The 71,342-nt window shown below is 37.2% G+C and overlaps 3 protein-coding genes and 1 long non-coding RNA gene across 6 annotated transcripts in view; 3 read left to right on the top strand and 1 right to left on the bottom strand.

Moving 5' to 3' along the window:
• LOC121989869 overlaps nucleotides 1-186 on the bottom strand; it is a 14,599-nt gene extending 14,413 nt beyond the window's left edge. Inside the window, exon 1 of one of the 2 annotated variants that reach the window (XR_006114349.1) lies at nucleotides 1-186. This exon is cut by the window's left edge and continues 13 nt beyond it. This is a non-coding gene — a long non-coding RNA (uncharacterized LOC121989869). The other variant, XR_006114350.1, reaches the window with a different exon arrangement.
• Nucleotides 187-4,038: 3,852 nt separating this feature from the next.
• On the top strand, nucleotides 4,039-7,646 carry LOC121991716 (plastidic ATP/ADP-transporter-like). Its single transcript, XM_042545733.1, has 5 exons — nucleotides 4,039-4,966; nucleotides 5,108-5,374; nucleotides 5,458-5,601; nucleotides 5,715-6,062; nucleotides 7,055-7,646. Exons 1-5 carry the CDS (start codon nucleotides 4,199-4,201, stop codon nucleotides 7,331-7,333), a joined length of 1,806 nt encoding a protein of 601 aa, XP_042401667.1. The 5' UTR covers nucleotides 4,039-4,198; the 3' UTR covers nucleotides 7,334-7,646.
• Nucleotides 7,647-28,698: 21,052 nt separating this feature from the next.
• On the top strand, nucleotides 28,699-36,621 carry LOC121991717 (ras-related protein RABA5a-like). 2 transcript variants are annotated; one of them, XM_042545734.1, is made up of 3 exons: nucleotides 28,699-28,886; nucleotides 32,855-33,251; nucleotides 35,957-36,621. In XM_042545734.1, exons 2-3 carry the CDS (start codon nucleotides 32,912-32,914, stop codon nucleotides 36,283-36,285), a joined length of 669 nt encoding a protein of 222 aa, XP_042401668.1. In that variant the 5' UTR covers nucleotides 28,699-28,886; nucleotides 32,855-32,911; the 3' UTR covers nucleotides 36,286-36,621. The 2 variants fall into 2 exon arrangements, with proteins under 2 accessions (XP_042401668.1, XP_042401669.1); XM_042545735.1 differs by lacking the exon at nucleotides 28,699-28,886 and adding an exon at nucleotides 28,911-29,011.
• A 2,158-nt stretch (nucleotides 36,622-38,779) lies between these two features.
• Nucleotides 38,780-47,481, top strand: LOC121991718 (tudor domain-containing protein 3-like). Its single transcript, XM_042545736.1, has 7 exons — nucleotides 38,780-39,102; nucleotides 41,196-41,366; nucleotides 43,514-43,757; nucleotides 46,065-46,214; nucleotides 46,296-46,567; nucleotides 46,636-46,992; nucleotides 47,062-47,481. The coding sequence occupies exons 1-6, from the start codon at nucleotides 38,860-38,862 to the stop codon at nucleotides 46,789-46,791; spliced, it is 1,236 nt and encodes a 411-aa protein (XP_042401670.1). The 5' UTR covers nucleotides 38,780-38,859; the 3' UTR covers nucleotides 46,792-46,992; nucleotides 47,062-47,481.
• The last annotated feature ends 23,861 nt before the right edge of the window (nucleotides 47,482-71,342 follow it).

A 71,342-nucleotide genomic window follows, 5' to 3' on the forward strand; every position in this document is an offset into this window, starting at 1 on the left:
ATCTTGCTTCTTGCTCCTTGCCTCGTTGCCTCACTGCCTCGCTTGCAGCACCTTGCGAGCCAATAGGTCATAATAGGTCTTTATTCTAGTAGTGGGTTGATAGCGAAGTGATGAAGGAATGTCGCTCGGAAGTCCTTGAAGTTGTGGATGGAGCCGATCGACAGTCTCTTGAACCAACGTTGCGTTGATCCGAAGAGGGTGGTGAGGAAGACCTGACACTTTACCCCGTCGGTGTACTGGTGGAATGTGACCGCATTATCAAATTTGGCAAGATGGTCGTCTAAGTCGATAGTTCCGTTGTATTCTCCGATCGCCAGCGAAGTGTAATGCTGGGGCAGAGGGTCGTTCAGAATCCCTTGCGAAAATTATTGATTGATCAGCTCGAGCGAATCGTCGTCCCTTGGCGCCTTCCCTTTCCTTGCGTCCCGAACAGGTGCATCATCACAGGAAAATCCCCGGTCCTTGTCCGCTCGGCCCGATTCTTCTAATGGACTCCGGAACAACGCGCGGTGAAAGGGGATTGGCGCATTAGGTGCTTCCCCATACGTGTCGATCAACTTCTTGTTCTTTCATCAAGCGGATATTTGGTCCGCTCGGTCTCCGGGTTCAGCCTGATGACCCATGCCTGATGCTACTGGCTCTTGAGCATGACGCTCAACCAGCGCTTGTTGTTGTTGCTCCACTATTTTGGCCGCTCGGACTTGTATTAGCATGTCGAGCTCCTCTTGCATCAACATCACCTTGGCAAATCGTCCAGCGTCCTCCATCTTCTCGTTCAGATGCAAGCTACGTTCCCACAGACAGCGCAAAAATGATCCTGTTCGAAAGCGGAAAGGTGGAAAGCTGGGGATGTGGCAGCTTCGCTGACCGGCTGTAGACCTCGCTCTTCTCTGCAAAACAAGTAACGTCAGTGCCGAGCCAGGGAAGGGGCCCCCAATGTTGGCCCTTTGACACTCAAGTCAGTTACCGAATAATGGAAGAAAGTGGAACAACAGTAACTCTAGCGCAAATAATGAATCTTGCATACCTCCACCGATGATGGATCCCCCTTTATATAGCGCCCTGGTGGACGATGTGCACGCTCCTTGAGACATGAACATATTCTCCAATATGTCCTATGAAGTGACCTGTCAAGAAGGCACCTCTAACACTATACCTTAATAGGACATGCATATTCATGACAAGACAATAGAAGCTTTCACCGTACGATCTGCCTACCGACCATAGCTCGTGTTAGCTACACTATCTCTCAGAAGGATATCAGGGGATACGACAATGGTCCAGCTGCTTGGTCGAGCAGGGTAGCTACTCGGCCAGGACACCTCTGCTCTGTCGATGGTCATGTCCCGTTGCTTGGCCGAGTAGGGTAGCCGCTCAGTTAGGACTCCGTTCCATTGATGGTCAGGTCCCGTTGCTTGGTCAAGTGGGGTAGCCGTTCGGTCAGGACTCCTCCATTCTGTTGATCTCAGTTGCTCTTCGCTAAAATGACTGTATGTAGTCACGACACTCCTCGTTCTAACAAGCTCTCTATTCAAGACCATAGTTGATGGCGTGATCAGGATCCCATCAAGGCTCCTTTGTCCTCTTCGCTGGCCCTAGCATCCACATCAGGAGAGAATCGAGGAGTCCGCTGTGAAGCGGTGCAAGAAGCTCCAACTGACATACGCATTATTGGTGCAAAACGACCACCACATCCGTGCTTACCCCGCGTGGTGTTCTATCCGATACACATCTGCTGAAGGGGGAGGCACATAAAATTGGATTGGACTGGAGCCCAGGGCAACCTTCGTCTTTGACAGACAGCGTGAGACTGCTTTCCTATTAATTAATTAATTTATTTATTTATATTTTTGTTAAATATTTATTTATTTTTATCTAATTATTATGTTTATATAAATAAATATATAAAATTAAAAATACTCCGATAATTATAAATATTAAAATAAAATATTAATTAATATTATATATAATAAATAAAATTATAAATAAAAATAAGTAAAAGTATAAATAAAAATAAATAAATGGACCGTGGTTATAAAAAGTTATTAGTAAGATCTAAGAAATTTTTAAAAGGAGGGAGTTAAAGAGATGTAAGAGCCTCTATAGTTGGAGCTCTATTGTGAAATAAGGTTGAAAAACTTTTCTCCCAAAGTGGAGGGAGGTTTTTCTATTTAATTGAAGAAACGACTCTTTGGTTATAGAGTCGCCTGTTCAACTTATTTTTAAAATTTTTTATATTAAAATATTTTTTAATATTTGTTAAAAAAAGATAAGAAGTCGACCCCATCTAGTGAAAAAAGGTTGGGTTGTTGTTGTTGTTAAAAAAAGATAAGAGCTAATAAAATTAGCTAATATATAATCGATTTTATTTTTTTCATTCTTCTCATCGCTATTCACTTTCCACTTCTTATTTCTCAACTCTCTATTTCTTTCAACTATAAAAATATCTTGATTTATTTCAAATGACTTAAAATCCAGATCGATCTATGCTCCATGAATTCTGGAGAAATAAATTGGCAGAAGATGCAGAGGATATAGATGAACAAAGAATACTCCGGTTATATGAACAACGACAAATGGTACATCAAAGAACTCAAAGTTCTTCTGGTAGAATACAAAGGAGAAGGTATTTGATCGGAATCGTGAAGTTGGACATGCTCGTCTTTTCAATGATTACTTATCTGATGATTCGATATATCCTGATGGCATATTTCGACATCGATTCTGAATGCAAAAAAGGTTATTCCTTTGTATAGTCGATGCCATGAAAAATTATTTAGAATATTTTCAATGGAAGGTAGATGCAACGGGGGAAAAAAAGTTTGTCGCCACTTTAGAAATATACAGCGACTATCCGTTAATTGGCGTATGAAGTCCTTGCTGATCATTATGATCAGTACCTATGGATTGCTGAAACAACTACCATTCAATGTTTATTCAACTTCTGTCGATGTTAATTGAAATGTTTGGAGCCTAATATTTGAGCAGACCTAATGCTGCTAATATCCAACACTTACTTGAATTGCATGAGCAAAGACATGACTTTCCTGGCATGTTGGTGGTCTTGATTATATGTATTGGTAATGGAAAAATTGTCTCGTCGCTTGGAAAGGTCAGTTTACACGGGGGGATCATGACATCTCAACAATTGTGCTTGAAGCCATCGCATTTTCGGACTTGTGGATATGACATGCCTTTTTTAGGATTACAGGGTCAGCAATGATATTAACGTGTTTAACAAATCATCTTTATTCAACAACATCTTACAAGGAAATGCATCCGAGGTTAATTTTACGATTAACAATACATAGTATACAAAAGGATACTATATGACCAATGAGATCTATTCAGAATGAACTACTTTCGTCAAGAGCTTTCCGTGTCCCTATGATCCCTACAAAAAATATTTAAGAAACGACAGGAGGCCTCGAAAAAGGATGTCGAGAGGGTATTTGGGGTGCTTCAATCACGATGGGCAATGATAAGAGGTTCATGACGATTTTGATACAATGATCATTTGAATGATATCATATACATCTGTATTATTTGCACAACATGATTATTGAGATTGAGAAAGATATAGTAATCAATTGGTTAGACGATAAAAGAGATTTTCCATCACAAATATTTCAAAACTCCACTCATGAATGTAATAACCAAGGAATCCTCGGAGACAGTGGCAGATCCAGGAATTTAAGCATGGAGGGATGATTTTTAAGTGGAACAAGGGGCAGTATCTTCTATCTCCACCGATGGAACTCCATACTATTAGGGATTCCATTACCAATAAAGGAGTGATCATCGATGTCGCTCCTCCTCTGAATCCGCCCCTGCTCTGAGAGCTGCAACTATAGTAAATACTCTAATAAAAATATTAAGATACTGAATGTATTTTTTTTTTTTCTCTAATAAAACACCAGCTCACTTGGACTCTCATTTCACGAAACGAAGTCAAACCCCGTTGGGTATACCTATAAATGGAAAGAAATCAATATATTCGTATTTCGAGGAATCCAGGTCAAAATTCAAAAAAAACCAAAGTTTTCACCCAATAAAAAATTGCAGCTTTTCTATCAGCGTCGCCGTAGCTGCTCCGCCATTGCGCCCTTTCGTCGCTGCCCATTGAGGTCGAGTCTCTCCTTCTCCGTAGCTTCTTCCTCACCTGAGCTAGCAGAGAACTCCATCGCCGCTTGGAGACATGGAGAGAGTCATCTCCTTGAAACCCCCTTTTTCCCTCCCTTCCCAATCTCAACCTCGCGCTTTCCATCCTCTCCCTTCCCTCCGCGGCCGCTTCCCCTCCCCCGCCCTCCGCGCCTACCATGGCTTCGCGTCCCAGGATAGACCCACCTCGATCGCTGCAGAGAATACCGAAAGGCTGCTCCTTTACCCAGTGGTCGCCGCGAAACGGAGGAAAGTTCCGGTTTTTAGGGCAAGCGCCGCGATTCCGGCCGACGGAGCTGGAGTCGTCGAGGGAAAGGACAACCCCAAGTTCCTGGGCATCGAGTTATCCACGCTCAAGAAAATAGTCCCGCTTGGGATGATGTTCTTCTGTATTCTATTCAATTATACCATTCTGAGGGACACCAAAGATGTACTGGTGGTGACGGCCAAAGGGAGCAGCGCCGAGATCATACCCTTCTTGAAGACCTGGGTGAACTTGCCCATGGCCGTGGGGTTCATGCTGCTGTACACCAAGCTGTCGAACGTGCTCTCAAAGGAGGCTCTTTTCTACACCGTGATTATGCCCTTCATCGCCTTCTTCGGAGCCTTTGCGTTCCTATTGTATCCCATGCGTGACGCCATCCATCCCACTGCACTTGCCGACAGGCTCTTGGCGGCTCTCGGTCCGAGCTTCCTTGGCCCCGTCGCAATTCTGAGAATCTGGAGCTTCTGCTTGTTCTATGTCATGGCAGAACTATGGGGAAGTGTGGTCATCTCGGTCCTCTTCTGGGGTTTCGCCAACCAGGTGACAAATTTTCCATGATGAACTTCATTAATCTACCTTATAACCAAGTTTAGCCCTTTTGGGTGTCAACCTGTGTCTCTCCATCAAAACGTTTATCATAATTCAAATATTTTTCCTAATTTAAGGCCTTGAAATTTCCAGATTACTACTGTTGAGGAAGCCAAAGAGTTCTACCCATTGTTTGGACTTGGAGCTAATATTGCCCTCATCTTCTCCGGACGCACAGTCAAGTTCTTCTCTAACATGCGCAAGAATTTGGGACCGGGCGTCGATGGCTGGGCGATTTCACTCAAAGGAATGATGAGCATTGTTGTTCTCCTTGGCCTTGTAATTTGTGGAATCTATTGGGGTGTGAATAAGTTTGTCGTCAATGATCCATCTATTCCAAGAACAGAACGCAAGAAGAAGGTTCATGTCACCAGAAACACTACTGTGCTTCATTAAAATCTTCCCTTTTGTGTCACTAGTTACTGAGGATAAATTCATTGCAGGAGAAGCCAAAGCTAGGTATGAATGAGAGCCTGAAAGTTCTTCTGTCCTCTCGATATGTAAGAGACCTCGCAACCTTGGTGGTTGCTTATGGTATAAGCATCAACCTTGTAGAAGTCACATGGAAATCAAAGCTCAAGGCACAGGTAACACTTTTGTATCATCATGACCATCTTCATAATCATCTTTTATATCACTAGTCATTCACTCTATAGTTGAGTATTGACCTTAAAACTGTTTCTACGTATCCATTTGACAGTTTCCTAGTCCAAATGAATACTCATCTTTCATGGGTGATTTTTCAACTGCTACTGGTATTGCAACATTCACAATGATGTTGGTCGGAAGATGGATTCTCCGGAAATTTGGATGGGGAGTGGCGGCTATGATCACTCCCACAGTCTTACTGCTCACAGGAGTCGGGTTCTTCTCGCTAATTCTGTTTGGCGACCCATTGGCTCCTGTATTAGGAAGTCTCGGTATGACTCCTTTGCTTGCAGCTGTTTATGTTGGTGCATTACAGAACATATTCAGCAAGAGTGCGAAATACAGCTTGTTTGATCCTTGCAAAGAAATGGCTTACATTCCTATGGATGAAGAGATGAAGGTTAGCATAATTTCTCCATTTATCTGCATCTGCCATAATAATTATTCATGAACATCAAAATGAAACAAAGTATTCGGATACAATGATTGTAGATTTACGGAACTTATCTTTACTGTTGATTCCTTCGTGCCTAACCTGTGACAATAAGAATAAGTTGATAGTTATTGTATTTAGTAAAGTTATTATGGATTTTAAGCACAAATGGACCTTGAATATTAATCCTAACAGCATTTCCATTTGCTATTAATCATGCTTTGCTATTCCTTTTATCGATTGCAGAAATTCATGCTTTCGGCTTTCGCGTATTAGAATTATATTCAATGAGCCAAAATAAGCAACACAAATCCTTATTCTATTTACACTCTCATTTCCAAGAACACAGTACATTCCATGTTATTGAAAACCTAGACAAGGACTTTCCTCCAATGTGGCAGACTTCAAATCCGTATGACGACACTGTTATAAGGGTTTAATCTTGTCGCTCCAACCCTGACCAGGAAATAGTTTCACATTGAATGTGGTGTGAGGACACCTTGTGGTCAAGCTACTTTTCACTAATATAACTCGTAAAGAAACTTCTTTCCCTAGAAGTATCTACTTTTCACCACTTCTAATGTTGCTTGCTATTTGTTAAAGATACAAGAGAATCACATAACCATCTCATATTCTTATTCCTTCGTTGAGCTCTATGCAGTTTGTCTAATCATAAAAATGCTAACTTTTGAACATGTTGTAACCATCTGGATTTAAATTCTCAGTTCATTTTCTATTGAAGTTGTGCATATTTACTGTATAATGCACCCATCTTAGGATAAAGGAAAAAGTTCTTAAAATAGGTTTACTTGGATGGAAGGAAAAGAATACTTGAGTAGTAGAGCAAACGTAGCCTCAGTGCTACATCAAAACTTTCTCAGTTCGGCACTGTGTTTATCATATGACCACATTGATCGATACCCTAGTGATCATTTCTATTACTATTCTTTTTATTACAGGTCAAAGGAAAGGCTGCCATTGATGTTGTCTGCAACCCCTTGGGAAAATCCGGAGGTGCCTTGATCCAGCAGTTCATGATCTTGACATTTGGGTCTCTGGCAAACTCAACTCCTTACTTGGGAGGCATACTTCTAGTGATTGTTCTGGCATGGCTAGGTGCTGCCAGATCCTTGGACTCTCAATTCTCGCCTTTGGTCAAGAAAGAGCTCGAGAAGGAGAAGTCACGGAAGGCTGAAGAGTCTTCAGTAGTCATCGATGCAACGATCAAGAACGAGTAGGAGATTGGTTCTCTTCATGAGTCTGTAGAGGGTGAGAACTTGTCGAATGGGTCGCCTGCAAAGGTAGAATTTGCTACTGAATCTGAGACTTGAACAAGAACCACCATGGGCATCAACAAAGTTACACTTGAAAGAAGTACCAGAGGCAAAGGAACAAGTAATGTTTGAACAATTTGTGTTGAAGTTTAATATTTAAATTACAAAATTATAATATTTGGATGTGAATTTACATTAGAATTGAATGGAACTGATAATTGTAGTTCAATTTTGTTTCGATTTTTTATGTTATAATATAAAATTTTAATTTGATCTATTTGGTTCTATGTAATTTCTACCAAATGAATGGTGCCACTCAGTTTGTATCTTAGATTTATTCTCTTTAATCGAATAAGTTTTGGGTTGGCTAAAGCAGACCAAGATTTACTAATAATTATTTAGTAATTTTAATTAATGGTTAGAAATTTAAATTTGTATGAAATAAAAATTCAATTTTCTTGTTTCTTAATGAATTTGTCATTCTAATTTAATCTTTTATTTAAAAATATAACATTTTAATATTTTTTTAACCGCTTATCTAAACTAAAACAATTGATGGTTGCTTGAATAGGCGAGTTGCTTATAAAATCACAGTTGAACTAGGTGAGATTGTAATTGATACCCCGTAATAATCTACGATATGGGCCGGGCTAACTTAGGTTTAGTCAGTCGGATTAAGCCTGGAAGGAGGAATATAGAAGGAGCTTGGGCTTGAGGTGTACCAGTGCTTGAGAATGTATGTGGTTTGACACTCGGGCTGAGGAGAATGTAGTGCTTGGCGCTTGGGGCATGGACTTGGTACCATGCGGTGCTTGATACTGGAGAGTTAGGCTTGAGGAAATTGGGAATGAGAGGTGAAGATTTAATTTGACAGAGACTTAGTTTTTGAGTGGCTAGTAATGAAGGCGATCAATGATGACAAACGGCTAGTCATTACATAAGGAGGTGATCATGGTGTTATTGATAAATTGGTGGATAGTAATGATGGCCAACAGCTAATTATTATGGAAGGAGGTGATTGTAGCTGATGCCCCCATACTAATATGTTAGTGTGTGTATTTATATGTCAAAACATTTTTTTATTTATCATTAATTATTTATTTTTCTGTATGTATATGATTAATGATAAAGTCTCACAGATTAATGGTTATATTAATTTGAAAATAGTTCTTGATCGAGTAGATACTTAGAGGGGACATGGATATCTAGATCAATGCTGAGTATGACTAGATCGAGATAGACTGAGGGATGAATATCCAAGTTGTATTTGGGGATGCCTTGAGCTTAGAGGTACACTGGACACGACCCGATTAAGAGGAGACCACATATTAAGCATCATTGGTCTTGCCTTTTATGAACGAGTGTAATTGATCTTTTGACTTGAGACTTTCATTTATTTTATGCGTGGAGTTATATGCTTTAACGCCGTTAAAAGCAGTCTGTAATTGGATTGTGATTAATATGATAGTTGAGTGTATGACAAAGAGTAGAGAGAATAGTGTTGAGTCAATAAAGAATTCATCGCTCTCTTAGATTATGAGTTAACATCCGGCCGCTTGATAGAGATATTAGTGACTCAAAATCCATGACCATGGGAGGAATGATTTATCATTCAAGAAGAGTTTATTATAATACGTGGGAGGAATGATTTATCAAAGCAAATTCGTGGTTGGATCACATAATACGAAGCCTATTCTTCAAAATTTATTTGAGGAATCAGTGTTTCGAGATATTTCAAAGAAATTTTAATTTCTTTATTTAAAGTTATATGTCGTAACATTTCATGATAGAAATGAATTTTGTCTAAAAACCTGTAAAGTAATACTTATGACATAAGTATATTAACATGTTAAAATCTCTGAGGTCCTATTTGTCTTAAAAGACTATAAGGATTAATGGAGATAAATCTCGTAATGAGATTGTGCAAATGCACAAGAAGTTAATCATGGTGAGACATTTTAATAATTATAAAATCCCTTAAATATATTAAAGTCAAGATTTGTTAAATGCCCTTCACTAATAACTATAATGATTGTTAGAGGTTTTACATAAGTCGGTACAGCTCAGCTGTGGGCTTATGTCAAAACATCTATAATTTATCATAATTATTAGTGGATCGACTTAACTCAAATTCGGTGATTTGTTTAGCTCAGATAAAGTTAATTGATTTGAGGGGCAAGTGTTGAGAATATAAGGCTCAACAAGAATATACCGAAAATCATATAGGTTTGTGATTGGCAAGTTAAGACCTACTTGATGAATGTAGCATGTAGGTATAGCTCAGCCGTATGCATTCTAAATGATTCAGGATTTTGGTCTTATTAGGAATTGTTACCAACCAATTTTTGATTCTAACAATGGGGGTTGTTGGATTTAAATAAAATAATAGGAGTTATAAAAGACCTTTATTAAATATATTCAACAATTACTAAAACTTTGCTTTAAATTTTAGATTGTAAACACAAGTACCTTATCACTGCGAAGCATTCTCGAGAAAGAGAATATCTTCCTCGGTTCCAACTACCTGGATTGGTATAGGAAACTAAAAATTATCTTAAGACACGAGAGAAAAATGTACGTGCTTGAAGATAAACCACTAAAAGAGCCTACATCCAATGCTTTAGATGAAGATCGGTCATATTATTCTCAGTATATAGAAGATGTACTGGATGTGCAATGCATCATGTTGTCTTCTAAAAATGGGGCTCCAAAAAAAATCTAAGCGTTAAAACTTAGAAAATTTTGAAAATTATTTCGATATTACTAAAAATTTATAATAATTTTCAAAGAAATTTTTAAGTAAAAATGTTTAACAAATATTTTTTTAAAAAAATTTTCCTAAAAATTATTTTTAAGAATAAGTAAAAATTTTAAGCAAGAAAATTTTCTAAGTAAAAGAAAATTCTAACTTAAGTAATTTTTAGACAATTTTGAGAATTTTTTCTAAAAAATGTTTAAAAAAATATTTTAAAGCATTATTTACTTTCAATACTTTATCAGTAAGTTAATTAAATATTTTATTTCAATATTTTGGCTTCCAGGCAGTGGCAAGGCGCTAGGCCTTCTTGGTTATTCGAGCAACAACCACTTTCTTAGACAAAGCCTCATAAGGAAATTAGCTGTTTAATTTTCTTGCTGAAAGCGCTAAGTCTAATTCACAGTTTAGGTTAGTGATGTTTAAATTTCTATTTTAGTTTGTCATAATTTCTCAAATTTAAAGTAGGAAATTTTGAACATGCAGAAAATTGTATTTGTTCCTTTAACATGTCATTTTCTCTTGTTAGTTTGTCGAGATTCTTTAATCGACAATCTGTTGCTAGAGTTTCTTTAAACTCACTATTCTTTGTTTTATTTTTAATTTCTAATTCACAAAAATGTTTCGATAATATAACTTTTAACTCGAAAAAATCTTTCGATAGTATTTTAACCGAATTAAGCAATTGGTCAGGAGATGGAGACCGTACCTAACTTACCTTGTCGACTTTTAATGCTCCCCTGTTGATCTGCTTTCTTCCGAAGACTCTCTCTCTTTACTCATCTGGGATGAGTTTTCTGTGTCCTCGGGGTGGAATTCAGCTGTTAGGGCTGTCCCGACAATTTCCTCTGTCTCAGATTCTTCTGACGACGGCTCGGTGTCCATCGAGGAGTCGGCTTCAAATGGTTCTTCGTAGAGCTTCAAGAACTTTTCCCAAAGTTCTTTTGCGCTTCTGTATTTTCCGACTCTTTCGAGATCTTGGGTAGGTAGTACACTTAGAAGGTGGGATTCAACCTTACTGTTTGTCATGAATTCATCGCGCTGCTCGTCAGTCCATTGATGCTCCTCAAGTTCTTCTCCTTTTGTATCCTTTGGAGCTTCATAACCATACGTCGTTATTAATAACATATTAAAATCAATTTTAAAATAAACCTGTATTCGTCGCTTCCAAAAATCGAACTCCCCCTCGAACGTTGGTGGGTAGATGTTCGCTCCGGCCATCTTGTTGCTTCAGTCAGCGGTTAGTCCTCCTGAGGCGACCTCGCTCTGATACCACTTGTTGGACCGCGTTGACCGGCTAGAAGGGGGGTTGAATAGCTCTGCAAAAGTAAAAGAAAACTACCCTTCTCGAACTCTCAAAATAAAACTTGCATAAATTAAATAAAAGCAATAAACTAAAACTGAAAGAAGAGGCAAAGAAATTTTTACTTGGTTACAACCAGGGAGATTGTTAATCCAAGGAATGTGTCGCACTAGTATCTCCTTCAGGCGGAGAAGCCTCTTACAGCAATGATGCACAGAAAATAGAAGCTAAACTCTAAAGAAAGCGTAGAAGTGTTGGAAATACTAATTGCTTGAGTCGATTGAAGCTTCTAGACCAAGGGTATATTTATAGCTGTTGGTGCAATATTCCTCAGGTCAAAGCTGACCTGGTTGACCAAGCTTGAGTCTTGGTTTGGGTTTCAATGTTTGAAAATACAAGATTTCGATGATATGGACAAGTGCAGGTGCAGTTGTTCATTTGGGGAGATTGGTTGGTGCAATTCCCCTCTGATCAGGTTGTTTGAAGAAGAGTCAAGTAGGTCAAGGTTGACCAGATACTTGACTGGGAAGTCCTAACTGGGATGTTAGGCAGTATGGAAAGTCCTGGTGAGTGAAGCCAGGTAGAAGGAAGTCCTAGTGAGGGATGTTAGGCAGTATGGAAAGTCCTGGTGAGTGAAGCCATGCAGAAGGAAGTCCTAGTGAGTGAAGCTAGGCAGTATGGAAAGTCCTGGTGAGTGAAGCCAGGCAGATGGAAAGACCTAGTGAGTGAAGCTAGGCAAAAAGGAAATCCTGGTGAGTGAAGCCAGGTGAAAGTCCTGGTGAGTGAAGTCAGGCAGAAAGAAAATCCTAGTGAGTGAAGCTAGGTGAAAGTCCTAGTGAGTGAAGCTAGGCAGATTGGAAGTCCTGGTGAGTGAAGCCAGGCACGGGGAAATCCAGATGGGTCAAGGTTGACCAGACATCTGGTGAAAGTCCAAGTAGGTCAAAGGATTGACCGGATACTTGGCAAGATGAAGAAAAGTCCAAGTGTGTCAAAGGGAGTGACCAGACACTTGGTGAGGGAGTCCTAGCAGGTCAAGGGTGACCGGATGTTAGGCATGATGAACCAACAGGTCAAGGTTGACCGGATGTTGGTTTGGGAGGTTTGGGACTTGGTTTTGGGCAAAAACCAGAAGTCGAATCGATCAGCAAATCGATTGGCTGGAGCCCAATCGATCGGTCGATCGATTGGGGTGTCCCTGCGAGAAGCCTTCGTCCCAATCGATCAGTGGATCGATTGGGAGGAAGTCGCGAGCGCACAGAATGCCTCTGGATCGATCAACCGATCGATCCAGAGGTCCCAATCGATCAGTGAATCGATTGGGAATGTGCTGTATGTCGCGATAAGCCCTGGATCGATCAGCTGATCGATCCAGGCGAATTTCTAGAGCACAGAGGCGCTCTGGATCGATCTGTGGATCGATCCAAAGCATCCCCGATCGATTGGGAGCAATCCAATCGATCGGGATCCGACCGTTGGCGCAGATAAAGGTCGTTGGCGTGCGTCTTCTTCGGCAGAACTTCTACTGTTCAACCACGATCTTCACCAGCAACTCCACAGCTCTCACTAAGCTCCAGATCGCCAGTTCTTGAAGGTTCTTCCAAGTCAAGAGGCGGATCAAAAGCAAGAAGAAGAAGCTAGGGTTAGGGCTTTTGTACTCATTGTAAGCTTGAGCTTGTATTTCATTACCTTTCCCTTTCTTCTTGTATTGAGAGTCTTGTAAGGCTTCTCCGCCTTTGGTAGTTACCATAAAGGAGTGTTTCATAGTGGAGGGTGTGTGAGTAGGTGTGGATCCTTGGATTAGTCACCTCTTGTGAGGTGGATAACAAGTAAACCATCCTTGTTAGCGTTGTGTGTTTTTGTTTCTTGTATTTCCGCTGTATATCTCTGAAGAAACAAGCAACGCCAACCACGAAGCACGCGACGAGCTATTCACCCCCCCTCTAGCTACTTTTCGGTCCCAACAAGTGGTATCAGAGCGAGGTCACTCTTTACCGGAATCATCACCAGAAGGGGCAAACAAAACAAGCAAAGCTAAAGGGTGAAGAAGTTGGAGCAAATTTTATCAAAAACAAAGAATTCAAGAAGCTCAACTTCAAGATGCAATTCCAAGATGGACTTGAATTTGACACTAGGGTGGCTCCACCGTACACATCTACAAGCTTCGATTCCTGGAGATCAAGAATCGAAAACTTCTTGATGATGGAGATAGAGCAATGGTTTGCTCATGGAAGGATTTGAAGCTCCAACAAACTCCAAGGGCAAGCTTCTCAAGAAAAGCAAATGGAGTCAAGAGCAACTATAAAGGAGCAAGGCAAATGACAAAGTGACCAAGCTCTTGGTCAATTTATTGCCGAGCAACATTTTGGCTCAACTTGGAGAGTTCAAGGATGCCAAGGAGCTTTGGAGCAAATTGCCATCAATTCATGAGATCCCCTCCACTGTACCGTATCAAGAGGAATCCAAAGAGGGCGACTCATTGGAGCAAGACCAAGAGGAGGACTCCGAAGTTGAGAGATGTTCAACTTCCGAAGAAGAAGTCCAAGAAGAAGCTTCATCCTCAAAGAAGTGCAATCAAAAGAGCAAGGAAGGAGTATATTCCTTGTTTCATGTACAAGAGGATGAAGAAGAAGGTGAAACCTCCACCTCTAGGATTGAGGGGGAGCAATCTTCATTGACACCGGATCAAGAGCAAGAAGAATCCTCCACATCCGGGTCAAGAGAAGAAGAGGATGAAGAAGCTTCCACCTCCACAAGACAAGTCAAATCTATTGGAGGAGCATCACTATCGGATCAAGAGGAAGCATCTACATCCACATCCCATGGAGGACCAAGTGTCATCCCTACACAAGAAGGTATAAATATTTCAATTAATAATAAAAATCATATTATATGCTTTGAATGTAGGGAACATGGGCATTACAAGAGTAAATGTCCTAAATTGGTCAAGAAGAAGGGTCAAGTGACACAAAAGGGCAAGGAGAAGCCCAAGGAGACCATCCTCAATACAAAGAAGAGCAAGAAGCACATTGTGTGCTTCTCTTGCAATCAAAAGGGGTATTACCGGAGTCAATGCCCTAAGGGGAAGAAGGAGATCAAGGCTCAAGGAGGAAGCTCAACTCAAGGGGGAGCCTCCAAGGTAAAAAGAAAGGTAACTTTTATTAAGTCTACCCCGTTAAATAATGGTAAAAAGCATGTTAATTCTAATCATTATCATTTTAATGCTATTTACCATGAAAATAAGAGACATGATAAAGTTAAGGAAAATCATGTAGTTTTTCATGCTAAAACCACTACACCTAGGGCTAGGAATGTAGATAAAAATCTAGGCAAGAACACTAAGGTCAATAACTACAAGCCTAGAAACAAAAATGCTCATGGACTTAATGGAAAACCAAAAACTAAGGACTTAGTGATGGAAAATCAAGTCTTGAGGTCAAGACTTGACAAACTAGAAAAGACCCTAAAAAGGATGGAAAATATCCTTAAAGGGTAAAATGAGCAAAACCTAGGTTTAGGACAACAAGGGTCATCCAAGGGCCATAGGGGTTTGGGATACAAACCCAAGATCAAAAAGGATGTGCCTACTTACCATAGGGTTCCATATAGTTATGGAACCAACCCTAAGTCTAGAGGTCAAGTCAAAGATACAAGGGAAGTTATCCCTAGAAGTATCTTTGCAACAACAAATGTGACTAAGACTTCCAAGAAGTCAAAGAAAGTCACAAAGAAGGTCACAAGGGAAGAAATCCCTAGAGTTGACCTAGAAAATATGACCAAGGCTTCTAAGAAGCCAAACAAGGTCACTAGGAAGGTATCTAGGGAAGTTATCCCCAGTGAATACCTAGAGCATCCAAGGAGCACCAATAGGTTTTGGGTTCCTAGGAGCATTTTCTCTACCCCATAGATGGGTTAGAGAGTGTCAACTCTAAGAAGAAGGGTAGTTAACCCAACTTTGAAGAAAGCGACACTCAAGGAGCATTTTCAAGGTTATTATAAACCTTTGAAAAAGAAATAGATTTATGGTTACTCTTTGAAAAGAGTAAAATGTGCTAAATTTGAGAAGTATTGATTCTATTTTAAAATGGCACATATTGGGAAAAACATAAGGAAATACCAAGTTGGGATTTTGGTGATTTCTTAATGTTACTCTTGTAAAAGAATGAAATATGTCAACATTTGAGGAATAAGCTTAATTTCAATTGGCATAAGTCAATCAAGAGAACTAGAAATGCCAATTTAGTTTTGGCACTTTCTTGAAGCACTTTGGGCAAATCTAGGTTTAAATTTTTAGGTTAGCTAAGGTTTAAGGACATCTAGATAGGTAATCTATGTATTTTATTTATGCTAAACCTTGTTATGATTGTTTGCTCACTATATGCCATGACATCATATTTAGTTTTATATTTTGCATTCATGACTTATTATGAAAAATTACAAAAATATCATGTCATGTCATACATACATCATGTAGTTATAGGAATCTTTCTTTGGAAAGCTATTTCATTTTGATGTATGCCATAACATTATCATGCATTATGTTTATTTCCTTAAATTAAGGACAAGTGGCATTTATAAACAAGTGGTAAAAATAAATGACATTTATACACAAGTGGAATCAACAAGTAACATCCTTGGTGAATGTCTATAATTCAAAAATGCCTAGATAGATATGCATGATCCCTAAATTAGGGCAAAATCAACTTTTACATCTCACAAAGACCTATAAGATGACTTGTATGTGTTTTGTGCACATTAGAGACAAGTGAGATGTTAGGATGATGAACAAAACTCAACATGCTGATTTAGTGCATTCTTTTGAGTTTTAAAATTCATCAAAACACATAGTTATGTGTTTTTCCATCATTGGGAAAGCTAATGTACAAGTCATGTGCATTAAGCCCAAGGAACATGGTGGGATATTGGTTTTGAAAATGTTTTTAAAATACTTTTGGAAAACCTTGGTGAAGACTATCTTTTGATAGTAATCATCATTGAATAGTTAGACACAAAACTTGAAGAAAACACTAAAGCTTTTGCAAGTTTTCAAGTTTGTGTCAATCTTTGAAAATATGATGTATTTTCATAGAAAACTATTTTTCCATGATAAAGTATATCCTAAATAATGTCTACACAAATTTTCACGATTTTTGGAATCTTGTAGATTTTTCTAGGGGTTTCTGAAATTCACTGAAAGTGAATTTCAGAAATATCAGGAATTCAATCGATCACCCGATCGATTGAAGGGCCTCAATCGATCGGGCAGGCTTCTCGTGAACAAAAGCCGTCTGGATCGATCCACCGATCGATCCAACCCTCCTGAATCGATCAGTGGATCGATTCAACATGGTCCAATCGATTGGGACCCAACTCCAATTGATCAAAGCTGCTGATTTTGGCAGGTAAAGCCTGATTTCAGCATTTTTGAACCATGGTTAGTCTAGGTAACCATTTCAAACCCCTGAAAATACATTTGTATACATAAAAAGGGTGTTTTCATGTTGAAAAACAAGGATGGATTGGTTGAGGAAGACTAAATTGAAGTTTAGGTTGAGGTTTGCTTCAAATATTGAATATTTGAACCTCAAAACTTCTAAATTTGTGTTTCCTAAAGTTTTAGGGATTCCAAGTCATTGTTGGTGCAATGACAAAAGTCATGACCATGTCTTTAGGGGGAGGTACTCTTTAAGGACATGAAAACTATTTTTTCATGAACCTTGGAAGGTGGTAAACCTTCTTTTCAGACCATGCTCAAGGTTGAGCGTTTGAACTTTAATGGGGAGTGGATATCCTCATTGTTCAAGTGGTTCAAGTTGTGTTTGCTCATGGATGAGCATTCGACACAAATGAAGGGTATGAGACCTTTATTTGGGTTATTCAACATGTAAATGCTCAAGGTTGGGCATTTGTCTACATTGGGGGAGAATGTAGGGTTAAGGATAATGAAGGGTATCGGTCCTCCGTTATCGGGCTGATCACAACGAGTGAAGTTGTGAACAACGATGAGCAACTCTTCAAGGGGAGAGTCTCCAAGGGGAGAGTTTTCAACAAATGATTTTGTTGATGTGTGCCCAAAGATGGGTATGTTTGTGATGTGTGCCAATAGGGGGAGAATGAAAGGGTTTAAGTTAGGACTTCATTACCTAGAGGGAGTTTGCCCTCTTAGGAGGAGAATGAAGGGTTTAACTTATGTCTTCATTACCTAGTGGCATGAAGGAGGTTGAGGCTATGGGAATTAGCCTAACTTAAATGTGGTATTGTCAAACATCAAAATGGGAGAGATTGTTGGTGCAATATTCCTCAGGTCAAGGCTGACCTGGTTGACCAAGCTTGAGTCTTGGTTTGGGTTTCAATGTTTGACAATACAAGATTTCGATGATATGGACAAGTGCAGGTGCAGTTGTTCATTTGGGGAGATTGGTTGGTGCAATTCCCCTCTGATCAGGGTCTGATCAGGTTGGTTGAAGAAGAGTCAAGTAGGTCAAGGTTGACCAGATACTTAACTGGGAAGTCCTAATTGGGATGTTAGGCAGTATGGAAAGTCCTGGTGAGTGAAGCCAGGCAGAAGGAAGTCCTAGTGAGGGATGTTAGGCAGTATGGAAAGTCATGGTGAGTGAAGCCAGGCAGAAGGAAGTCCTAGTGAGTGAAGCCAGGCAGTATGGAAAGTCCTGGTGAGTGAAGCCAGGTAGATGGAAAGACCTAGTGAGTGAAGCTAGGCAGAAAGGAAATCCTGGTGAGTGAAGCCAGGTGAAAGTCCTGGTGAGTGAAGTCAGGCAGAAAGAAAATCCTAGTGAGTGAAGCTAGGTGAAAGTCCTAGTGAGTGAAGCTAGGCAGATTGGAAGTCCTGGTGAGTGAAGCCAGGCACAGGGAAATCCAGATGGGTCAAGGTTGACCAGACATCTGGCGAAAGTCCAAGTAGGTCAAAGGATTGACCGGATACTTGGCAAGATGAAGAAAAGTCCAAGTGGGTCAAAGGGAGTGACCGGACACTTGGTGAGGGAGTCCTAGCAGGTCAAGGGTGACCGGATGCTAGGCATGATGAACCAACAGGTCAAGGTTGACCGGATGTTGGTTTGGGAGGTTTGGGACTTGGTTTTGGGCAAAAACCAGAAGCCGAATCGATCAGCCGATCGATTGGCTGGAGCCCAATCGATCGGTTGATCGATTGGGGTGTCCCTGCGAGAAGCCTTCGTCCCAATCGATAAGTGGATCGATTGGGAGGAAGTCGCGAGCGCACAGAATGCCTCTGGATCGATCAACCGATCGATCCAGAGGTCCCAATCGATCAGTGAATCGATTGGGAAGGTGCTGTATGTCGCGATAAGCCCTGGATCGATCAGCTGATTGATCCAGGCGAATTTCTAGAGCACAGAGGCGCTCTGGATCGATCTGTGGATCGATCCAAAGCATCTCCGATCGATTGGGAGCAATCCAATCGATCGGGATCCGACCGTTGGCGCAGATAAAGGTCGTTGGCGTGCGTCTTCTTCGGCAGAACTTCTACTGTTCAATCACGATCTTCACCAGCAACTCTACAGCTCTCACTAAGCTCCAGATCGCCAGTTCTTGAAGGTTCTTTGAGGTTCTTCCAAGTCAAGAGGCGGATCAAAAGCAAGAAGAAGAATCTAGGGTTAGGGCTTTTGTACTCATTGTAAGCTTGTGCTTGTATTTCATTACCTTTCCCTTTCTTCTTGTATTGAGAGTCTTGTAGGGCTTCTCCGCCTTTGGTAGTTACCATAAAGGAGTGTTTCATAGTGAAGGGTGCGTGAGTAGGTGTGGATCCTTGGATTAGTCACCTCTTGTGAGGTGGATACCAAGTAAATAATCCTTGTTAGCGTTGTGTGTTTTTGTTTCTTGTATTTCCGCTGCATATCTCTGAAGAAACAAGTAACGCCAATCACGAAGCACGTGACGAGCTATTCACCCCCCCCTCTAGCTACTTTTCGGTCCCAACAATAGCCTTGGTCGGGGCGCTTGGAAGGGGTACAGGCGCCTGGGAGGGGATAAAACTTTATCTACTTCGCAACAGATCGTGTTTGATCGTGATCCGGTCAAAACTTGATTCCGGGCACCCGGAATGGCTCCGGGCGCCTGGACCACCAAAGTCAACATAGTTGACTTTTGGTCCAGGTCCTCTACGCCGGTGTTGCTCGCCTCGGTCAGGGTCTTCCGCTCTGGCTCCGCTCGCCTAGGTGATTTCAGCCAATCGAAATAAGACTCACCCGAATCCAATTTCGACATTCTCGAGCAACCTTCCGCTCTGGCTTCTTGTCTCTTAGAAATGTCGTGTGCCTCCTTCACGTCCGCCCGCGTACTTTTCCGCAACACCTCGTACCTCAGACGCATCGAGCCCGTCGGCTCTCTCCTGTGTCGTCCTTCTCACTAGTTACATCTTTTGCTCGACTCCCTGTGCTCCTAAGTTCCTGCACACTTATACACAAGGTTAAAATATGACAGGACCTAACTTAACTTGTTGATCACATCAAAACAACCTTGGGGTTCCAACAGTTACGTCGACAGAAAAATAAAATAACAAAGTAGAAAAGTAAGAACAAGATAAAAAAAAAATAAAACTAGTGTATAGTCTAAAAACAAACGGACACCACTAAGTTCCCCGACAACGATGCCAAAATTTGATAATGATCGCAAATGTCACATGAGCAAATCAAATCAGCAATTTCTAATCAACCAAACCCTTTAACCTACATTAAGGTAGTATAGTAGAGGGCCCGAGTCGTCTCTCTCGCAGAACCAGTGACAGGATGTTTGTTTTTAGATGAAAGCAAATAAGGGGTTATTTTTGGGGTTTATTCTCTAAACCAATGAAATAAATGAAATTCTAACTAATCAGCAATGATGAACCCATAGCGCGCTGTCACTCTATGTTATAAACATCACCTTCTACAGAATAAACATACATAAATGCAACTAAAATCCTATCTAACTAACAAAGATAAACCTGTACCACATTATCATACTATGACACAAGCACATCCATCAATAGATATGATATGAAAATAAATGAAATTGCAAGACATATAACTAAAATATGCAAGTGAACTAAATATGCTTAAACAACAATAAACAAAACCTAAGTATACATAATTGATAAACTTGCACCACATTATCACACTATGAGATAAGATTAACATTCATACATAATGAAACTAAATAAAGTGCGAAGCTAAACAATCAAACATGGATAAGAAAATAACACCTAAATCAAACAAGAAAGTAAACTAAATTAACCATACCACTCTTCCACAATCAGTTCAAATTGACTACCCTCCGCTATCACACGAAGGGCCCAAAGATAGAACCACTAGCTCTGATGGACAACGACGAAGATGCGGGGATGCATGCGCATATGATAGGGATGGTGTGACTCTTCCTCGAAGCTGGACCACTCCGAGATGGAAGTTGACCGAGGGATGTAGAGGTGTTGTCCAACCTCGTCAACGCTGCTCTCACCGGTGCAAGCCATGCTGACTTGAACCGTTGGATGGATCTGGAGAAGAGTGCAACACACTGAAGCTTTCTGTCGGAGAAGAATAGTGGGCATTGGACTTCACTGGGGAAGACTCCTACCTTCGCAAACCACGTATGCAAGGAGTCCTCTGTAGCGCTTGGTGTTGGAATTAGGAATGAGCTTCGTGGGAGAAGTGAATGAACAACCGCTGTCGCCCAATTCAGAATCTCCTGCACTCGTGAACCGTGCCAACGGAGAGGACTCCGATTAGGTAAAAGCAGGGGATGAAGGAGCCTGCTAGAGCAGAATCACACCAGCAAGGAACCAAAGGATCAAGTGTTACCACCGTCTGAGAGCTTCATGCTTCCGCAAACCTCTGCAAGATCCGCATAGAGGGGCGATGAATGGAAGATCTCACTGGAGCTACCACACTGGCAAGAACCCATCGTCGAGGTCACCGCCACTCGCCATCGCGTCACAAGGTTGTCGTCGTCGCTAGATTAGAGAGGATGGGGCGGCACTCGGGAGCAAGAAACGCGTACAAAACAGAAGCCCTAGCCGAATTCCACCTTTAACCAAATTTCCTTTTAAGCTCCTAGGGAACTGATTGCTTGAACCGGCCTGAACTAGACTGAATCCAAACCAGACCACTAAACCTAAATGAATATATTCAATTGCAATTCCTCTTTGAGCTTTTGAAATGAGGCTTTGAATTTGGGCTTCTTCTTCACTTAATCTCCTCTAAATCTTTGGCAATTGAATCAAACCAGATTGGACCAAATCGGTGCTCTTCTCCTCAATTGTTGTCTCCATAATTCCTGCAAAATAAAATATAATCAAATAATAGTCATAATATCTCTCAAATGAATAGGAATTGAAATGAAAACTATAAAATATCCAAACTCATGAAAAATGCTAAAAATATATATTTGGATACATAAGAGGAGGAAAATGCCAATAAATAATACTAAAATAATATGTCTAAATACTAGTTATCAGTGCCCTCTTCCTAATGACCTTGCTGTATCTGTGATCGGCCCTCAGGCCCAGTGAGGGACCCAAGTGAAAGGCCCAACTGGGTTTCAACCGGTCCATCCTCCCCCTGTAGCCTTCCCACAATCACCTGCGTAGCCAACCAACCTTCCACCTGTGCCCCCATCGCCGATTGCATATTACTGTGCGTTGTTCCGCACGCCCCTTGATGACATAGGCCGAGAGAAAATACCTCAAGGATCATCTTCGGCTCATTTCAAACCCTTGTCAATCGGAGAATATGGAAGAGCGACCGACCCTCAGGATCGCCTGTTCAAATTTAAAAACACAGCTATCCTTCATTAGTACATAGATGAAGTCAAGTGCTGAGTATTCCTTACCACTCTTTCTAGTCGGCATAGAGATGGTTCAACCAGTTTCCAACTGAATCCATCTGTAGCTTCAAGGATTTCCACAAGGCATTTCCCTTCAAGCAAGGGCCCAAGGAGACGCTGAGAGCCTATATTAAAAAGTTTAATCAAGTGATCATGGATGTTCCCTCGGTCACCCCAAAAATTCTAGTGAATGCCTTTTCCCAAGGGCTCACCGATGGCGAATTCTTTTGATCCCTCATTAAGAAGCCTCCAAGGGACTTCGATCATCTGCTTGGATGACCCACCATGTACTTCAACATAGAAGAAGCTCAGTTCGCTCGGAAGAGGGAGGTTGCTCCTTCTGTTCCTGCCTCCGCTCCCGAGCGTCAAGCGCTCCCTCCTACCATGCCACCTAAAGAGCCCCAACCAGGTCACCCGTTGCATCACCATGAACAAAGGTCAAATGCAGTTCAGCATGTAGAGGCCAAGTGGACGGGATTCCTAGAGTCCTGTCAATGGACTCTGATGTTTTATACCTACCACCGATCGGGAACACACAACACTGAAGATTGTTATCATTATAATCAAGAAATATGTCGATCGACCAATCAGGGGTTTCCCCAATGATCTCCTTCTCATAACCGTCAGCATCATTGTCAACTAAATGGACCCCCAAGATGAAGCCCTCTCCCTGAGAGGGCCAATCGAAACCAGCAAAGGCCCTAGAAAAAAATAACTTAGCACTAGCTCGAACCTCTACAGAATAGCCCAGCCAATTAATGTGAGAAGAAGGAAATCATAGCAATGTCGCCTGGGGCACATTAGTATGATAGCGGGCGATTCGACCGACGGTGATTCCAATCAGGCCAAGTAGAACCAAATTATTCGAGCAGAGGTGGACAAACTACTTGAAGCTGGACATATCCATGAAGTAGAATTCCTAAGCTGCTTAGCAAATGTGGTGCTGGTGTTTAAGTCCGGGAATAAGTGGCGAGTGTGCGTGGATTTCAGAGATCTAAACAAGGCATGCTTGAAGGATTGCTATCCTCTATCACGCATCAATCATGTAGTAGATTTAACTGTTGACTGCGAGTTAATATGCATACTAGATGTATATTAAAGCTATCATCAGGTCCCTCTAGCTAAAAAAGACCAAGAAAAGGTTAGCTTCATCACTGCTGAAGGAACATAATGTTATAATGTTATGCCGTTCGGACTAAAGAATACAGGAGTAACATACCAATGGCTTATGAACAAGGTGTTCTGAAGGCAGATCGGTAGAAATATGGAAGTATATGTGGATGATATACTAATCAAGTCCCTCCGAAGTACTGGTTTATATACAGATATAAAGGAGATGTGTCTAACCTTGATGAGGTATGGACTCAAGCTAAACCCCAACAAATGCTTATTTAGGACTAGGAGCGGAGGTTTTCTTGGCTACATCGTGACAGAGCGGGGAATTGAAACAACCTGAGCAAGGTGAAGGCTCTCCGAGACATGTTCCTACCGTTCAATTTGAAGGAAGCACACTGCCTGACCAGATAGGTCACAACTTTATCCCATTTCATCTCAAGGTCGTCCGATCAAAATATACCATTCTTTAAAATACTTCACCGAGTCACAAAGTTCCAATGTGATGCCAAGGGTGACAAGGTGCTGGAAGACCTTAAAGATTATTTATCCTCTTTACATGTACTTGCAAAGCTCATAGCTGGCGAGCTACTGTGAGTATACTTGTCAACCATTGCAAGGCTTGTTAGTGTTGGTATGACAGGATGCCAATGAATAGCAACCTGTATATTTCTTAAGTCATTTATTAAAAGACGTTGAATGTCGCTAGACTACTCTCGAGAAGTTGACGTACGAACTGGTCTTAGTCGTTCAGAGATTACGCCCTTATTTTTTTTTCCCATCCTATAATTATATTGACTAATAGTATACCTTGGGTCAGTGTTTATTGCAAGATTGATGCACGTGAGAGGGGGGATGAATCACGTGAATTTTAAAAACTTGTTCTTTTTATGATTTTATAAAATATGAGTGCATAACAAAAAAAAAATAAACAAACAAGTAGAAAAAGAAAAAGTATTTTTTTACTTGATTCGGAGTCTTCGTCGACTCCTACTCTAAGACCCTCAATCATATCGATGGAAAATCTACTAAAAATCTCTTCCAGAATGGACAAAAGAATGAATTGAGTACAAGAATGAAGAACAGTGTAACAGACTACACTGCCGTAGCAATAAGTAAATGACAGTAATGTAAAGTTACCAACACATGATTATTGAAGTTGAGAGCCCTTAATTGTGTTGTTGTTGGTCTACCAGCAACGGTGGAATTTAGCAGTAGCCCAAAGTAGCATGGCAGTAGCATGAAGATGTAGCAGCAGAAAGGTCATAATAGCTCGTATAGAAGTTGTGGTCATTGTGTTGGTCGAGCACTGCTTTTAAAGAGTGTTGAGGGCTCCTCTAACCACGTACGAGGTGCCTCTGATGCACTTTGAGATGCCTCCAGCACACTCCAGGATGCCTCTTCGCAGCGAGAACTTTTATCCTTAAAGTTCATCCACGTGAGGGCACCTCCGCACAGCTTTGAGACACCTTCTCAACCCTCCGAGGCACCTCAGACACTGCTCATCCAAGGCTTTACTTTGTTTTTGCTCCTGTAAAAATTCGTTAGTCTAATATAAAAATATTTAACCTACAAAATAGAGTTAACATAATTTAATAAGATATTTAACCCATCTTGTGATATGGAGAAAAAGGTGAGGCCTCCGAGTCGGGTCAAAGTCAAAGAGGCTGACGGACATAGCAGTCAAAGTCAAGAGGGGGTCAACACTTGAGGCCAACTTAGACGATCGTCCCGACCGAGAGGTCATTCGACCAGACCCTTGGGTCGGTCGAATGCCGAGCCCCTTAGTATTGATAAAACTCTAAGCCGAGTAAGCAGCATCCAGAGCAAGGTCCACTTCATCACTCAGGACTAGCATGGTTAACTATTTTTGCTGAGTAATCTAACCGATCGAACCTATGATCTGATCAGACAAATTGGACACTTGGTCCGACCAAAGTCTGGTACCAACACAGAGAGGTCGAACAAAGGAGAGGTCCTTGGCAACATTCTTCAAATCCGACCGGGTTGCTCTTGTAAGCGACAGCCGATCGGATTACATGAGAGACTTGGTTGGTTGGCCAGTTATGCATATTAAGGGTCTCTCAACCCAATAGTCTCATATTTTTTTTGACGTTTTGTGCTACGGATAACACAGAATATTCTATATACAAGTTGTACATTAGAAGCTTCTACCCTGCCAAATGCAAGGATTGCAGGTTCATTTTGGGAAAGGTGTCAGAGCATCTTTATGGCCTGCCCTTTTTTGAAAATGCTTTGAGATTTGTGCACAGACAAACAGTAACACTATAAAAAGGGTCTCCATCTATAGGCGCAAGTATGTGACGCTACATAATTTTACATACTCATAGCCACTATTCATCCTACTGTTCATTTTAATGTTCATCGCCTTCAACTATATCACTGAATTAAGCATCGGAGTGTCTGTGCCAAGGACCCCCTCGCTGGCTCGGTTGCTAACACTCCTTTAGACACACAGGACCGTTCAGAGTCATCTTTTCTAGCTTGGAGTATTCACATAATCAACACCAAAGTCATCTTCCCCGCTTTCAAACACAATCAACTAGTTTTATTAAGCCTGAATAATTTTAATTTACACTTATTTTTTATTTAAAAAAATGTAGAATGAAGATGAGATAAGTATAATTTTGATATTTTAAGAAAAATTGAGAATCCTTAAAAAAATGATAATAAATCACAATGTTTTTATTTATTTTTGGACAAAATTAAGAGAGCATTTTTTTTTTTTGTCAAATACTCAAAAGAACACCAACTTTAATTTTTTTTTTTTTTTATCAAAAGGGTGTTTTATGCTCTTATAAGAGAACACAACAGTCTTTCATTGCATTGTTCTCATTATTATATTTTTTTTCTATATTTTTCATCTAAATCTTGAATTTGGGACATATTGTAACAGCTATTATTTCGTAGTTGCTACATAGTGTTATGTTTGGGAGGCGCCCTAAGACAATCATCCTATGGTTTGTACTATTTATTTCGATAAATATAAATTCACAGTTTGAGTACATTTTATTTAAGTGTTTGAATGGTCTTAAACTCATTTGCTAAATATCCTCAATACGACTCATAGCATGAGAGAATTTGTGATTGGATCATAACTAGTGAGAATCTCTACATGTATAAGTATGAAAGTATTGAAACATTCCCTAGTTAATGAATTGATGTATTTGGACATCATCAATTCTGTGAGACTAACACGGGTTATACTCCTTGGTCTAACCAAGTAACTCTTACTCACTAGTTAGAGATATTGATATGTCTATGACCACTTGTTAATATTATTACTCAAAGTTTTTACAAAGCATCACATGTTAAGAGTAATGAGACTCTTATTCACATGTAGGAATAATTTGAATTCACAGAACGAGAAAGTATTACTTGGGCTAGGTGTGATGTAATTACTCTAATGGGGACAAACACATAAACCATGTCCTAAACCAAGTGGGTATAAGACAAGTGAAAAGAACAAGACATGTTTCTCTGTAGCTACTAGAGGGTTCAGAACTAGTTCTGAAATCAACTGTGATTTTCTGATTAATTAGGGATCATGATGTACTACTGGTGCAACTCATGATCGATCCATAATTAAATAGTCAATTATGGGCGATCAAAATAAATTGAAAACCTATTGGGTTGCACACACTACGAGTATCTAAAAGATATAAAATAAGTTTGAAAATTCGATTCTCAGATCTAGAGATAAGATGTTTAGTTGGACCAGATAAAGGGCAAATATGGAAGATATTTTGTCGGATCGAAAGCGCGGATGAGTCACATCTCTTATGGAAGAATCAGACCATATTTAGTTTAGTAATAAATTATATATATATATATATATATATATATATAAGGTGAAGAGAATATAAAAGAATTTTATTATACGTGAGCTTAGGTTTTTAGAAACCTAGCCTCTCTCTTCTCCTCTCTCTGCCACTGCCCACCAAAAGCCAGAGGAAGAGTTTTTCTTCCTCAAGCTTTCGTTTCTTTTTCCTTTTCTTGGATCACATCGCCTCTATGCTTGGCTAGTACCAATCAAAGGTGAGCCTTATGGCTCACCGGAGTTGTCTTGAAAATCTCGGCATGGATACAAATAGAGGCTAGATTCGTGGACGTCACTAAAGTTGGTACCCTTTTCCCTACGCATCATCCGTAATGTATACCTAAAAAAATTATTATTCTTAAATTATTATTTTATGATTATATCTACGTGATTGTATCCTGCATGTGCATGGTGTATTATAATAAAATAGTTTTATTGTCGTATTTTTACTTCTGTTGTATGTTTTATGAAACGTGTTAAGTGCATACTGCATCGGACATACCTCAACACACAGTTGTAACAACTATGATTTCATAGTTACTACAACTGAGCTGTCATATAATTGTAGTAGTTACGATTTTGTAACTGCCATAATATGGGGAAACAAAATTTTAGACGTTGTTCGTAGCCCTCAAAAAAATTTAAATGATGTTTTTTTGAGCTAAAATCAATTTATTATGGATTTCAACCCATAATCGATTGTAGATCTAGTTTCAATTTGATATATTGTGCATCACATAGTTCAATCTGATTCAAAAGTCATGGCCTCTCAAAGTTCAAAGTTTAATATTCACGTTGTAGTAGCTACGAAATTATAATTGCTACAACTGAGATGACATTACAATGTGAATGTTAAACCTTAAACTTTGAGAGACTATAACTTTTAACTCAGGTTGAACCATGGGGCATACAATATATCAAATCGAATCTTGTTCGAAATCTATAACTAATTATAAGGTAGAACCCTGTTCAATTTTAAACTCAAAAAATATCGTTTAATATCTTTTTGAAGGCTTTCAACAATTTATCTTTTAAAAAATTTTATATTATAATAGTTATAAAATCATAACCGTTATAACAATTTAGTTGTAGCAATTATAAAACTTTTCTGTTACCATTATGTACATCCCAAGTTCACGATTTAAATGAAAAATATATAAGAGGGATAATAACGGTATGATTTTACAAGAGAAATGCAGGTACCTTTTGACCAAAAATTAAAATAGGGTGTTATTTTAATTCAAAAAATAAGGGCCCTCTTATTTTTGCCTTATTTTTTTTTAACAAAACATATCGGTAAGAACACAGCAAGTTGTCGTATCCGCGGAGGTCCAGACTCTAAATTTCTCGCCCGACGACGCCGACGTTCAGTTTTTCGTATTTTCTTAACGCCGACGCCGTGATTACCGTCACCGCCATCGCTTCTAGTCACGTTACCGCTCGCGAACGAAGTGAAAGCTCCATTCCGCTTTCCATTTAAACCCTCCTCTTCTGTTCTTTGCTCTTTTCCCTTCCCGGAAAGGGTAGGAAGCCTTGGCGTCTCCTCCTCCTCCTCCTCCTCCTCCTCCTGGAGATTTCTTCGTCGAGGTAGCCGAAGGTTGCCCAAGGAGAGAGAACGAAGGCCGGATCTCGGACCTGATGAGGGTGCGCCAATTCTTGCCGCCCGCTCATGGTACGATCTATTTTAGTGCCCCAAATCGGATCTGTTGGACTTCGACGAGTCCCACGATTACTTTGAGAGATTCTGAGTATTTTTCTTCCAATTGCTATCTGGTTCCTGTGAATTTTGGATAAAGTGTAGGTTTTCGTGCCTGTTCTTCGAATTTCTGTCTGTTTCTCTATGAGGCTGACCAGTTGGGTTTCTTTTCTTCCTCCATTTTTTGCCTTTTTTTGTCCTGATATTGTAACCTGTACTGCATTTTTTTTTGTTGAAGAAATTTTCCTTTTTGCTTGATTTTTTTACGATTTGATTCATTTTCCTTCTTCCTTTTTAATATTTATTCAAATTAATATGTATGATATTTTTCATCATCGCCTTGTACTGAAACCTTTCCTTGCATGTTGGTTACTTGTGAACTAATCTTCTCGTCTTGTCATACACTAATCTTCGCATCATAGATTTTCTGTGGAGTATGCTACCCACCCCACCACCACCACAAAAAAAAAAAAAGATTTTATATCTTAGCTGCCATTGGTTATTTCCGTAGCCTGGGTTACTTCATCCTATTATCTTCTGCGTAAATGTTCTTAGGGTGCATAGAATTGTAATTTTGAAGTGTACTATCGCTTAAATAGTGATGCGAAGACCAACATGAGTTTAATAAAAAAATTGACAGAAAAATAAAATAAAATTTCTACTTCCATAATTATTTTAATGTCCTGCAACATTCTTTTCCTGATGCTAGACTTTACATATGCCTTCTTTTTTCGTATCCATGCTTAATATGTAAAAGAAGACAAAGTTGTTGCCAACATAAATTTGCACGTACCAATTAGTGGGGTTTTGATGACTGTAGTATCATGTGCTATTGTAATTTGAATTATGGTGCTATCAATACATGTTTTGGCGAGGGTAGAAAACGTGGATGAATGGGTCCATACATCTGCCCTACGTGCTGAATAGGGAAAGTAATCTTCTGAGGTGTTTATGTTTAATTATCTTTCTTCATTATTAACTGCTCTTTGTCCACAGTAGACAAGTCTATTGGTGATCTTGCATATCATGGATGACTTATCAAATTATCTGTAGTGGGGATTGTGCTACATGCCTGAATCTGATATTTGCATTGCATAATCATTTTGCATGAATTTGTCTGGAAATGGCATGTATATTTTTTTGTTCTTTTCTGCCATAAATATGTTCTTTGACATATTACACAGTAATTCATATAATGATTTACTAGCTAATTATTTCTTTTGCTCAGAAATCCGTTGCAGTTTGACGCTTATGATGGGTTTTTCATTAGATAAGACAAGAGGTTGGGTTTAGAAAACATTTTGTATTCCTTGAGAGAGAACCATTTAAGTTGGACCAATGTTAGCTGCAAGTCTGCAGCTAGTGCTCTTATGCTTCTAGAAATGTCAACCTTCATTCATTACTGTAGTCTTCTCTTCATTCAAGGAGTCTGGAGAAAATATCAGTTATAAGAAATTGTAGCATAATGTTTGTTTCTGTTTTTTATGCAATGGAAAGTGGTACAATGAAAAAGTTGTACATGAATGTCAGAGCTGAATCAGGTTAGTTGGGCTGATTATGTGGAATAGATAATCTGAAACACAATGTAGGACTACATAATATGGGAAGAATATTGAAAGGTCTTTTCTTCATGCTATGGAAAATCCTGGGTCTTCAGATATCTGGATTCTGGAATGTGGTAAATGGTACAGTTTTTGTTGAAAGAGGCCACTAGCTCCACTTTGAAGGATTTTTTCGGAGTAGATGGTAAATTTCCAGTATTGCCCACATGTTTGCTGAGAATGGCTCACACTCACTTGTCTAGTTTATTAGTTCAGTCCAACTTAGTATCTACAGGAATAAGGAAGGCATGAAGATGTTTGATCTAGTTTAGTTAGATCTAGTTTAGATGAGAGGTATACACAATTCCTGAACGAGAAGGAAGGAGGTTATTGGCTGAAAATGACACAATGCTAAAGGAATAGTTATTTATGCTGTTGCAGCCAACAAGGTGACCAAGCTTAATGTGAGATTTAATTGCAAAGTATTAGAGAACTATCTGCTACTTTAACTAAAAAGGTCTATGTACCTTGAAAGAGAAATTAATGGATCAAAATTCTGCAGATAGAGAGGCAGGAAAATATCTTTGGTTTGTCAAACTCTTTCTGTAACCAAGCTCAATGTTAATTCTAAAAGGCTAGAGAACTTATCAGCTAATTTAACTAAAAAGGCTTATATACCTTGGAATAGAAATTAAAGTACCACAGATGTGCAAATCTACGTATCATGAGTTTATGAAACTTGGTGATTATTTTGCTTCCATCCGATTCCTAATTTTTCCACGCTAGCTATTGAAGTTTCTGCATAAGAACATGTATTTCTTGTTGATGTGTGATACAAATTTTGGTCTTGCTTGTATTTATTATCCAGCACGTGTAGATATTTTTTTATTATTTTGTCTTAATTACATATTATTATGTTTTATTTACTTCAATAGGATTAATATGATCTAATTTCTCAATAATGACAAAGTATGCATCTCATTTGTCCCCATATTTCATATTCATTTTGGGATGACCTAATTGCATGTTGTGCATAGAAAATGGCTTGACTAAACTGGCTCTTAAGTTTAAGGTGGTTGTCTTGATTTTCAAAGCTTCCTATTTACAACTAATCCATTTCAACTGTTAATGATCATTGGAGGTAAAAGGGGGTATTTTCACTTCCAGTGTTGGGATCAGCACTTCAACTGGAAGACCGACTGAAGATGGGATATATTCCCATTTTTTTCCTTGTCTCTGAAATTGGTTTGCTACATTGCATTTCTTCAAAATTGGATGTTGGGATGATTAATTATTCTGAAGTATTATCCTGCTTTTTCTCTAAGAAAGCAACATCACCTATACCCTTCCACTAAGAACTTCAGAACTTATGGATCAATTTGGAGCCATATTTTAACTTATCCCTAAGCATTATCAAATATTCAAATTAAGAAATTCAAACTTGCCGCCTTTTGACTTGTTAAGAAATTACACCCCTCATAATGGTTTAGCCTTTAGACAGTATTTCATCTAGAAACCATGAAGTTTTGTTAGTTCAATAATTCAATTAGGATTGCATCTTCTTCTATATATATATATACTCTTTTATTTTTTAGTTATTTATTTTATTATATATCTATTTAAACATGATAGTCTGATAGATGCTTGATTATAGGGGAAGGCGTTACTAGTAAAGGGAGGCAAAAGAAAATATTTGTGAATGGAATAAAAATTGATATTATTAGTTTGAAAATTACTAGTGATATTACAAAGCTCAATGGAGAAGGCCAGTTCCACATTGCTTGCATGTGTTTTTTTTGTCACCTTGTCCACTAAGTTTTTCATGTGTTATAAGTAGTTTGTGCTGCTATTGCTCATATGTGGCATGTTGTTTTGTTCCATCTTGATGGAGAGAATTGATTGTCTGACTGTTTCATCTAGTTTTGTCATTTGGCAGTAGTGCATGGCTTAGGAGTTATTTGTGAGATGTAATGGCAGAAACAAATGTGAGTCCGCATGCAAACTGTAAATTGTGAACAAAGAAAACTTTAAAGGTAGGCATGATGAAAATAAAATCTAAGCAAAGTAATATTGGGTTTTATTTTGATGGCTAATTCTAATTCACACTTAAAAATTTGATGCAGCAAAGACATCTTCTGCTACGTTTTTACAAACTTTAGTCATTTTGTTTCTATCCAGGTGGGAGAAAAAAAGTCCACATGAGGTTGTCTTGTTTTTTTTTCTAATTCTATGTTATCACAGAAGCCACAACCTCTTCTTTTTAGCTCTTAGCTAACAAACTGTGCAAGCTAGAATGCCTAGTTATTGTTGGATTTGCGTAGCGTTACTTTTCTCTTCTTTATTTTGTAAATAAATTAATTGTTCTCCATTTAGTTGCCTTAAGCTGTATATGTGCATTTGCAGTTGCGGCCATGATTTTTTAGTGATATTCAGGAGGGCTGTCACTGAGAAAGAAGAAAGATGGCCAACAATAGAGATGAACATCAAAGTGAGGACTATCTTTTCAAAATTGTTATGATTGGTGATTCTGCTGTTGGGAAGTCAAATTTACTGGCAAGATTTGCACGGAATGAATTCTATTCAAATTCCAAATCCACCATCGGGGTGGAATTCCAAACTCAGAAGATGCTGATTGATGAGAAGGAAATTAAAGCTCAGATTTGGGATACTGCTGGTCAGGAACGTTTCAAGGCTGTTACATCTGCATATTACAGAGGTGCAGTAGGAGCCCTTCTTGTTTATGATATCAGTAGGCGTCGGACTTTCGAGAATATTGGTCGGTGGCTGAATGAACTACAAAGTAAGCACCAATGTTTTTTTATTTTATCTTCTTAATAAGTTTCTGTACGAGTTTTACTGGTAACACTTGCTGCACAAAATGATATTTTGGCACATAGTTGTTTGTCCTTAGATTTCATAATTTTTCCTCTGAAAATTGTAGTGGCAAAATTTTTAATTTGCATCTAATGTTAGCATCTCTAGAAATACTAGAGACATTTTTTAAATTGGCTCTAAAAATCTAAAATCCTTTATAGAGACAATTATAATTGCCTTTAAAAGTCAAATATTTTTTAAAGACAATTAATAATTTGCCTCCAAAAATATATATGGAGAAAACTATAATTATCTCTAAAAATTAGCAATGCTTTTATTGAAAATTATTTTTCTCTCTCTACATATATAACTACAAATATCTCTGAAAGTCAGAGATCTTTTTAGAGACAATTATAAATGGTTCGGGTGGTTCAGATCTCTGCATGTGTCAAGTTAAAAGGACAGATTTTTAAAGCAACTTGAGATCCTGATAGAGATAATATAGTGCATTTAACAACTAAGAAATGCACAATGTGAATTATATACTGAAGATGACCGATACTAAGGTCTTACCATAGCAACCATCTGTTTACTACAAACAAGAAGGTAGACAGTCAGGGAATTTTGAAGTAAAAAAAGAACTGCCATCTGTTTACTACAAACAAGAAGGTAAACACTCATGGAATTTGATGTAAAAAAATGGATTTCCAATGAAATTGTTGGATATTTGAAAGATTGATCAAGTGAAATGCATCAGTAGTGTAGTAGTGAGAAAGTTTTGTTGTGAAGTTTACTGGGGAGCTAATGAATTGAAAGAGACGTCATGTAATGCGAGAGTTGAAAAGAAACATCACTCTTACGGAAACTAGGAGACATAAACTAGATCACATACAATGGTCCAAATGGTCTTGAGATCTTCTCTGTTACCATATCGAAACAATGTTGAAACTCTGTATAAGCTGAATCAGAATGCAAGGAGGATCTATTTATTGTTAGCAAGGGAAAGAAAAACTTATTTATGATGCCAAGAAGAGAAAAACACCAGCCTTCAATTCAAACTAAGGAAGCACTCACAGCTACACTACAAGAAGTCAAGAACAATAAACAGAACAAAATTTACACTGAAGAAGTCCAATGCAGTACCAACAAAATTAAGTGGTATGTAATTGCTGGATGAGGAATGTTTGAGAAATGGGAAAAAAAACAAAATTAACAAACAAAATGAAAACACATGTATACATTTATGTAGCTAAGATACCATAGAAGATTCATCCAAGAAATTTAAAGAACCAAAGTTCATGCAAACTCTTCAGGATCACTTTCTCATGTCCTGGAATTGGAATTTGTCCAAGTTCATGTTGGTAATAAACCCAAAAACTTTGTACAACTAACTAGAATGACAAAAGAAATGGAACAACTTAAGATGCCAAAGCACATCAGTCCACAAGTTTAATCAATAACTAGAATCGAAATGAAGAAATGAGAATATAAAAAATTATACACTGTTGTTTTTCTTTTCTTTTTTGCCCTTTTCCTGGTATCTGCATTTAGGAGGTTTACAGAATGGTTAATTTAAGGTTGTCTGAGCTATAGAACCCTACCCTTTGAGAACCCACATCAGAAGCTACTAGCTGCAATCCTCGCTCCTGCTGGAGATGAAAACAACAAGGATACAATGCTTTCAAATGAAGATACTCGAGGTAATCCAAGGCTGCAGAAAGGTAAATATATTCATAATGCCTACGTACCTCAAAAAAGGGAAAACAGGAACCAAGAGGGATGATGCTGCCCCATGAAAGAGAAGGCTCTCTCTGCTGCTCACACTGGGAAAGAGGACTTGAGGGTTTGTTGCCCGACACACACACATGCAAGAAATGGGGAGGGATGGAGTGGTTGCTGCACAAGAAGATTCATGGAGAAGAGGGAGGGATTTTCTTCTATGCTCCTGTGAGGAAGAGAGCAGAGGGATGCAGGGATTTGTCGATGGATGACAGTGATGATGTGTGGTGACGGGAAGGTGCAGCAGTGACAACGGGCATCAGGTGAAGTGCTGCTGTGGCAAAAAGGTGAGAGAGCAAGGAATTCTGCTGATCCAATGACAAACAGAGGAAAGGAGAGACTGCCACAGTTAGTAGGCTGCCGGCATGAAGCTGCAATGTTGGCACAAGCACTTATCTGAGAGGAGCGACTTAGGGTAGGCTTGCACCAGAACTAGCACCAGTAGCATCTGGCTTGACCCCTACCAAGACTGTACACCATCTTTGAGGGGAGGCACTACAAGAGGAAGAGGAAACAAGGGCAAGGGAGTAGGGAGTAGGGACAGGTCATTATTGTCATTGTGGGTGACAAGGACTTGAGAATTTGTGATGAGGTTTTTAGTCTGGAATATTAGATTTAAGTGAATCTGTGAAATTTGAAGTGTGTATTAATTCAAAAATTAGTTAGATATGGAGACATAATATAATTGTCTCCATTACAATGCTCTAATTGTTATGTTATAGTGACTGATCATCTTTATTTTGTTACATCTTGATTTGCCACAGAGAATGTCAACCAAGGGTTTATATCCAGCTAGTTTCATATTGACTATATATAATCAAATTTCTGACTGATATAATCATATTTATCGCCATCTCGATCTAGTGGTATTGAAGGATGGTTTCAGTTGACAACTTTTTAGTGTTGCAACAGCACATTCTGACATGAATGTCGTGGTCATCTTGGTCGGGAACAAAACTGATCTCAAGGATGCAAGGGAAGTCGACACAGCAGAAGGCAAGGCCATAGCTGAAGCCGAAGGTCTCTTCTTCATCGAGACATCTGCGCTCGACTCCTCCAACGTCACAGCAGCCTTCGAGACTGTCATGAAAGAGATCTACCACATCTTAAGCAGGAAAGTATTTCAATCGCTAGCACAGAAGCGTGAGGTCTCATCATTAGGTAGTGGGAAGTCTGTGGTCTTACAGGAAGGTGCTAGTGATATGAACAGCGGAGCCGGGGGATTTCAGTGCTGTTCTTGAAATGAACTGTAAAAGCTTCTTCTGATCTTTTCTAGAAAACCTTCAGATTCACTTAATTTCATTTACCTTCAATGTAAAGGGGTATACGTGCCAATGTTCCTTTTCATTTGGTACAATGTTGAAATGGTGTTTTGCCCTTTCGCTATCTGAGTTGTGACAAATCTCAGTTCAAGGTCAAACGCCATAACATAAAAAATCCAAATGGAAGCGTGATATTTGTAAGTCTCTAGTAGGTATATTCTTTCAACTTTTTCAGCTATCATTGCAAAAAGTTCTTGATGTATATGGATGCTTTAATGATTTCAGTGAGTACCAAAAAGTTTTTTTAATCTAAAACTTTTAATTTGTATTTTTGAATGCATTTGAATATTTGATACAGTTTTGAAGGATATCTAAAGCTACTGCAGTTCAATTAGGTAAAGATACATTTTAAATCTGGTGAAGTATTGTGAGTTGAGTATGATTTAGAGAATAAGTGTCTGTGATGAAAAATGGAATGAATTCAGATATTATATATTTAGACATATATGGATATCGAAAGCTTAAATTCTGTATACAAAATAATCGCTTTATTTTGATTATCAAAATATTTGCTTTTCTGATTTTATTGCATATTTGTTAGGTTGCTGGATCATAATTTTTCTTTTTAAATAGTTTTGTTATTAAAATTATGTTATTATTTAAAGATGTTTTTTGTTTTTGTGTTAAGCTTTAATAATTTTTCTTTTTAAATCATTTAAGTGGTCGTCCAATGATAAAACATAAATAGATAAATTATAAATATTTATCATACTTTTATATTATTTATATTTACTGATCACTCAAATAGATAAAAAAATCAAAAACATATCTTTTATTTTTTTATTATTAAAAAGTCATTCCATTTTGAAAAATATTAAAAGAGTAGTCTATATTTGAAAAAAATATTCTTTTTTAGTTGTTATGGTCGCTTAAATTTAATTAAGAGAGTGTTTGGCTAAACTTATTAAAAACAGCTTATAAGCTCGTGCAACTTATAAGTTATTTTAGGAGCTTATAAATTGTTAGGTCTTATTTTAAAAATAAGTTGTTAAAGTGTTTGGGTGAACTTATTACAATCAACTTAAAGATATTGATGTGTTTGGTATTATAAGATCTTTTTATTAATAAAATTATCAAAAAGGGTATAATACTATTAATAGAGGATTTTGAGATTTTTATTAATAGAGGGTTTTGGGCGAATTTCTGCACAGGGGAGAGAAAATTAGAAAGAGGCGTTGGCGGAGAAGATGACACAACGTTGAAAGAAAAGTCGCCGGAGATAAAAAGGTATTAGACTTATAAAAATTTATGGAGGATAAGATGGGGATTTATAAAATTATATAAGGATATTTTAGAGAAACAAATTATTAAAATAAGTTCTTTTTTTAAAAAGTAGGGTCTTCCATATTTTTTAAAAAACAGCTTATAAGCTCCAAAACAACTTATTTTGACAACTTATAAGCTGTTTGAAAAAAAAATTACCAAACAAATTTGAAGAGCTTATAAGTTCTAAAACAACTTATAAGCTGTTTTAGAGAGTTTATAAGCTCAGCCAAACACCCTCTAAGAAATTATAGTCAAAAATCAAAAACTATTTTAATATTAGTTAAAATTATTTAAATATTAATTTAATTATTTTATTTTAATTAAAATTAATCAAATATTATTGAAGTAAATATTATTGAAGTAATTTTAATCTAAACTTATTATGATTAAAATAATTTTGACGAGAAAAGCTAAAATATAAAGTAATTTTAATAAATTACTATAATATAGAGTAATTGGTTAAAATTATTTGAAGTGACTTTAGTTATATTACACAAATTATTAGGACGGTAAATAAATCATTCATTGGTGGATATGTTCAGTTTGATTAGATCTTATTTATATTCGTTTAATATATAAAAAATTAATTAAATTAAAAAAAATGAATAATTTTTTAAATTAAATAAATAAGTTTGAACATATATATATTCAACTTGTTAATATTCATGAACAATATAAAACTATTATCACTATGTTAAATCAATAAAAAAATAAAATAAAATAAATAAATAAATTTAAATTATCAAACTCAGTAACCAATGAAATAAGTAAAAGTTTCAAATAATTAAACAAGCAATTAAGAGTTCGATAACATATAAATGAACCAAGCTCGAGTCAAGCTTAAATTGAGAGATTGATAACATCTAAACCATTAAGCTCAAGTCAAATTTCAAATAAACTCAAATTTATATAAAATAAATCAAACTAAATTTGAACAATAATTTAAAAAAATTTGGACTCGACTCTATGATCAAACTACGACCATAGTTTCTTATATTAATTTTAAATTTTTAAAAATTATTTTTCTATATTAATGATTCATAGGATTTTCAAGATGACTTTAGATGCATTTTCTAGCTGATTCTAGCCATTCAATTTACCGTTTTTAAAATTGCATATGTCGTCCCATCGATCCTGGCCGTTGCTGAACGAGACTGTACGCGAACCCTACTTACCATAATCGGGAACGCACGTCGGAACCGCAGGAGAAAGCAAATCAGCGGGGAAATGGAGGCGAGCGCGAGTAGCGAATCGGTGGAGACGGCGTTGATCGCCGCCCTTAACTCGAGGGGATGGCGATTTGCGGAGGAGAACGAGGAAATCAGAGCTCTAATTCGAAGTCGCCAGACCGCCGAGTCCGTGCAATCGGAGCTCTTGAATATGGACATGAGGTCATTCGGCGGGAAGATGCTTCCCGATCCTTCTTCGCTCAAGAAACTGAACAATTTATCAGGCCCCATGGTCTTGCAGGTAGAGCAATATCTTTGATTTGCTGAAATAGTTGCTGCAATCTGAAATTAAAATAGATTGAGAGATCATTTTTTTTTTCTATTACACTTGTGAAATTCCTGTTTTGAAGTGCTTGCGTTGTCTCTGATCCTTTTTATCACCTATAGGAATAGGATAGCTGAGTTTGAGACTGTATAATCTTTGAAGATTAACTTTTTCCTTGCAGGCACCGCTATCCATGTTCAGACCATGGAACTCATGGATTGGCTAATAATATATTTTTCTGATTGGGCTTCATAAGCCCTTCAATTGCCCCATTGAATATAAATGTGGATATTATGTCTCTTTGAGAGATTGCAGTCTTCAATAGACTGTTTTGCTCTGTGCATCTTGATAGTCACTCTAGTAAGCTAACCAGAAATAGGACATTTTGGCATACCACAGCTAGCTAGATTACTTGAGCACCAAATCAACTATTCCTCATCTGAAACGGTCCCATGATACATGCCTAGTTTACAATATAATACACTTAAAGAGGTCCTGATAGACTAGGCATGGTTTTCACCTTAAAGGATTGTTGATACTCTTAACATACAGATCTCTCACTTCATCATTTCAATGCCCTTGTTGACTTTTGCTGCTCGCTCATCAGGTTGTGATTGGTTAAGTTCTTTGTCAATTTATTTGATTATGAAGGTTGGTTGGGTTGGAATCTTGTTTTCATCTTCCTGCCAATTTAATTAGTCGGTCTTCCAAGAATCCTCATAATGCAGTATTGATCTTGAACCATCTGGGCACCTTGAGGTGTTCAAGTGACACTGCTTTTTGTGTTATTCACTGGGGAATATTGTATTTGCATGCTAAATTCTCAACAAGACTGATAGGGAGTTGCCATGTTGATTATCTTGCATCCATAAACTTGTTGGGATGGTTAATTATGCTATTATCATTGTTTAGACGTTTAGTTTGAGCCTATGATACTTTTCATTCAATCACAAAGTCAATAAGGCACATTTGCCCTATGACCAGCCATGAACGGAGGGGAACATGCAAAGTGCATCATCACTTGCAATGTGGAACTTGTTGAGTTAGGGAATTAGAATCTATTTCATCTTCGAGAGGAATTTTTTTCCAAGGATAACCTTGAAATTCTCCATTGAACCACTCAAAACTTGATTTTTCTGTCCTAAGCACCAACATTGAAGGGAAGATGCTTAATTGTTCTAGCACACTCTAATGCTTCGAAGCTGATGGCCTTAACCAATTCAAAGTTTTTCATAAATGTCAAGACAAGTTGCTTTGCCTCCTCTGTGATGATAAATTAGTTCTTATTTTACCTCCTTCCTCATTGTCAACACACTTGGAAGAAGTCTAGTGGCATTGATGGTTAAATTAGCTTTCACATTGCCCTTCTTGTGAGCCTACAATCTTCTTCCACAATCTTTACTTCAGCCATCACTGGAATGTTTTAGGATTCAACTCTTGTTGAATTTAGGACCGCAATTCTTTATTCAAGGAAAATACATGAGCATTTCACTTACAATTGGATTGAACCACATTGTTTTAGTTGATCTAGCTTTATCAAGCAATGAACTCAATATCCTCAAAGTAGGATCTGTCTTCCGTATATTCTTTCCCTATTGATGATGCTTGTTGAGTCCTCGTGTTGGAGTTTAAACTTGCTATTAGTTAGGTCTTCTATGGCGGGGTAGGGTAAGGGAGCACCATTATCTTCACATAATAAGACTATGCTTAGCTTCATAGCAATGTTATATAAAAAAGGGCAGCCCAGTGCATAAAGCTCCCGTCAATGTGGGGGTTCAGGGAAGGCTCTATTATACGCAGTTTTACTATGCATTGCAAGAGGTTATTTCCGCAACTTGAACCCATGATCTCCAGGTCACACAGCAACAACTTTACCATTGCGCTAATATTCTCCTTTAGAAATGTTATAAAGTCTTTGTGTTAATTTCATAACTTACATTTTCTGGAAATTCTCTAGCTTTTTGTGCTTCTCTTCACAAGTGAGATTTTTTTTTTTTTTTGCCTTTACTCTGCATAGAAGGTTTTCTTGTGAATTTTTTAACTTTTCTAATTGAACTACCCACCAACAGATAGTTTCTACCAGAGATATACACCGTAGCAGCATTGATGCTTCATTCAAGACAACATATTATGATCGCCGTCTCCTCCGGTTCTGTCTAACAGATGGGCACTCAGAAGTAATAGCAATAGAGTATGCTCCAATTTCAACTATCAGTGAAGAGTTAATCCCTGGTACTAAGGTACGAGTACTAATAGAGTTTCAAGTTTCAATCGCGTGTATATTTTGTGTTTTTGGTGGATAATGGATGCTCTATCTGAAGTTCTTTGTATATTTGCTAGAATATTGATTATTCATCAGATCCATTTGACTTTGCCTTCATTTGTTGCATTGTTTCCGATACTTATCTTCTGCAAAAACATATTGCACAAGAACAATGCATCTCCAAACAGTGTGGGCTTTGGAAGTTGTTGCACACCTGTAGTTTGGGTTAGTTCAATATCGTTGAGGAAAAAATTAGACTTCTTCTCAATAGACACTAGGGAGCCCTCTAGGGGTGCAAACGAACCGAATCGAGTCGAATATGCAGAAAAATTTAAGGCTCGAATTCGGCTCGAAATAGATATATTCGAGTTCGAGCTCGATTCGAAGTTCGAAAAATTCAAAATATTTGGTTCGAGTTCGGTTCGAATTAGGGCTCGAGTTCGAGTTCGGCTCGAAATATTCGAACATGTTCGCGAACTATTCGAATTATTGCTCGAAAATAGGTTCGAAAGACTCGAAATTTATTTATTTAATATATATATTTAACTTATATTAATAAATATTAAGGCTCGCGAGCGGTTCGCGAGCGGCTCGAACAATATAATTTGGGCTCGAGTTCGACTCGAAAAAAAATTCGAACATGTTCGAGTTCGGCTCGAATTCGATAAATTCGAATACGAATCGAATATTTTTCGAGCCGGCTCGAAAAGCTCGCGAGCCGGCTCGATTCGTTTGCAGCCCTAGAGCCCTCTCTACTTTCATAAATTGCTAATGAATAGAGAACATTAAAAATGATCCCTTACACATTGTTACATATGTCCCTAACACTGCCCCTCAAGCTAGTTTGAATATACTGTAGAGATTAGCTTTGTTACATTACATATATTTAAGTGATATGTCTAGCTTAAGTTTCCTGCAGAATAATACATGTAGAGAAAGAATGGATCCGGCTTGATGCCTCCATGGAATGATGCACACGGAGTGAAGGTTGATCTGACTTGAGACCCCCTTGAATAACACATGCAGAAAGACTGCCTTTAGATCCACGAAATGGATAACACAATGAGGTTGACTAATAATGATGATACTAGAATGCCATACGAGTAAGGGGCTTAACTGATCACGCTGGCATGCAGATTGACATTTGCAAAGGCACAACTAGCGGTGATGATGCACAAAATGAAACATGAGTCAGGGCTCAGCTGACAATGGATGTTGAACGGAGGTTCCACCGTGTGTTTGATGCTTTGATAAAGGAAATCAACATTGTGTATCAGTTGATGCTGTTGTGTCGCTTGATGCCTTGGAGGAAGGCATCCCAATGTGCTTGGCTGCTCAAGAGGAAGACTCTCTACAGAAGACCAAATTGGGCTAGGACAACTTTGTGGAGGACTCGGGTGGACATTGCGTAGGGCAAATAGATGGATTTCGTGCATAATGGAGAATCCCACGAGAATAGCTTTAGTGAAGTTATAAAGAGGAGGGCCCAATAAGTCTAATGTGAGATCATGTCATATGGGACTCGTGCGGGGGATCTTGGTGTTTGAGATCATGTCATATGGCTTGTAAATGAACATGGCATTTGTGAATAAACTTGGTGTTTGTTTCAATAGGAGCTTATTTATGTTTATTTGATGGTAAAAAATAACTAAAAAAACACAAACTTGAACACCAGGGTGCTCAATTCGTTAACATTCACGAATAAATCTCGCAGACAATTTATAAATAAACTTATTTATTAACTTGTCTAAAATTTGATCATAAATTTATTTCTCTTTTTGTTTATGAACAAACATTAATTTTCAGTGCTTGAATGATTACTGATTTTCTTCTGAATTTTTAATGAATTTTATTTTGGGCCAAGGTTGCTTACATTCTTTTCAATAAATCTCATTTGTGGGCTGGCATGCACTAGATTATCTTATATATATATATGCATATGTCTATGCTTTCACATATTAAATTCTAGCTAGGTTTAAGTTTTAATACTTTTACAAGTATCATTATACTGATATATGCTCGATAATAGACATCTGTAATTCCTACAGTTCACCTTGTTACGTGCTATGGTATTCTTTTATACTCCAGCTATATGACATTGGTTTTCTCATAACTGGGCTCTAGATTCGTATGGAGAAAAGAATACCCGTTCACAGTGGTATACTATGCTTAGAACCTGATTCGATACTTGTGATGGGAGGTCTAGTGCAATCTCTCCATGATGAATGGCAGATTAGTCGGAAATATTCAGGTTTCTCCAGATCATCACTCAAGTTGTCTCAGACTGATGATGGTACTGGTCCTCCTCCATTTGAAAAGTTACAAATTGCAGAATATGGGAGATCTGCACAGCCACGTAAACTTCATGGTAATCTTCTATCAGAAGTTTCTAGCTTATAATCAATAGCATTTTTTTTTCTTTTCATGGGCATATTTGTTTTATGTGGTGGTAGACTACTTCATCTTGTTAGGATATATTCATCCTATCACCCTAAAGATAAAAGATAAGAATCCTAACTAGTATTAATGCCTTTAAATGAACATCACAATTTATTACATCCCATTGATTTAGAGTCCCTTGTATTAGGTTATTTCTAAGAAGTCATTAGCTTTAGGCTTAATCTTCAAGTGTTACATTTGAGAATATGTAATATTTATATTAGTGCTCTTTATCCTAACTGATTACTAAGAAGTCACTCAATTTTTGGCTTAGTCTAAAGGCACTATTTTAGTTAATATGTAGCCAGGCTATTTATCCTAACTGATAATTAAAGAATTGCCAACCTCAAATAGTCGGGAGTTGAGATCAACATGGCTTGATGTTTTTTTGTGGTACATGTAAGCAATTCAAGTATCAGAACCACATGTTGAGAAAGTAATGACGACAGATTCAAACTGATTATTCTCAGTAGGTCTTCATTTCTTCAAGTAGAATGAGATGATTTTGATTGTTGGGTCCCTTTGCAACCAATTCTGGTATCCGTGTTCTCAACCAGATATCTAGTTAACAAATTAATGCTAGAAATACCAACATCCTCTTTATTGTTTTTGTGACATCTAATTCCTATACTTCTATTGATCACTTTGGAGATGATGTTTAGAACTTCAAGGGTGGACAGATGAATAATTAGTGTGGTACTAATAAGCTTCTCTCAACAAGGAAGAACAAGCTTGAAAGGCAGAGGTCAAGGGAAAGAGAGGCGTAATCGCATGCATTTCTTGAGATAATAGATGACAATACTGGTTTTGTAGATCAGACAGCGGCAATGGTGTTATCTATTGGTGTCTATGAAATGGAGCAACAGGTAGTAGTATCGAAGAGGGAATGTAATACTGGCATCGAAAATGCATCAGTTATTCCCTGTTGACAGTTGTATTGATCTGAGGCATGGCATATAGATAGGAGAATAACACTGTTATATTTTACCTTATTTTTAGAGACAATTAATTCAACCTTAGAAGTTTTAAGTTATTTTGACTTATAGTAGCTTCTGATTCAAACTGTTTATATGAGGACATTTTTTAATCCCTCCACAAGAGAGAGAACAAGGCAGCAACTAGTTTGGTGTAATCTGTAGGATATAGCGACCTTTGTGAGAGTAACTGATCGGTCCTGATTCTCACTTTGAATATGGATTTTACTTTCTTTTGCAGATTCTGAGTGTGTGAAATGGGCAAGGAAAATTTTCTGTGGGGTGTTTGATTTGGATTAATTGGTAACTAGCTTGTACATAGTGGCTGGTGATTTTTCATAATTGATGTGAGTTATGGACTGAAGGTAAATGTGGACACGGAACACCCACTTCAATATATTTTCTTCATTTTTCGTCTTTCCCAGTTTGAGACCAGCTTGATTGCATGCATGTTCAAACTAAAGAAAATTTGACTAGCCATGAGAAACTTGTAAGAATCAGAATGAAAGCAATTTCAACTTAGTTAAAATGCCATGAGCAATACATTAATCTGAGCTAAGAACTCAGATTGAAAGCAATTTCAACTTAGTTAAAACACCATCATTGATATGATAATTGAGTTCTTGACCAAAAGCATTTTCAGCTAATCTGCATGCACCTTGATTGAGTCAAGAATTTTTCTTGACTTCGGTTAGATTGACTTTCAAAATAATATGATCGGATCTATTGAGATTACTGTTGTTAAGTTTACATCCTATATGTGATTTTGTTCAAACTTATTTAATTGTGGTGTACTTCTAGAGTCACTGTGGAAGATTGACCTGGTCAATCAAATGGCCGAAGGCTACAAAAGATTGATCTAGCCTTATATTTTGAGATTCTTGTGAAGTAGAATAGATTAAGAATATAATGGATCCAATGGAACAGAAAGATGTTCAGAGAATCCACTTAAAGAAAATGTTTACAACCCTCATCCATATGTTCTTTTCATTTATCAATAGTTTGATATGCTGTAGGATAATGTTTGATAATATAACTCATCTCTAGTTCTCTTTGTTCATAGGACAATATATTAAGTGGATCAAGAGTATGTAAGCACAGGGAAGTTTATGTTATTTTATTTTTTTGCAGTCCCTGGATTGGTTGAAACTTACTTCACTACTACATCATCATAGTCTGTTTATAGTTGGATCAAGTCACTAATTGACTGTCTCGTTTGCTATACCTTTAAGTAGCTACTGATGACCTCTGATCCTCTGCAGTTTCTGACGAAAGACAAAGACAAGGAAATCTAAGCCGTCAGACAGATAGAAGGGACCTTAGCCATGCAGAGGTAGATAAAATGGTAAAGAATCCAGAAACAGGTGGAACTGAGAATAAACCTAGTAGTTCAGAGACCAGACCAAAAGAAGGTAAATGATTGCATCTGCATCTTTTACTTCAGTGATCTGTACTGACTTAGGTTGTGATCATCTTTGCCACTTAACCAACAGTGAGTGAAGCTGTTCCAGTTCAAAACCAAGCTGCTGCACAGAAGCTTCTTCAAAAAATGAACCAACCTGATAACAAAGAAACGAATCCAAGATTTCGTAAACACAAATTCAAAGCAAAGCAGGAGGAAGCTGTTGTCTTCACTTTAGATGAATGGGAAAGGACAAAAGGTATGAAGCTGAATCCCATGCACAATACTGGAATGCAGGATACAATCCATGATGAGGAGCTTGCTCAACAGCTGCAGGACCAATTAGATTTTGAAGATTCTTATGTGAGTATGGTTACTGGATTTCTTTGCAACTGGGGATTTATTCAAAATCCTAATATGTGAATCTTCAGGCAAAAACTGGAGATTCAGAAGCCGAACAGATTAGGAGGAGCATGTTTAGCTTTAGCGGTGCCGAAGACATGAGTGATGGAAGAAGGGAGTTTAGAGGACGGGGAAGAGGGAGAGGGAGAGGGAGAGGGAGAGGCAGGGGAAGAAGATTTGGTTAACCTCCTATTTCATGGTAATTTGATTATAGTAGAACTGAGGGAGTTTATCGAACACAATTATCGAAGTATTTGTAGTTATTCCTATTCTGTCAAGGACTTTGCGCATCGTAACTGGCCGGCTTGTATTGATTGTTAGTTAGGCTGTGGGGTTTTGCATTTGATTTTGTAGACAATGCCTGCTGTTCACCTGCCTGCTTTGAGGTAAGTTATCTCCTTTGCCATGTATTTTATTTTTTTCACAGAAAACTATTAATTTGGGGTAATATTCAGGTTGACTAGGGTTGTGCATATCGAAGAGCTGCTATGATAAAATTAGCAGATCATTGATGCTTTTAACATCAGGTTCCTCTACTATATCAGCTGCATTGTTTTGAAATTTTTCTGTTGTATACATCAACTAAGGATCTAGTTTGACTTAAATTGTTTGAGTTGGCCTTGTATTATCTTTTGGTCCATCATAATGGTCGATTGATAATCAATCATCATAATGATTATCAGCTTCCTTTGTTTCCGAAAGCCCTCTATGGTATCAACAATATGAATTATTGAACCAGAATTAATCGACCAAGTGCTACGAGGAGCATTAACAATAGAGATTCATGACTATTTTTATCATGTATAATAAAGTAAAGCCCTTAAACAATCGTTCATGTATCATTTCTTTTTGCAAAAGTACTTTGTTGTTGTTAACCTTTGTCAGCATTCTTTTATAACACCCTTTCCCTTCGATTTATATACCCTTTTGATGAGTAACATGCTAAGAACCTTCCATTTTCTCATATGTGTTTTTTAAAAATTATGGAACGATGTATTTGAGAACCTTAGTCATCTTTCATTCTCATAATGTAATAGTCTTAATATTTACAAATGTTTTTAGTGATTTTTTGACACAAATAGTTTTAAATAATTTCTATAGAAAATTTTTTAAAAATAATCCCTTAGAATATGTTCTTTAAAAAACAAACGGAATTGGTTCTATGCTATTATGGTGTATTTTTTTTTAAAAAAAAATCATTACTGATTTATATTAATAAAAAAACATATCATTACTGATTTAGATTAATGGGATTATATTTTAAATAAAATATAGTTTTATTTCGCAGGTAGACTTTCAATCTCATACATAATTTTTAGCACCATAATGAAATTTCAATATGATGAGTTAAACTTAAAATGGGTTCACTTCTAATATATTTTGTCAAAATATTATTATGATCATGTTAAAATTATATTAAAAAATTTAGATGCTATTAATATAGCATAGTGATAGCTACTTATGAAAATAGGCGCTATATAAATAACATAATTTTGTTTTTTTTCAAGTGTAAAAGTTCTTAAAACACTATTATAGTTTGATGATATCTATAAAAAAAACAAAAAGAATAGATAAAGGTAGAAAATCACATCTTTTCTATAGAATGAAGAAAGTAGCACATTGTTTTTTAGTCTCACGGTTTGGCTAGATGGGTAATCAGATCTTGGAGTTAATTTTCAACACGTATGAAAACGATTCCTTAAGTGTTTGATTTTTTTCAATTCAAAAGAGTATTCTGAAAGAGCTCTTAAGGTGACGATTTCACCGGTAATGAAAGTATTTTTATTTTAACCTAAAACAGAAAGCAGTCTACTACTCTACTGTCTACTTTCAGAATTAATAGAACAAAACCTATACATGGTTTTCTCCAAATCACTATCTTTGGGGTCTTATTTAGTCCCGTTGTTGAATTAGGTTATATATATCATCAGTTTCCTGGACTAATTTCTAAGTGATTATGATAAATTCGCAGTGTTCCTGAGACCAATTTCCCAGTGTTAGTTCCGCTTCTCTGTTGGCATTAAGCTTGACTTTGCCCTGCCCTGTTTACTTTTCTGTGTTTCCTCACTGTAAGATAATCAACGGAGGTATTAAAAAATCCATTGGCTTATTACTTTTTTTAGCATCTGTTTTTACTCATTGTAAGATAATCAATGGAGGTATTAAAAAAATCCACTGGCTGATTACTTTTATAGCGTTTTTTTGCCCGTCTAAGGAACATATTGATGTAAAATAAACACCCAGAACTAAGTTAACCCAGACTTCTAAGTCGACGCACCGTAGAGAGATTTTCCTCCCATAGAATAATAAATCTAAGAAACTGACTGCTTGATTAAGCCTCCATAAACGCTTTCTTATTTATCAGAATAACCAATGACAAAGTTAAATAGAACTATATATATATATATATATATATATATATATATATATATATATATATATATTCATTCATGCGGACTACAGCAGTCCTAATTTTTTTACATATAATAGTTTTCCACCTGTTTTCAAAAGGCAACTACATATAATAGTTTTCCCCCCTGTTTTCAAAAGGCAACTGCCGCAGTCCTAATTTCTCTCGCTGATGCTTCTCGTCGCGACGACTCTCATGGCACCCTCGTCGAAGCGAGTCGCGCCCGAAGTTACCCGCCCCTTCCTCCTTCGTCGCGATGCACCTACCGCGAGGAAAACCCACAGGCGCTTTCCCTCGTCGTGCCCCTCGCGATTCTTCGTCGTCGCACTCGAAGCTAGGGTTTCCACCCCTTCCTCCTTTGTCGCAACGCACCTGCTGAAGAGGATAACCCACAGGCGCCTTCCTCCTTTGTCGCGCCAAAGCTAGGGTTTCCTATCTGCTGTTACTTGATCGACAAGCTGAAGCTAGGTTTTTGCACCTCACTCCCCTTCATTTGTTCTCCTCGGCGGTACACTCTATTGCTTGGTTTTCTTTTCTCCAATCATTTGTGACCTACAGAGTTTGTGCCCTTCATCTGGTCTTGGTTTTCTTTTCTCCAATCGTTTGTGACCTACAGAGATTTCTACCCTTCATCTAGTAATTTATGCATTTTGTAATGTACAATATCTTGAATATTTGTTAGTGAGATATTGATTAAACCCTAAGTGATATATGATTCATTAAAGATTTTCTAAACACTATAATCTAATCTAATTTCTTATAAATTGGATTAATTTTGTCTCACTGCAAATACTGATATTTAGGTATTACAAAATATGATGTGTCATAAAATTTAGGTATTTTAATGCAAATTGTGGTTATATGTACAATATCTGGTTATTTGTGCCTTTTGTAATGTACAATATCTTAAATATATGTTAGTTCGATATTGATTATACCTAATTTGATGCAAGTTGGTCAAATTTTTCATAAAACTGTGTGATTTTCCATTATTAAGCAAATTGCTATTGTTTAGCTTAATTTGGTCAAATTTTACTTTTTAGGTTGCGCTTGAATGACATCATCAAGTAACAGCAGCATCAACCATACCAAATATGAAACTGTGCGATGCAAAGACTGCGGGCTAAGAGCATTGGTGCTAATCTTTAAATCGATCAAGAACTTAGGAAGACTATATTATAGATGTAAGCATCATGGATGGTTAAAGTGGGTGAGGTCTGATACTGGACTAAATGCAGACACTAATGATATACATTTTAGGATGTTGCCAAGAGTGGAGTCAAGGGTGGGAAGTGAACATATTGCTTATCCTGGACATAATATGGGAAATTGGAATATACCGCTTATGGTCTGGATATTAGTGATAGTAAACTTAATTCTTTTGGCTATATACTTGTTTTGTTTGTTGGTTGACCTAGTTAAGTAGTACTAGTGTTGTAACACTACAAAAAAATACAGTTTTACCAACGGGATTTATTATCCGTCGGTAATATTCGGATTTACTGACGGAAATAATTTTCCATCGGTAACCCTAAATATTACCGACGGAGTTATATATTCTGTCGGTAAATTCATACGTTTACCGACGAAATATATAGTTCCATCGGTAATATTTAGGGTTACTGACGAAAATAATTTTCCGTCGGTAAACATGCCTAAAAAAACCCTAGCGGCCCTTCCCTTTCTTTCCACGTGCGCAGACGATGACGACGGGTTCTCCTTCGATTCGCGATTCGCTAGTAAGACGCCCGTCACTTTCCTCTTTCCTCTTCCCTCGGTGGCCGCTGTGGCGGCCGCCAGCGGCCCGCTGGCCAATGTGCCGACCGCCAGCGGCCCGCTGGCCAATGTGCCGACCGCCAGCGGCTCGCTGCCGATGTGTCGGCGGCCAACGGCACGCTGGCCGCTGTGTCGAATGCTGGTGAGATATGTTATTTTTTGTACTAGTTATTTGTTTGAAAAATTTTGTACTAAATTATTTTTATTTTGTAAACAGATAGCATTTGCTGCTCTTCTCCGGTTGACCTACACATCTTCAGGTATAATTTAAAAAATTGTATTTTATATTATTTAACATGGTTTAATTTAGATTTATGTTATGTTCGTATATTAATCTGTAACATAATATAGTTATTTTGTTTGTTTTGTGTTTGTACGTTAATATTTGCTAATTTCTAATTTTCAATTTATTAGTTTAAGGTGATAATGTTTATGAACAAAGCTTGGATGTACAATCGATTAGAAAAAGGATTTATTAGAAATGATTTTATTGCTGAAGTTGAGGAATTTGTCAACTTTGCTAAAAGTCATCCAGAATGTATGAATGATGCTGAATTAAAGTGTCCGTGCAATCATAAAAAATCTCAAAATAGAGCTTTCCGTGATGAAGATACTGTAAAAATGCATATATGTAAGAATGATTTTGTGCCAAATTACTACAATTGGTACTGTCACGGAGAACCTTATTTGTATGAACCAATTGGGTCTTCCGATGGTTCATCATCTGGCACAACTTTTACTGCGCATGACTCATCAACTTATGATATTGGAATGCAATCAATGGTTCACGATGCAATGAATGCCGCAGTTGATTATTCCAATATAAACGAAAGACCTGCACCTGAGTATCAGCAGCTATATGAAATGTTAAAGGCTAGTGAAAGAGAAGTATGGGAAGGCATTCCCTCAGGTCACTCGCAATTATCAGCTACTGCAAGGTTATTAAATATGAAAGCAGAACATCATTTTTCTGAAAGATGTTATGATGATATATGTCAATTGATGTCAGAGTTGCTTCCTGCTGACAACATAATGACAGATAGTTTTTATAGTACCAAGAAATTAGTTAGAGGTTTAGGTTTGCCTATAGATAAGATTGATTGTTGTGTAAACAACTGCATAATATTTTGGAATGAAGATAGCGAACTGAGTGAATGCAAAATCTGTACTCACCCTCGTTATAAGAATGGTACTCGCATACCAGGGAAGAAGAAGAAAAATATTGCTTGGAAAGTGATGTATTACTTTTCTTTGACTGCTAGACTTCAACGCTTGTATGCATCTGTCTCTACAGCTTGTCACATGACGTGGCATCATGAACATGAGCATGAAGGAGGAATTATGTGTCATCCTTGTGATTCCTCTGCATGGAAACATCTTGATACTGTATTTCCCTCATTTGCGATGGAACCACGTAATGTGAGATTGAGACTTTCCACTGATGGATTTCAACCATTTGGTCAATCGGGATAGCAATATTCATCCTGGCCAGTTATATTAACACCGTACAATTTACCACTCTAGATGTGCATGAAAGATGAATTTATATTCCTTACTGTGCTTATTTCTGGTCCAACCAATCCCAAAGAGAAGATAGATATTTTCTTGCAATCGCTAATTGCAGAATTAAATGATTTATGGAATGTAGGGTCGGTGACTTATGATGTTGCAAATAAAACTAATTTTAGATTGCATGCTACATTATTATGGATGATCAGTGATTTTCCAGCATGTTCAATGTTGTCAGGATAGAGCACGGCGGGTAATTATCTTGTCCACACTGCATGACAGATTTTGATGTCTTTTCATTACCTTGTAATCGAAAAGTATCCTGGTTTGATAATCACCGAAATTTTTTACCTATTGATCACCCTTTCAGGCGGAATAAGAAAAATATTCTAAAAAATATTGTTGTCAGAAAATCTCCTCCAACATTCCAGTCATCAGGTGAAGAAATCATTGAACAAATAGACAGTTATGGATTTCTACCAGTATCTCAATCTGGTTCTGATGAGATAAATATATACATTATTAGGATGTGCCAGTGTGGTTGGGAAAAAGGAGTATTTTTTGGGAGCTCCCCTATTGGAAGTATCTACTCATTCGACATAATTTAGATGTCATGCATGTTGAGAAAAATTTCTTCGATAATATCTTTAACACTGTGATGAATGTACTTGGAAAAACTAAGGACACTGCAAAAATCTCGTGAAGAATTAAAAAAATTAGTGAACAAACCAGAGTTGCGTCAAAATGAAACAACCAATAGATTTCCAAAGGTTTGTTATACATTAGACAAAGACGGGAAGCAGGCTTTATGTAGTTGGTTGAAGGAAGTAAAATTCCCAGATGGGTATGCCTCAAATATGGCTCGTTGCGTGGATATGAATAGGTTAAAGATGTTTTGGATGAAGAGTCATGACTGTCATGTATTCATGCAAAGACTTATTCCAATAGCTTTCCATGATTTACTTATAATGTTTGGCAAGCTCTCACAAAATTAAGTCTATTTTTTAGAGATTTGACAGTGAGGTGTATTACGATGGATGATATGCTTCGGCTAGAAATAGATATTCCTACCATATTATGTAAATTAGAGCGCATATTTCCATCTAATTTTTTTAATTCAATGGAACATCTGCCAGTACATTTGTCATATGAGGCACAAATAGTTGGTCCTGTGCAATATAGATGGATGTATCTATTCGAATGATTTTTGAGAAAATTAAAGAATAATGTTCGTAACAAAGCAAGAGTTGAGGTCTCGATATGTAATGCTTATCTGGTTGAAGAAGCATCTTCTTTCTGCTCATATTATTTTGCTGATAATGTCAAAACCAGACATCGTAAGATTCCTAGAAATTATGATGATGCTCAAGCAATAGACCATTCGATGCTTTCTATGTTCAAGTTTCCTGGCAAGCCAATGGGTGCATCTATTTGTAGATTCTTAACTCCAGAAGATTGTCATGCTACAAGAACATACATACTCTTAAATTGTGAAGAGGTCAAACCATACATAAAGTAAGTTGACTTCTCTAATTAAAAAATTATCCCCCGTTTAATTTGTTGCTTGATATCTCATTTACCTTAAAATTACCTTCTTTTCTAGCTTGTATGAACAACAACTATATCTATAAAATCCATCAATGGATACAGATGGCGTAGCTAAAAAGTTAGAGGTTGAATTTGCATTATGGTTTGACATATATGTAAATTGGAGATTTTATCAAATATTTAAGTTCATGTGTGTTAAGTAGTGTTCTAATGTCTACTAATTATGTAGGTTAAAGACGGTAGAATATCAAATGTGACAGATGATAGGATCATGAATCTTGCATCAGGACCCCATCATAAAATAAAGGTCTACTCTGGTTTCTATATTAATGGCCTCAAATTCCACGTGGCACAACGAGATTCACGGAGATTCACCTATAATTCTGATGTTTACGTCAAAGGATCTATGGACAATAATAACACTCAGTATGATTACTATGGTAGACTTGAGGAAATCATAAAAGTTGAATATCATGCATTACCTATTAAGAGGTGTGTGCTATTTAAATGTTCATGGTATGATCCTACCCCAAGAACAGGTACCAGAATACATCCAAAGTATAATTTAGTTCAGGTTAATGCAAACAAAAGGTTCAACCTTGTTGAACCTTTTATTTTCAAGGTACAAGTAGCACAGGTTTTCTATCCTGAATACCCTACAAAGAGAAGAAGACCCAGTAAATGGTTGTCTGTTTGTCGAATGAAGTCTCGCTCGATTATAGAAATATCGAATACCATCACTGCTAAGGCTACTGATGCATTTCAGAATGATGAAGTGGAGAGACATTCAATTGATACACAACTTGAATCAACATCTCAATTACTTGTAGATGTTAATGTTACTTATGAGGAGATAGATGATGGAAAGATGTCCAACAGTGAAGATGAATTTGTACTAACAGAGTCTAGCGATGAAGACTTGGAAACTCTTAATGTTGATTAAATAGTTGCTAATGTGATGTCTGAACTGTTATTTTCTATATAATTTTGTATTGTGTTGCAATTGTTAATGTTATGCATGTGTGTATATATATTTTTGTATTGTGATGTTAATGTTATGCATGTTTATAAATATATTATTACTAGTACATGCTATAGGACCGTTGGGCCGGCTAGAAGGGGGGGTTGAATAGCCCTGTAAAAATAAACAAAGACTCTTCCCGACTTTTCAAACTAACAATTGTAAAATAATTAAAGCAGTAAATTAAAAGTAGAAAAGAAAGAGGCACAATTGTTTACTTGGTTACAACCGGGGAGGTTGTTAATCCAAGGAAAGGATGAAGCGCACTATCAATCTCCTTCAGGCGGAGAAGCCTCTTAAAGCGTTGAAACACAAAAAGAAAAAAGTTAATCTAAACAGTGGAAAGTGCATAAGCGTTATTACAATTTCTGAACTGATGAAAAGCTTCTGGACCAAGGCTATATTTATAACCTTGGTCGGGACGCCTGGAAGGGGTTCCGAGCGCCCTGGAAGGATAAAACTTTATCCCCAACGTTCAGATCACGTTTGATGCGATCTGGTCGATAAACCAAGTCTGGGCGCCCGGAAGGGTTCCAGGCGCCCCGGGCTACTCCGGGCGCCCCGAAGCCTAAAGTCAACCTATGTTGACTTTTTCATCCGGGGACCACTGCTCCGATTCAATTCGCATCGGTCCGGGTCTTCTACTCCGGATCCGTTCGCTTGGATGATCTCTGCCATCCGGAAAAGGGCTCACTCGAACCCAACTTCCGGTCTTCTCGAGCGGGCTTCCCTCCGGTTTCTCGTCCCTCGGAATCACCGCGTGTTTCCTTCTCGTTCGTCGGCGTACTCATCAGCAATCTTCGTTCCTTGGACGCACCGCGTGCCGTCCTTCTCTCTAGCTGCGTCTTTTGCTCCCTGACCAATCTTCCGCTCCGGCTTTCGTCCCTTGGAACCACCGTACGCTTCCTTCTCGTCCGCCGGTGTACTTTTTCGCAGCACCTCGTCCCTCGGACTGTCGTCCTTCTCACTAGCTGCGTCTTCCGCTCGACTACCTGTGCTCCTAAGCTCCTGCACACTTAGACACAAGGTTAGAAACACACAGGACCTAACTTAACTTGTTGATCACACCAAAACAACCTTGGGGTTCCAACAATCTCCCCCTTTTTGGTGTGATCAACCCAAGTTAAGCTAGGGTTAAAATAGACATAAAATAAAATTAAGTTAATTTGTAATTTAGGGCAAAAAGATAGACAAGATAAAAAAAATTAAATCTATCTATCTCCCCCTAGACTTATACTTTCCCTTCTCCCCCTTTGATCACAAAAAAATGGGGTTCCAAGAAAAATAATCTAAGGGTTAAAGAAAATTTTTCTAAGTAATTTAAGCTGAGATTTCTAGTTTCAGGAAAAAACTTTTAACTTTTAGGAGAAAATGATTTTTGAGAATTTTTCTAAGTATAAAAAAAAATCCTAAGTAACAAATTTGTGAAAAATTCTAACTTAAAATTTTTGAGAATTTTTAAGCACATTTTTTTAAAAAAATTGACTTAGGCAATTAAAAAAAAATTCTAAGTAAGTAAATTTCTAAATTGAAATAAAATGTTTTGAATAACCTTTTTAAAATCACTAATTAATGCTTGTATTAATGCTTTATTAGTAAGTTAATTAAATATTTATTTCAATATTTTGGCTTCCAGGTCGTGGCGAGGTACTAGGCCTTCTTGGTTATTGGAGCAACAACCACTTCCTTAACAAAGCCTCATAAAGAAATTCTTTGTTTAATTTTCTCACTTAAAGCGCTAATTTTAATTTTAAAATTTAGTTTAAGCATGATTTCGGAACCCAATATAGGTTCCAACCTACTAGATTAACTAAAAAGTTTTTAGGGACATATTTTCTTGAAATATTCCTAATTTGTCTCGGGTGATATTTAAAGTACCAATTTAAATTATTAAAACTTCTAAAATTGGTTTTAGATGAACATGCATAGTTTTTTAAGTTATGTATTTGAATTTTCAAATTTTGATTTTCTAATTTCAATTTTTTATTTTCCAATTTTGATTTATCTAATTCTTCTAAAGTGCAGGATTTAGCTAAAATTATTTTTAAATTTTTTATTTCTTTTTCTAATTTACAGCAGTCTTTAGTTAGTAACTTAACAAATTTAAAAAGTTTATCAGGAGGAAGAGAACGTACCTGACTTACCTTGTCGAGTTCGTTGTCCGTGTCTCCCCCTGAACAGCTGCTTTCTTCTGACGAAGCTCCCCCTTCATCGATGCTCTCGATGCTCATCTCGGAAGAGCTTGAATTGCAGTCGTTGTCTTGATGACTCGCCATTAGTGCGAGTCCGGAGAATGCTTCGACTTCTGATTTGGACGACGTATCGTCCCACGTCGCCTTTAGGGCTTTTCACTTTTGGATAGGCTTCTTACCCTTCTCCTTGTCCTTATTCTTCAGCTTGGGGTAGTTGTCCTTGACGTACCCTTCTTCGTCGCAGTGGTAGCAGCGGATCGTTCTTCTCTTCTTTCCCTGCGGATGGTTAGTAGATCTGGATTTACAAAGTTTCTTGAATCTTCTTACCATCATTACCATTTCCTCGTTGTCGAGAGAGGATTCCGATTCTGCTTCGTCTCTCGAGGCTTTGAGGGCGACGTTGTTTTTGGGCTCCTTCATTCCTGCACATCTTGACTCATGCACTTCAAATGTTGAAAAGAATTCTTCTAATGAAATCTTTTCTAAATCTTTAGAAATGTAAAATGCATCTACTAATGATGCCCATTTGGTATTTCTAGGAAAGGAATTTAAAGCGTACCTGAGTGAATCTCGGTTACTTACCTTTTCTCCGAGATTCGAAAGTTCGGTGATAATTTCTTTTATTCTCCAGTGCAGATACACGACTGACTCGTCTTCCCCAAGTCACAGGTTAGTGAGCTGATTGTGAAGCAGATCTCTTCTGGCGAGCTTGGCTTTAGACGTCCCTTCGTGCAGCTCGAGGAACTTCTCCCAAAGTTCCTTTACGGAGTTGTATTTATCGATCCTATTGACTTCTTGAGGCGAAAGAACGCTCAGCAGATGGTATTCTGCTTTGCCGTTCGCCACGAAGTCGGCCTGCTCCTTTTTTGTCCATTGATTTATTTCCTTGTCCTCTGGAGCTTCAAAGCCAAGTTTCATTGTTAAAATTAATTCAATATCTGTTGTAAAAAATACCTGCATCAGTTTTTTCCAGGTAGTGAAGTCCCCTTCATATTTCGGTGGGTGGATGCTTGATCCGGCCATCTCGTTGCTTCGTTCGACGGTTAGTCCTCCTGAAGCGCCTTGGCTTTGATACCACTTGTAAGACTGTTGGGCCGGCTAGAAGGGGGGGGTCGAATAGCCCTATAAAAATAAACAAAGACCCTTCCCGACTTTTCAAACTAACACTTGTAAAATAATTAAAGCAGTAAATTAAAAGCAGAAAAGAAAGAGGCACAATTGTTTACTTGGTTACAACTAGGGAGATTGTTAATCCAAGGAAAGGATGAAGCACACTATCAATCTCCTTCAGGCGGAGAAGCCTCTTACAGCGTTGAAGCACAAAAAGAAAGAAGCTAATCTAAACAGTGGAAAGCGCACGAGCGTTGTTACAATTTCTAAACTGATGAAAAGCTTCTGGACCAAGGCTATATTTATAGCCTTAGTCGGGGCGCCTGGAATGGGTTCCGGACGCCCTGGGGGGATAAAACTTTATCACCAACGTTCAGATCGCGTTTGACGTGATCTGGTCGACAAACCAGGTCCGGGCGCCCGGAAGGGTTCCGGGCGCCCTGGGCTGCTCCGAGCGCCCCGGACTGCTCCGGGCGCCCCGGAGCCTAAAGTCAACCTTTGTTGGCTTTTTCATTCGGGGACCACTGCTCCGGTTCAGTTCGCCTCGGTCCGGGTCTTCTACTCCGGATCCGTTCGCTTGGGTGATCTCTGTCATCCGGAAAAGGGCTCACCCGAACCCAACTTCCGGTCTTCTCGAGCGGGCTTTCCTCCGGCTTCTCGTCCCTCAGAATCGCTGCGTGTTTCCTTCTCGTCCGCCGACGTACTCATCCGCAGTCTTTGTTCCTCGGACGCACCGCGTGCCGTCCTTCTCGCTAGCTGCGTCTCTTGCTCCCCGAGCAATCTTCCGCTCCGGCTTTCGTCCCTTGGAACCACTGTACGCTTCCTTCTCGTCCGCCGGTGTACTCTTCCACAGCACCTCGTCCCTCGGACTGCTGTCCTTCTCGCTAACTGCGTCTTCCGCTCGACTACCTGTGCTCCTAAGCTCCTGCACACTTAGACACAACGTTAGAAACACACATGACGTAACTTAACTTGTTGATCACACCAAAACAACCTTGGGGTTCCAACTCATGCATGCTATGTTATTGTGCAGATATATTATTATGGCTGAGCAGCAGACAGTAGCACCCCGTGGCTACAAGGTTATTAGAGTTGTCGGAGATACGTATGTATTTTTGTTATTAGTAATACAAGTTCATTGGTTTCTTCAATACTTTTCATATTTATTTTTTTTCCTTGCAGATTTGTTCCTGATGGCCACCGGGTAGCCTCTTATATCACTACAAAGTTTAAAGAGCGAGTATATGCTTCTGGTACTACATGGAGGCATGTAAACCAGGAGATGAAGACATTTTATTACAATGAATTCGTAGTAAGTAAAATTAATATATTTGGTATTCAATAATATATTTATCCTTTTATATACTAAAATCTATACTTATAATTGCAGAAAATATATACATGGGAAGATGGCCAAGAAGAACAGTTCAAAGCTACTTGGAATAGTTATTGTGTTAAACTTTACAGAGACCTCATGTATTATATAAGGAAAAAGGGCACTAGACCGACGTATGTTTCAGAGATGACATGGAGTGCATGAACGACCACCTAGGCTGCAGAAAGATGGCGAGAAAATGCAGAAAAGGCGCGATCTAATAGAAATGCAGAGCCAGGTGACCCGAGCACCGGAATCGCTCGGCATACGTCAGGATCGAAATCTATTGTTGAGCATGCTATGGATTTGGTAATTTAATTTAAAGTTATACTTTCTAACAATTTTTTATTTTATTATCATATTATTATGTATAATTATGTCCCAAATTATTTGTATATGCAGGAGCATGATCTTGCTCGGCAGCCCACATGCATGGAGGTATTTCTGAAGACCCATAAGAAGAAAGATGGGTCATTTGTCGATTCTCGATCCCAGGTCATACACGTAAGATTATTAACTATATTACATTTGTGTTAGGATGTATACTAAAAGTCTAGCTTTTGGTATAAACATTTATCTAGAAATAAGAATCACATTGGTCAAATGTCTACATTTATGATAAATGTAGTTGTTCAATTAATTTATATTGTAGATAACATGGTGTGTGGTGTCACACACAGAGGATCATGTTATCAGTACCTTATAAATTATAAACAATATCTCACGACCAAGATGGAAAGGAACAAACCATTGGAAGGTCGTAGTGTAATTATGTATTAATTTATCTTAACTATATAATTACACTAGTACACTTAGAGTGTATTGAGTAGAACCATTAGAGGTCATTTCTTTTATACTGACTTTATAAAGGAACAAAGACCTCAGTTATTATGGAAGTGTGTGCTCTTAATCCTAATATAATAACAAGCTCATATATTTGATATTTATTTCTTTAATTTATCAATGGGTGAGATTTAGTTCGATAAATCAATAAGTCTGATAAGTTGGGAAATGATATCACTTATAGTGTGTGTTGTTGATTATAGAAGAAACTGTGTCCTAGTGATCTAGGTTGAGAATGTCCCCAAGAGGAGCTCATAAGAATTATCATGTTAAACCCTGCAGGTGGACTTAGTCCGACATAATGATAAGGTTGAGTGGTACTACTCTTGGACTAAGATATTAATTAAATGAGTTGTCAGTAACTCACTTAATTAGTGGACATTCGACATCTTAAACACAGGGAGACTAACACACTCATAATAAGAAGGAGCCCAAAATGTAATTTGGAATTGGTGCGGTAGTTCAATAATAGTTCTTTAGTGGAATGAATTATTATTGATGAAATTAAGTTGTGTGTTCGGGGCGAACACGGGAAGCTTAATTTCATCGGGAGACCAAAACTAATTCCTCCTCTCGGTCCCTATCGTAGCCTCTTGTATATAGAGATTTATACCCACCTTCTTACCCATCCAATGGGGCCAGCCAAGCTAGCTTGGAACCCAAGCTAGGGACGGCCAAGACCAAGTGGATGAGCCAAGTTGGTGGCCGGCCAAAGCTTGGGTCCCAAGCTTAGGTGGCCGGCCACTAGAATATTAAAAAGAATTTTATTAAAATTATTTCTTATGTGGATATCATGGTTTTAAAAGAGAGTTTTAAAAATTAAAAATTTCCTTTTATAGCTTTCTACAAAAGATTAAGAGAAGAGATTAATCTCTTTCCTTATTTGTAGATTAAAAGGATGGTTTTAATTTTTGGTAAAAACTTTCCTTATTTGTAAATAAAAGTGAGTTTAAAATTTAAAATCTTTCCTTATTTGTTGATTAAAAGGTGGATTTTAAATTTTAAGAAAACTTTCCTTTTTAACCATGTTCATGATTTAAAAGAGAGTTTAAAAATTAAATATTTTCTTTTAAGAAAAGATTTGATATCTTTCCTTATTTGTAGATTAAAAGAGATTTTAATTTTTAGAGATAATTTTCTTTTTATCCACATGTTTAAAAGAAAGATTTTAATTTAATAAATTTCCTTTTTACTAACCATAAGAGATTAAAATTATTGGAGAAATTTTTATAAATTTCTGGAGACAAATTAGGAAGTTTTAATTAATTAAAACTCTCCTTGTTTATAGCTTGTGGTGGCCGGCCATATGAATTGAGAAAATAAAATTGATTTTTAATTAATTAAATTTTCCTTTTCATGTCAAAAGAATTAAGGAAGTTTTTATTAAAATTTCCTTATTTGCCAAGATCAAGGATTATAAAAGAGGGGGTAGAGGTGCCTTCACAGTGAACGACTCTATTCTATTTTCTCCCTCTTTTCTTCCTTGGTGTGGCCGACCCTTCTCCTTTTCTCTCTTCCTCTTGTGTGACCGAAATCCTTTATCTCTTGGAGCTTGGAGGAGGTGGCCGGATCTAGCTTGAGGAAGAAGGAGAGAAAGCTTGCATTCCTTGGAGCTTGGTTGGTGAAAAAGGTTCTTCATCCTTTAGAAGATATGCTTGGCCGAAACTTGAAGGAAGGTAGAAGAAGGTGCCTTGGCGGTTCTCATCTCGGAAGATCATTGCACACACAATGTCCGAGGTTAGAAGAGGAATACGGTAGAAGACCTAGAGGTTTTTGTTTGCAAAAGAAAAGGTACATTAGTATTTAATTTCCGCATCATACTAGTTTTATTTCTTTGTAAAAATACCAAATACAAGAGGCATGTGATTCTAGTATTTCGAATTAGTTTTCGATGTTGTGCTATTTTGTTTTCTTTTCGAACTTGTGCTTCGATTGTTCTTTTTGGTTAACCTAGAGTTATTTAAGGAAATTAAATATTAGCTTTCCTTAAAAGACTTTGTCTAGGCAGTGGTGGTTACTCCCATATCCAAGAAGGTCATGTGCCTCGCCATGCAGTCCTGGAAGCCAATTTTGGAAATTAATATTTAATGGAATTAATAACCTAGGTGATTTGGATCAAACGTGTTAAGTTCCGCAGGAGATCCAAGTCTAAACCTAAAAGAACAAATAAGTTAAACTTAGGATCAAACGTGTAAAGTTCCGTAGGTGATCCAAGTTTAATTTAAAAGAACATATGGTAGCTAGGAAAAGGTTCAGACATTTGTACAAAATTTTTGTACAGTGGAACCGTTAAGCTTTCCGAGTAGCAACCAACAATTTGTTCATGCATTTCTATTTTGATTAAATTTAATAATTGTTATCAAATTAAATATTAATCAATATTATAATTTTAAACACATGAGCAAATGACAGAAAGAGTGGCTCAGGCCTCTCAGCCACCATCAGAGGGGGAGGAACCACAGTCTCTATCCACCGATGCGCTAAATGAGATATATTATGATGTTGTCGGTGGAAGGACAAAAAACTCCACCCTCTACGGCCTTGGCTCCCAGGCCAAAGTGGCATTTGATCGTTTGAGGACTCCTAGGGGCCGTGCTAGTTCCTCTTCTTCTAGTGAGGTGCAGTCATTAAGACGCGAAAATGAAGAACTGCACACTCAACTAAAGTTAATGGATGAGAGGATGACTTCTATGGATCAGTGGAGGACTGCTGAGGAGAAGAGGAGGACCGACCCGGATACTCTCTTTGCCAGTATACGAGAGATCGTGGCAAATTTCGTTCGCACCCAGATGCCACATGGTCTTGAGTCACAGGAGACTCAAGACCCATCAGACCTTGGTGATTAGCATGTTTCAAGGTTTGTTCAACTACTATTTAAATCTTTATTTATCATTACATGCAAAATATATTTGATTATTTTATTCTACTCTGCTTATTTCTAAATATTACACTATTATATGTTTCAGGCGTCAGGGTGTACATATTCAGCACGATCATCATCATCATCATCTTCTTTCTATCTAGGTATTTATTTTTTAAATATAAATTTATTATACATATATGTAATATTTTGAATATACATTGATATCAATCTCATCATAATTTATTGTATTTTACTTTTTGCAGGATCTTACAATATTAGTTACTTTTTGAGTATTTGCTATCATGATATGAATTTATATATTTGAGCACAGAAATATTATGATCTATATATGGATGATTTGTTTATATTATGTTTGTTTCTATGTGTTTTTATATGTACGGAGTGTTTGTTTCTATATGTATGGATTGTATTAGTTTGTTTGTATCTATATATGGTTTGTTAGGATTTGGAAATTGTGATTGTATGAATTGTTAGTATATGTAAAATATGATTGTGTATATGGATTGTATAATATGATTTTTATATGTATGAAATACCATCGATTGTAATGGTCTTATATGGATATATAATTTGTATACATGGTTGAATGGAAATACAAATAGGTGCTGCCAGTTTTTTTTATTTTATGGTGGAATATCGACGAAAATTGTATTCCGTCGGTACTTTTGTATCGTAAACTACCGACGGAAACAACCATTCCATCGGTAGTTTCAGACGGAATTGGTATTTCCGTCAGTAATTATCGACGGAATTGCTATTTCCGTCGGTAATTTCCGACGGAATTGCTATTTCCATCGGTACTTTCCAACGGAACTGCCAATTCCGTCGGTAGTTTACGATACAGGGCAGGCATTTTTTCGATACAGAAACGCCTGGCTCCGACGAAGTTATATTTCCATCAGAAAACTTGGCGACAGCTGTCCAGCGGGGTTTATCGACGAGATTATAATTCCGTTGGTATATTACCGACGGAATTTTTATTTCTGTCGGGAAAATAGGTTCCGATGCATATTCTCACAACCGATTGTTTTCCGTCGGAAATCCGTCGGTAAGGCCTTGTACCAACCGAATACCGACGGATATTGTCGTCGGTAATCCTGGAATTTTTTGTAGTGTAATGTGATAAAGAAATATAATTATGGATGATATCGATATTTACTTTTTTTTATTTATGGATGGATATTAGTTTTGTGTTATGTTTATTACTAAACTTGTCGAAGAGATGAAATAGAATCAAAATCTATCCTTTTGATAAGTTGAATCGATTATGAAGAAGAATTAGGCCAAAAATTAGGATATATTTTGGGAAAATGAAACTTCCATATAAAAGAAGCAAATGAAACATTTTTATAAAAATTTACATAGAATCGAAAATGAAAATTTCATTTTGTACATGCCAAATCAAGAATTAGTAACTGCATCCATAAGATTTCTCTTTTTTATTCTTAAGCCTTCTATTTTAATCTCATAACTATTTTGTCGCTAAAGGGGTCCTGCAACCATTGAGTTGAGTGATAATGTTGATTCCATCCCCATGCATTCATATCTAGGAAAATTTTGTCATTATTAAGTGACGTGGAATAAAGGAAAATGTAATCAGAAAGAGGAATATCTACCTGTTGTATAGGGCCAGGTCCACATTGAGGGAAAGAGTGAAATTTACCAAAATAAATGTGCACAACCAATCAACTTTTTGCTAGCATTTTAATTTTGACACGATTTAGATCTAGATGACCTAGAAGATCTTCACAAAGTTGCAAGTTATAAGATGATATTACTCTTCATTAAACCTATCTTCCGGTAACTTAAATTATAATGCAAAAGGTGCTGAATTTTTATGTTATAACAAAACAGGTGAAGTATCCTTATTTGTTGACATATCCATTTTCACTTATGACCAAATTAAGACACCATCAATCCAATAAGTGACCGGACAATTTAAACATATATTCTTATGAAGATGTGAAAATATAATAAATTCTCACAAGACTATGTCACCTTGCACAGAATAAACTCTCTCACAAGCACTAAAATTAATAACCATGATATTATACTAGCAATTATCTCAACAAACAAAATAACTCAATTACATCTACTAAATCCAAATAAAATACATGCTATCAATTAATGCCAGCAACATATGGGAATTGAATAAGATACATAATAGATCTCCACAACCGGAAATAATCTGGCCTTGTTGAGAGAAAAACGACCCTCTCCTCAAGAACCATGGCTTCTTCAGTTGACTAATGCAATAAGGTACAACAAAAAATTGTGAAGGATGAAATTAACAACCACAACCTCCAGATTGTGGTTGTGACTGATACGAGTGTGCATTGGTTGCTCTCAAATTAACATCGACCATGTCATCCTGCTTTTCTGAAGAAAGGTTTTCCACCACGGGCAAGGCAGCCGCAATCTTCCGAAAGAGAGCCTGGAAAAGTAAGCATTCTGAAATAGTATGTGTTAGAAGTATGCATTCTATACCAGATTCTTTAGAAGTATGCATTTAATACCAAAAAAATGTATTAAACCAATCAAACATACAAATAAAGGAAATAGATGAATACTGAGCATAGATAATTACAACATCCTAGGGCATGTTACTAGAACCTGTAACAATAAAGATAATTTATTAATCTCATTTTCTCAATAAACAATAAACCATTATAATTTAACAAATTAAAACTTTGATAGTACCTGCTATAGATCCCAAATCAAATTCATATGTATCGTCAAGACTAATTTGATTATTATCTTCAATTGATCTAATAATTGACACCTTGTCATATACAAAATATAATAAAAATAAATTTATTTGCAAGAAAAAATATAATAAATGAAAAAATGAATCGACACAAACCCTTATTGCAAATTGAGACAGTTACGCTTGTCATGTGATACTCCTCGATATCCGCATCCACGACAAAGCCTAGAATTTGATGTAGATTTCTCCTTTGATGATTTTAATCTATTCCCACATCCCTTAGTCCTTACTACAGAAGGATCAATAATATCAAGGCTTTCATCAATGGATTTTTTTTCTTTGACTTCTATCATTGCATGTTGTACTAATAGACATCTCTTGAATTTTATTGTAGATACAATCGAATTGTTCATCCAAGAAGGTTGTCCTTTCATTACTCAAAGATGCATCGTCAACTAATCTGGAAGCTTTATAGGATAACCTCGAATTCCTCGACATCAAATACCATTCTGAATCTGGATCATCAATGACATTTTGCTCTCCTAAAGCATATATTGCTCCAACTTTTGCATCTCGTATCCATTGTTTGAGTATATACGTATCAGGCAAATGAAACACTTAGTTGAACGAAAAAAAGCTAACATATGTCTGCATGGAATGCCCTCAAACTCAAATTTTGTGCAGCTACACGATATATAATCTCTTTGCTTGTCATGCGTGAGCACTCTTGATTTTGAGGAAGAAGAACTTTGAAATTTCATCACATGGTAAACCGCTGAGGAAACTCCTGTAAATGTCTGTTGCACATAATAACTATAACTCTCGGTCATTTCACTTTGAAACTTTAGCCATTTCTTTTTCTGCAATTTACCAAATCACGCACCTAGACATTTTAATTAACCAAAAGGGGTATGCTACTTTGATATTTACCAAAGGATGCACTTTTTCAAGTACACTTCCCTTTTTATCCTTCTGACAAATCAAACTTTTTTTTGTCGTTTTTATTTTCTCCCTCTTCTCTTTCCTATCTCCTCTTTCATCAACGACATTTAAAATTTAGTTAATTTTTTGATAACATTTTAATACATTTAGAGAAGCTAAAATAAACTATGAATAGCAAATTTGAACTCCTTGCAACATCAGGAATCCACAGGAACTGAAATGGGTGTAATCTGAGGTCTCTAGGTCCATCAGTGGGTTTCAGTCAAAACTCACTGATGGACCTAGAGAGCTCCGATTGTACCCATTTCAGTTTCTATGGATTCCTGGTGTTGCAAGGAGTTCAAATATGCTATCCATTATTTATTTTGACTTTTAGAATGTGTTAAAATATAAGAAGAAAAAATTTCATATCAGTCCCACGTTGGGCCAAATATGATTCATATCAGGCTTAACGTGGAGCCTTTTTGCTGATTCTTTCTTCTTATATTTTAACACCTTCTAAAAGTTAAAATAAATAATGGATAGCATATTTGAACTCCTTGCAACATCAGGAATCCATAGGAACTGAAATGGGGTAATCTGAGGTCTCTAGGTCCATCAGTGGGTTTCGGTCAAAACCCACTGATGGATCTAGAGAGCTCCGATTGCACTCATTTAGTTTCTATGGATTCCTGGTGTTGTAAGGAGTTTAAATATCTATCCATTGTTTATTTTGACTTTTAGAAGCTATTAAAATATAAGAAGAAAGAATCAACAAAAAGGCTCCACGTTAGGCCTGATATGAATCATATCAGACCCACGTTGGTGTGGATCTCACTCTATTAGGAATGCTCAACTGTTTTAGGAACTCTTCATTTCATAATGGATGTATTTATAATTGCTCTAAGTAGAAAAATAGATAAGGACATCAATGCATATCCTCCTACATAAATGTTTCAGCTAGTGATGAAATCAAGTGGAAAAAGGCAGCAGCAAAACGTTGAGAGTTCTCTGACAAATTAGAGAATGTATAATGCTTCATTACCTGTAAGAAATACATATGCAAACACTCAGAACAAATAGTCATAGTATAGTTATTGAAAAAAGAGAAGATACGCATAATTCCAATAAATAGAATTGACACAATACCAGATAGACCTAATTCTTCTACTAGCATGTAACTGCAAATAAGTCATGACTCACTTATTTCTTCTTTCTTTGTAAAAGAAAATTAATCCGGAAAACGAGATCACTTACGAGAAATAAGGGAAAAGGACAAAGAGACACCACTCTAAATTCTGAAGGCTGAAAGAAAAGTGTGTCAATTATTTAAATGGGAAAAAGATACCAAGCAAAAGGCAGAGGAATTACAAAAATCATTACTTTTCAACATCCAATCCAGCATATTTGAAGAGGTATTCCACAGTTAAGGCTTTTCCAATGTGCATAATTTTTCAAACCCCAACAAAGACATACATCATGAACTGAGATTTAAGTCAAAATAAAATGCTACATTGGAAATGAAGAGTTCCTAAAACAATTGAGCATTCCTAATAGAGTGAGATCCACATCATATCAGGCCCAACGTGGGTCTGATATGATTCATATCAGGCCTAACGTGGAGCCTTTTTGCTGATTCTTTCTTCTTATATTTTTACACCTTTTAAAAGTCAAGATAAAAAATAGATAGCATATTTGAACTCCTTGCAACATCAGAAATTCACAGGAACTGAAAGGAGTGTAATCTGAGGTCTCTAGGTCCATCAGTGGGTTTCGATCAAAACTCACTAATGAACCTAGAGAGCTCCGATTGCACTCATTTCAGTTTCTGTGGATTCCTGATGTTGCAAGGAGTTCAAATATGCTATCCATTATTTATTTTAATTTTTAGAAGATGTTAAAATATATATAAAAAAAAGAATCAGCAAAAAAGCTCCACGTTAGACCTGATATGAAATTTTTTTGCTGATTCTTTCTTCTTGTATTTTAACACCTTATAAAAGTCAAAATAAATAATGGATAGCATATTTGAACTCTTTGCAACACCAGGAATCCATAGAAACTAAAATGGGTGCAATCGGAGCTCTCTAGGTCCATTAGTGGGTTTTGACTGAAACCCACTGATGGACCTAGAGACCTCATATTATACCCATTTCAGTTCCTGTGGATTCCTGATGTTGCAAGGAGTTTAAATTTTCTATTCATAGTTTATTTTAGCTTCTCTAAATGTATTAAAATGTTATCAAAAAATTAACTAAATTTTAAATGTCGTTGATGAAAGAGGAGATAGGAAAGAGAAGAGGGAGAAAAGAAAAACGACAAAAAAAAAGTTTGATTTGTCAGAAGAATAAAAAGGGAAGTGCACTTGAAAAAGTGCATCCTTTGATAAATACCAAAGTAGTATATGCTTTTTGGTCAATTAAGATGTCTAGGTGCGTGATTTGGTAAATTACCGTTTCTTTTTTGTGTACAGCTTAACCATTTGAATTTCCATTGGCCAGGTTGTATTAACCTTGGGATGCTCATTCATATCAATATAGTCTACAACTAACTCATTGTGTCTTTGATGTCTCAATGCTCTATTAAAATGTGTGATAAAATTCATTAATGAGTTCTTATTTGAGATATATTTCTTGAAAAATGCATGTGAGCCTTTAGATCTTTGGCTACTTGATATTCCTACAGAAAATACATGACTAAAATATGTTGGCACTCATTTGTGTCTCAATTCACACATCAAGGACAACTAATCATTTTTCTCTAAGTTAGCATCCTTGATAGTCTCTTCCCATGATTTCTCAAAATCATCAGGTGCTGTAAAATTTACAATGACATTTTTTATGCTGTGATAGTGGTTTCGAAAAGTCAAAAGGTTTAATTTATTTGAGAATTTATTCAATATGTGCCACAAACAATATCGATTCATTGTTTGAGGGAAAACTTGTGCAATTACTTTTGTCATAGCAAGATCCTGATCAGTAATGATAATATTTGGTGCACCTTTAGGCATGGTTTTTGAGAACTTTGTAAGCAACCAAACAAAAGACTCAGTTTTCTCATCACTAAGAAACCGCAACAAAAAAAAATTGTCTGATAATGATGATTAATCCCTACAAATAGTGTCAAAATCAAGTCATATTTGTTGGTGTTATATGTCATATCAAATACAACTACATCACCAAATACATTGTATGTCCTCCTTAATACATGATCAGTCCAAAAACATTTACTAAATCTGTTATCTAAATCAGTCTCATAATCAAAGAAAAAATGTTGAATTTTTCTCTTTCTCAGATGTAAAAAACTCTATCAGTGTTTCGGCATCAATATCCTTTTGTTCATCTCTTAGATTTTTCTCAAAATTTCTAATATTTCTTTCTGTTCAACCGACTCCCTCAGGCCCTCCATACTCTATTTTCAATATTCGCATTTGTTGACAAGTTGGTACATTGGCCTCTGAAAATTGTTTTGTCAATGTTTTCTTTATTGCTAAAACATTACGATATGAGCATAGTAAATGCACCTTTGATGGAGTCGAGAGTGGATGATTATGAGTTTCTATGAAGTTACTGACAACCCAATTAAGTCCAGTCTGTTTCTTGACAAATGTAATATTCGACTTACAACCTGTTCTAACTGCGCCACGTGCTCTTTCCCTTGATACATGATCAACTTTTGCATGTTTATTCCACCGCATTAGATCTGTATGGTCTTCTTTAAAGCAAACAATTTGTTTCCACGTCACTTCATTTGTTATCTGATTTTCTTGCTTGTGTTTATTCTTGAACTAAATCTAACTTCTTGTGCATATTGGTTATAGAATGAACATGTCTCCTTTAGTAATGAAAATTCCATTTCAATTTTTGGCTTTCTATCATCTGCAACTTCGGGAATGAATTCTTGATCATCAACTCTATTGTATTCCATTTTTAAGGATCCTCGCATTACATTTGACAATAGATAAGTAGATAAATAAATAAAAACTATAACTCATTTTTTATAAAGTCAAAATTGCAAACAATTTGATAGAGAAAACTCCTAAATTGAATAAGGAGAAATAAATAACTTCTATCTCTATTGCATTGAAAAACTAGATAAGTCCCTAAAGATATCCTCTAAATTAAACACAACGCTTGAGGTTTTTCATGCATTCTGCATTGAAAAATTCTCGTTTTTCAACTATGAGAAGTCAAATTAGGTATAATCAATATCGAACTAACATATATTCAAGATATTGTACATTACAAAAGACATAAATAACTCGATATTGTACATATAGCCACAATTTGTATTAAAATACCTAAATTTTATGACACACCATATTTTGTAATACCTAAATATCAGTGTTTGCAGTGAGACAAAATTAATCCAATTTACAAAAAATTAGATTAGATTATAGTGTTTAGAATATCTTTAATGAATCATATATCACTTAGGATT

Source organism: Zingiber officinale, chromosome 6B, assembly GCF_018446385.1.
Source record: "Zingiber officinale cultivar Zhangliang chromosome 6B, Zo_v1.1, whole genome shotgun sequence".
NCBI classification, from domain to species: domain Eukaryota; kingdom Viridiplantae; phylum Streptophyta; class Magnoliopsida; order Zingiberales; family Zingiberaceae; genus Zingiber; species Zingiber officinale.

Coding starts and splice junctions, on each gene's coding strand:
- LOC121991716 (XM_042545733.1), top strand. CDS start 4,199: ATGGAGAGAGTCATCTCCTTGAAACCCCCTTTTTCCCTCCCTTCCCAA. Junction 5,375..5,457: donor GAACAGAACGCAAGAAGAAG/GTTCATGTCACC, acceptor AATTCATTGCAG/GAGAAGCCAAAGCTAGGTAT. Junction 6,063..7,054: donor CTATGGATGAAGAGATGAAG/GTTAGCATAATT, acceptor TTTTTATTACAG/GTCAAAGGAAAGGCTGCCAT.
- LOC121991717 (XM_042545734.1), top strand. CDS start 32,912: ATGGCCAACAATAGAGATGAACATCAAAGTGAGGACTATCTTTTCAAA. Junction 33,252..35,956: donor GTGGCTGAATGAACTACAAA/GTAAGCACCAAT, acceptor GTGTTGCAACAG/CACATTCTGACATGAATGTC.
- LOC121991718 (XM_042545736.1), top strand. CDS start 38,860: ATGGAGGCGAGCGCGAGTAGCGAATCGGTGGAGACGGCGTTGATCGCC. Junction 46,215..46,295: donor AGAGACCAGACCAAAAGAAG/GTAAATGATTGC, acceptor CTTAACCAACAG/TGAGTGAAGCTGTTCCAGTT. Junction 46,568..46,635: donor TAGATTTTGAAGATTCTTAT/GTGAGTATGGTT, acceptor GTGAATCTTCAG/GCAAAAACTGGAGATTCAGA.